Source organism: Bubalus bubalis, chromosome 10, assembly GCF_019923935.1.
Source record: "Bubalus bubalis isolate 160015118507 breed Murrah chromosome 10, NDDB_SH_1, whole genome shotgun sequence".
NCBI lineage: Eukaryota > Metazoa > Chordata > Mammalia > Artiodactyla > Bovidae > Bubalus > Bubalus bubalis.
This window is the reverse complement of record NC_059166.1, coordinates 28,944,159-29,016,247: the sequence shown is the minus strand read 5'-3', so window position 1 is coordinate 29,016,247 and position 72,089 is coordinate 28,944,159. Positions and strand designations below refer to the sequence as shown.

The 72,089-nt window shown below is 40.4% G+C and overlaps 2 protein-coding genes across 3 annotated transcripts; both read right to left on the bottom strand.

Annotated features, from left to right (window-relative positions):
• Positions 1-12,052: 12,052 nt before the first annotated feature.
• On the bottom strand, positions 12,053-33,094 carry IL22RA2 (interleukin 22 receptor subunit alpha 2). 2 transcript variants are annotated; one of them, XM_006052272.4, is made up of 5 exons: positions 32,354-33,086; positions 28,101-28,236; positions 24,969-25,147; positions 15,049-15,215; positions 12,053-13,813 (listed from the first exon to the last, which is right to left on the bottom strand). In XM_006052272.4, exons 1-5 carry the CDS (start codon positions 32,412-32,414, stop codon positions 13,664-13,666), a joined length of 693 nt encoding a protein of 230 aa, XP_006052334.4. In that variant the 5' UTR covers positions 32,415-33,086; the 3' UTR covers positions 12,053-13,663. The 2 variants fall into 2 exon arrangements, with proteins under 2 accessions (XP_006052334.4, XP_025150265.3); XM_025294480.3 differs by lacking the exons at positions 12,053-13,813; positions 15,049-15,215 and adding an exon at positions 18,440-18,911 and having other exon boundaries at positions 32,354-33,094.
• Positions 33,095-40,591: 7,497 nt separating this feature from the next.
• On the bottom strand, positions 40,592-64,771 carry IFNGR1 (interferon gamma receptor 1). Its single transcript, XM_006052273.4, has 7 exons — positions 64,570-64,771; positions 52,770-52,884; positions 51,948-52,111; positions 50,420-50,592; positions 48,284-48,470; positions 43,794-43,921; positions 40,592-41,764 (listed from the first exon to the last, which is right to left on the bottom strand). Exons 1-7 carry the CDS (start codon positions 64,754-64,756, stop codon positions 41,216-41,218), a joined length of 1,503 nt encoding a protein of 500 aa, XP_006052335.4. The 5' UTR covers positions 64,757-64,771; the 3' UTR covers positions 40,592-41,215.
• Positions 64,772-72,089: the final 7,318 nt, after the last annotated feature.

The following is a 72,089-nucleotide window of genomic DNA, read 5'->3' as shown; positions in this document are numbered from 1 at the left end:
TTCAAATGAAGCTGAGGATCATTTGTTCAGTTTTTGAAGTTGGACATCATGTAGTTTTGAAATTGTCATTGTGATTTGAAGCCAGTAACTAAAAACAAGCCAACAAAACAAAATAAACCCCAAACTACTGCTCTTTATCTCCCCAAACAGTTCTTATTCTCTCACATTACACTCACCAGGACAGTTTTCTTGACAGGAACTTCTGTTTCCTTCCTTCCTTCCTCTCTATCTTTCTGTTTTTCTTTCTTGTGACAAATATATGATGTTTACTTTTAAAGCACACTTTAAAGGAGAGAGGTGCAATTTTCCCTCTCTGTCCTTGGCTGCCCACCCTCTCCGCGCTTGTCTTGGGAATAAAGAAGTCAGAGAGGATGATCTCATAAATGTCTGATGATTTTAAAATAGGTTTGCTCTCCCTTAAGAGGGGAAGACATTTGTATCACCTGTATTCTAGGTTGATGATAAAACTATCTTGTAAAATTGGTTAATTATGCTGGGTTTCAACTGTTTACTATGCTGGAAAAAAGGGCTTGCAGGGAGGTCCAAGGGGAAGAAATTGGTGATAAAGGAGGCCTCGACTTACAGCTTTTACTAGCAGTAAAATCTGAAGCCTGGAAAAATCTCAATAGTGCCCAATTACATAAAACCAAGTTAATATTTCTTGCACTGTCAATATTTAAAAGCCACTTGGTGGACCATGTTGGGACTCATATATTTTGTAGTTTGTAAGGAAACAACTGTAGTCACATTTATAGTATTCCATTGGATAATGTGCTTCCAAGTCAAGATGTGCCGTTTCTCACTGGTCATATTTACAGATGTGTTTGCATCCAGTTCAGTTCAGTTCGGTTGCTCAGTTGTGCCTGACTCTCTGCAACCCCATGGACTGCAGCATGCTAGGCTTCCCTGTCCATCATCAATTCCTGGAGCTTGCTCAAACTCATATCCATCGAGATGGTACATCCAGATAAGATCAGATCAGTCGCTCAGTCGTGTCCGACTCTTTGCGACCCCATGAATTGCAGCACACCAGGCCTCCCTGTCCATCACCAGCTCCCGGAGTTCACTGAGACTCACGTCCATCGAGTCAGTGATGCCATCCAGCCATCTCATCCTCTGTCGTCCCCTTCTCCTCCTGCCCCCAATCCCTCCCAGCATCAGAGTCTTTTCCGATGAGTCAACTCTTCGCATGAGGTGGCCAAAGTACTGGAGTTTCAGCTTTAGCATCATTCCTTCCAAAGAAATCCCAGGGCTGATCTCCTTCAGAATGGACTGGTTGGATCTCCTTGCAGTCCAAGGGACTCTCAAGAGTCTTCTCCAACACCACAGTTCAAAAGCATCAATTCTTCGGCACTCAGCCTTCTTCACAGTCCAACTCTCACATCCATACATGACCACAGGAAAAACCATAGCCTTGACTAGACGAACCTTTGTTGGCAAAGTAATGTCTCTGCTTTTGAATATGCTATCTAGGTTGGTCTAACTTTCCTTCCAAGGAGTAAGCGTCTTTTAATTTCATGGCTGCAGTCACCATCTGCAGTGATTTTGGAGCCCAGAAAAATAAAGTCTGACACTGTTTCCACTGTTTCCCCATCTATTTGCCATGAAGTGATGGGACCAGATGCCATGATCTTCGTTTTCTGAATGTTGAGCTTTAAGCCAACTTTTTCACTCTCCTCTTTCACCTTCATCAAGAGGCTTTTTAGTTCCTCTTCACTTTCTGCCATAAGGGTGGTGTCATCTGCATATCTGAGGTTGTTATTTCTCCCGGCAATCTTGATTCCAGCTTGTGTTTCTTCCAGTCCAGCGTTTCTCATGATGTACTCTGCATATAAGTTAAATAAACAGGGTGACAATATACAGCCTTGACGTACTCCTTTTCCTATTTGGAACCAGTCTATTGTTCCATGTCCAGTTCTAACTGTTGCTTCCTGACCTGCATACAAATTTCTCAAGAGGCAGATCAGGTGGTCTGGTATTCCCATCTCTTTCAGAATTTTCCACAGAGTGCCCCTAAAAGTTAAAATGAAATCTTGTAAGAAAGGAGGCAACTCATTTTCCTCACCTCCTTCTCTTTTTAAAACCTTCTCTTTGAATTTAATGTTTTTACATGATGATTATTTCACTCTAATACTTAAATATTTTTTCAAAATTACTCTGAAGTCTTCAGTGACTCCTTTCTGTATCAGAGACATACTTTGCAGCAGCCCCTTCTCTTATTCATTGTAACGATCCGACCTCCATACTGACATACATCTCAAATATGATCAGAGGGATGCTATCTTTCAAAAATAAACCAAAGAGAAATGTAGTTAGCCAAATCTAAGAGAATCCATTTAACATTGTGATGTAGTAGAAACAAACAAATTTCTTTTCTTGCCGCACTGATATTTACAAGTTACTTGAAGCCATTTTCAGACACCTCTGTTTGCTGCAAGCATAGGTAACAGCTGGGTAACGTTTATAGCATTCCATTCAATAATATACTTCAGAGTCCAGGTTTAGGATTTCAGATCTGTATTTTATAGGCATATGTGCCTCCAGATATCAGAAGACTTTGAAGTGAGATAAAATCATAAAAAAGAAACATATCATTCTACCACAAATTTTTTTTTAACTATTTTCTTTTTGCAAGTCAAGTATTACTATTAGTATGATGGCTCTTTTTTATATTGCTTCAATTTTGAATACTCTTAACATCTTAAACCATTCTCTTTCCTACGAAAGTCATTCTTAGCAATTTCTTTCCATACCTATACATAGTACAAAAATGCAACCCTGAAAACAATGGAAAACAATTTTTTTTTGAAAACAACTTTTAATATGAAATACTGTTGAATTTTATGATGAGTTTTATTGAATTCTCCAGTTTTTGAGCAGAATGTGTTGGGAAAAGCATGGTCTGTGGATTCTGACCCACCTTTGTTCAAGCATATTTCAGTTAGATACCCCTATACTTGACCTCAGTGAGCCTTGCTTTACTCTTTCATGAAGTGGATAAAACAATCCCAACTTACAGGGTTGTTTCAAGGATTAAATGAGAATGTCTGTAATAGCTAATATTCATAAAGGAATTTCTACATGCTAAAAACAGTCGGGGAGGAAAACCTTTTCCTCTGTCCTCTTAGGTTCTGTGTCTGGGAACCTGTGAATGTACACAGGAATACACATTTATTAATATTTTATTTTACATGCACAGGAATTCACAGGAAAGAAGTGAAACTCAAAGGAGGGGTTAGACTTGGGAGCTTATGTAACATTTTGACACACAAAAGAGGGTTTGGATTTCAAGGGACTGTAAATTGTGGGGAAGTGACTAGGAAATATATGGGGGAACTAGTGGAAGACACAGGTTATTTTAGTAAAGTTTGTTTATGCAGAGTCATCTTGGTTGGTTTTGACTCTCTCTCATAATAAAGGTCACTTTCCTCATTTTGGAATAGGAGTGTGGGGAGAACTTAAGCTACCTTCACAAACGGAAATTTATGCCTGCATGCAGGCAAGTAAGGGGAAGGCAGAGAAGTCTTCCTTTTTCTGTTGAGTCTTAATTTCCTTTAGCTTAAAATAATCTTTATGCCAAATTGGCATATTTGTGGATGAAACATGATTCCTTTCAGTACTGCACAGAGAGTTTATGCAGATCAAGTGTCCTTGGAAAAGGTGCAGCATTAATTAGGGCAGAGAAATATGAATGTCCCTTCCTATGTCATTACAAATTTTCCTAAGAGTGACTTTTGATTAGAACATAATAGTCTAAAGGACACGTCCTAATGTACTTTGCCATTTCCCTATTGTTGAAGAGCATTCAGATGGTTTCCGCTCTTTGTTTTGCTATTAAACACTGCAGTGAATATCACTGTGCCTGAATTTGTATCTGCATTTTGGAATTTTCACCCTTAGTATGAGGCCCCAAAATAAAATTAATGCGTCAAAGGACTCGAACGCTTTGAAGCCAATTTGCTTTCCAGATTGATTGCCCTATTTGTTGATCTCATTCCATCCTTGCTATTGTAATTTAATCTTTTTCTAGTTGATAGGTGCGGAATGGTACTTTGTTTCAACTGAAGTTTTTAACATTACTAATGAATTGAGCAATAAAAATTTACTGAAAACTGTGTTTTCTCTGTTGAGAACTGTTTATTTATGTCTTTTTCCTATGTATCTGTTGCTTTGGTGTTTTCCTCATTGATCCCAGGACTTCTTCATATGTTAAGATTATTAACTCTTTTTTCATTATCTGTTACCAAAAAAAAAAAAATCACACCATGCTGTTTGACTTTTAATTCAGTTTGTGTTAAATTTGATGATTGAGAAAATTTAAAGTTTAATGGAGTAAAATCTATCAATCTGTTTCTATTGTAACTTATTCCCTTGTTTTTATGATCTAAAAGTCTTTACCTTCCAGAGATCAGAAAAAAATTGTTAAAGTGTATTCTTCTAAGTTTATTTTTGGTTTAAGTTTTTTCCATTTAATTCTTTGGTAATCTAGAATTTGTTTTGATGTGTGGTGTAAGGGGAAGATCAGAGTATTCTTTGGTCTGTACCATAAGACAGGGCCCACAGAACTTGGGTCTCATTAAAAATAAACGAACAAGACATCTAAAACAAGACGCACAAAGCCAAGTAATCAATTAATGAATTTTTTTCTTGGAAAAAAATCTGTCTTTACAAAAGAAAGAAACTTAGAAAATTTTTTTTGTAACCTTAGGTTTAACTTAAGATTTAAAAACACAAGAAAGTCTCTTTTTTTATCTTAATTATTGAAGGCATACAAAACATTGTGTTATGTTGCTTCAGTCGTGTCCGAGTCTTTGTGACCCTATGGACTATAGCCCACCAGGCTCCTCTGTCCATCAGATTCTCCAGGCAAGAATACTGGGGTGGGTTGCTATTTCCTTCTCCAGCAAAACATTACTTTTACCTTGTTCTAGAAAATCCACTTGAATAAACTCAGGGAGATAGTGAAGGACAGGGGAGCCTGGCATGCGGCTGCCCATGGGGTCACAAAGAGTCAGCTATGACTTAGCGAATGAACAACAACAAAGAAAATTTGTATCTTGGTATGTAAAAACTCTGAAACTTACATACCTGTATCTATATCTCTTATATCTATATTTAGTCTTTATTATCTACAGACATACATACATTCCTCGTTTGGCCTTCTCAACTTCTAAGGACTTGCTGGGTTAATTCTCTGCTACCACACTGTAAGTTAGGACCTCAGGAGGGTATCCTGATTGAGATTGAAGCATATACATAAATAAATCCCCAGCCAATGCTTGATTTGAATAGATATATGGGAGTTGGGGATGGAATTGACCAGATGCTGGACCATATGATAAACACAGAGGGTCATGGTGTGGTATAAAAACTGGGCATTTATATGGTACAGCTGGCTGTGCATAATCTTCTACTAATTTATAAGGCAGGAGCATCTGGTCTCTAGCTGCTGCTCTTTCCAATTTTCTAACGGCCTTCTCCTTGAGTCTCTTGTTTAATCGAGCAGCTCCCCCTGCCCAACAAACAAGCTGCGGGAAAGAAGGGGGGCGGTCACACCAGGGAAAAACAACACGGTCCTGAATCTGCCTTTCAGAGAAGAGGGCCAGAAATAACTCCAGGAAGATTCTTGGTCTCATTCTAAATAAGACTTCTTTCTTGGCTGGTAGCATTTTGAACATGGTCTTTTACGTGGAGCATCTTGGTTGCTATCATTGGGCAGGGTCTTCCTCTATAAGGAGAAGTTTCTCTTTGTCCCTTAACCTATTAGAGGAGAATTTAGGTCAAATGAAAGCCTCATATTGCTTTCAACCAGAATCAGTATTAGTTTCTGTTTAATTTGAATTGAGTAGCATTACTGGGGACCCTGCAGGCAAAATTGGGAAGCAGGATCTATGACTCACTCCTCACCCTACCCCTCCCCTCAAAACATACCTTTGAGGGAATCTGCATCCCTACTCACTGTTCTTTCCTTTGTTATAATTTTTTCTTCCTACCTCCTGCCAGAACGAGGTGGGGTTATGGAGGTGGCATATGCTTTATTACCTACTAGACTAGGATCAGCATTCTACTCCCTATCTACCCAAACCCACTCATGTATTAGGCGATGAAGGTTTAGAATATTTTTATTTTAAAAGAGACTTCCATCATTGATTTCAAAACATTCAAAGAAATGAGCATCTTCATGATGAAATTTTGTTTCCTGAGATGCATGGATCATATAGTTTAAAGAAAAGAAGCTCTTTAACTTCAAATAATGCTATTTGGGAAGAAACCCACTGGTCTAGGCTTTAGAAGAACTTTAGTCCTGATTTTGCCACTCATAGCTTTGTGATGCTGGTCGTGTCACTTAGCTTCTCTGAGTCTCTGTTTCCAGAATGTTATGGTGGGGGTAATAAGACCACAACTCATTTTACAAGAGTATCTTTTAAGATGTAAGACATTAGGCAAATATAAGTGACTATGATTAGATCCATGGACATGTGGAGTATTAGAGCTATACATAATTTATTTAACCGTGTCCCTGACAATTCCTTCTCACCCCCTCCTTCAGCGTTAGCCATTTCTTCTGGGGCTGTGTGCTGTCCTTGATGGCCTGTGATCTTCCCACCATGCCCTACTCCAACCTAACACCACCTTCACTGCTGGCACCCTGAGTTTTTATGTAGTGAACATTTTAAACTCCTCTGATCTTAAGAATCACTTGGGGTGCTTTCCTGGTGATTCTGAGTCAGAAGGTTTGCGGAGGAGTCTGCTGATCTGTATATTTAACCTAAATCCCAGGTGATTTTTATGATCACTTGAGTCTGAGATACATGAATTCAATACATATGAAAGTAGAAAGATGTCCTCAAGATCATTTAAGCCAGTGGTACTCAAAGAATGTCTTTCCAACCAGGAGCATCAGTATCATCAGGGACTTGTTGGAAGTGTCAGTTATTGACCCTCTGTTGAGTAGAAACCCTGGAGGGGAACCCACTGACTTGCATTGTAGCAAGCCCTCCAGAGATTCTCACATAGGCTAAAGTTCCAGACCACCGGCTTAGACCAGCCCTTTCCTGTTGTCCTCGATTTTACAGATGAGAAATGTTGATGCTCTCTTCTCTCATGTTGGGACCTTGAGTGCTGATGGAAGGACAGTACCGCAATCCCTAGATGATTGTGAACAGGGTGGGATGACAGAAGGTAGGGAGCCACTGGGGATGGCGCATCAGTGAGTGTGGTCCTTAACTCTCTCTCCACCTCCAGAGTGAGGTCTTGCCTGTGCAAATAAGGAATCATGTTTACCAAGGAGATTGCTGAAAGACACAAGCTTCTGGAGAGCCATGTCCCTGTGGTAAACCAGAGCCTGGTGTTACCGGTGACTCCCCACCTAAGAAATCCCCTGAGAACCCAGAAACCAAGGAGCCCCAGTTCCCTCCAGAGAAAGACATGTTTCACCCTTGGAGAAGTTTCAGCTCTGCTTTCGGTGGTTAGTCTCTGCTCATTCTCAGGGTGGTTGATGAACGAATTCTAATTAGTGCTGCCTAAGAGTCATCTGAAATTGTAACCTATGGGTGGACACTAATGCGGTTAGATCACACATCTTCTTACATCACAGTGGTGAGGAAGAGTGAGTGTTCAGCAGCTAGTTCACACATCCTTGGTAAGTGCAAAACCAGTGTTCTGAACTTTAGTCACTGACTACAATTTTCACAGTGTTTTCAATATTCAAGTACAATATGTTCTATTATTTAATACTTTTTATCTACTGAACTTTAGAAACTCTTTAAAAATAGTTTTGAATTTATAAAAAAATTATGAAGATATACCTACACCTAATTTCCCTTATCATTATCTGATGTTGGTAATATATACTTGTCATAATGAATGACCCAATCATGATACCTTTTATTAATTAAAGTCCATGCTTTATTCAGAAATCCTTAATTTTAACTTAATGTCCTTTTTTTTCTGTTTCTTGATCCCATTTAGGATATCACATTAAATTTAGTTGTCATATTATATCTGGGTTCTAACCCAGACCTATTGAACAGTGAACTGATACAAAATGATGATACTCTGTGTCATGTTATTGCCATGAGTGTTAAAGCTCTTTGTCTCTGACCCAGGAGTCTCATATCAGCTGTCAGCATTGAAAAAATATTGACAAGCTAATTTGTTAGCTTCTAATTGGAGTAAACTATCAGATCTCTTACAGTTTTTGAAAACTTTGTGTTATACAATTGAGATAGTCAAAAGAATATGAAATATATTAAATTTATAGATATCGAGAATAATTCACTTAAATTGTAAAAGCCCTCTTAAGAGTGATTGTTTAAAGACTGCCAGATTTATAAACAGAGTAATAAGGTTTATAAGTTGAACTGAGAAACAAAGAATAATAAGGGATTTGAATTTGTCATTCTCATAAATCAAGTATTAATTGAAAACAATCCAAATATCCTCTGAATAGTATTTTTTTCTGGCAAAAAAGCCATTGCTAAGGATGTCATAAAACTCATGTTTGATGTCATAAAACTCATGTATGTGCTTAGTCATTCAGTCATGTCCGACTCTGAGGCCCCATGGACTGTAACCTGCCTGCCTTCCCTGTCCATGAAATTTTCCAGGCAAGAATACTGGGGTGGATTGCCATTTTCTACTCTAGGGAATCTTCTGCACCCAGGGATAGAACCAGTGTCTTCTGCATCTCCTGCATTGACAGGCAGATTCTTTACCACTAATGCCATCTGGGAAGCTCCATAGAACTCATGCAAATAATCCCAAGCTTGATCTTGGGTTGCTGTCCTATGAGAACCCATCCTAGAAATGAATTTATGCCATGAACTCTTATCTCAACCCTATTTTGAGAACACTCTCTAAAATTCCTCCTCATCAAAGTGGGCATGCCCTTTTCACATTTCCAATGTCTCTCCCTCCATCCTTTTAAAGAAAATCTGGGATGGGACTTCTGGGCTTGACCACTATCCAAGGAGAACAAACAATGCCTACGAAATGACACGAGTTGGAAGAAGAAACAATTACTCTAGGAGAGCTCTCTGCTCAGAGCTGCCCACAAGCTATTCTCTGCTTATCTCCATTATTACAACTTTGTCAAGAGTGGCTTGCTCTCTCACACTAACTTATGGAGAAGAATAGGCAGCAGCTTGTACAAAATGATAAGAAAAGCTCCCCCTCCTGTCCTCCTCACCACTTCTCCCATGATCTCAGTGGTTCTACTCTTGTTTCATTAAATTATCTGACAAATATGAATTGAACATCTGCTGTGCATTGGTTCTGTTCTAGAGAACGAAGAGACAGCTGTGGGAACAAAACCAAACCAAACAAAATGAGAGCCCTAGTGGAGGAGGGAAAGATAAACAATTAACAAGATAAATAAGTAAACTACAGTGCATTAAGTGGTTTAAGTGCTGTGGGGAAAAATGAGGAGCAGAGAGAATTGTAATGGGTAGTTTGCAACTTTAGACTGAATGATGAGGGAAACCTGAGTGGTAAGGCAACGTTCCAGTAAATACTTACTAGAGGTGATGGCATGAGCCTATGGCTTTCTAGCACTGCTCTCCAGGAAGCAGCTGGTACAGAGGCCTCGGGGCAAGGGCATTTTCATTCTAGGGCCAAGCAGCAGAGTCAGTGTACTGGAGCAGAGTGAGAATAGCTGAAATCAGGAAATGAGGTCTGAGAGATTATGAGCTAAGGAATTAGATCATCCAGGGTCTTGGGGACCATGAGAAGAACTTTGGTTGTTTTTTTTACCTTTATGAGATGGGGAGACACTGGAGGATTAGGAGCAGAAGAGTGACATGATCTGATTTACATTTAGAAGATCACCCGGCTACCCTGCTGAGACCAGATGAGAGTGAGGCAAGAGCAAAGAAGAAGACTAGCCACGTGGCTCTAGAAATCATCCAGATGAGAAAGGCTGTTGGCCTGGAATAAGGTAGTTGTGAGAAATGTTGTATTTTGGAGTTTAGATCCAAGAGAATTTACTGACAGATTGAATATGGGATGTGACTGAAACAGGGGAAAAAAAAGATGGCTCCAGAGTTTTTGGCCTGAGAACCTGTAAGTGTGGAATTGCCATTTGATCGTGGGGCAAGATCAGTGATGAGCTTCCCTAGTGGCTCAGATGATAAAGAATCTGCCTCCAATGCAGGAGACTGGGATTCGATCCTGGGTTGCAAATATCCCCTGGAGAAGGAAATGGCAACCCACTCCAATATTCTTGCCTGGAGAATTCCATGGACAGGGGAGTCTGGCGGGCTGCAGTGCATGGGTTTGCAAAGAGTCGGACATGACTGAGCAACTAACACTTTCACTTTTCTTTTTCAAGATCAATGAATGCCTCAAGTCCTGCTCAACTCTGCTCCGTTCTGGCTGGAACTTAGTGTGGTCTAGCAAGTCTAATTAGGATTTCATCTGACAGGCTTCACAAGTCTATCCTTCAAAAACCCAAATAATAGATATTTCAAAATGCAAAGCAAAAAAATTAAAAGATTTATTGAAAGGGATATATGTGTGTGTGTGTATATATATATATATATATAGAGAGAGAGAGTTGACTAATTTTGCTATAAGTAGAAACTAACACAACTTGGTAAGGTAACTATACTCCAAAAAAAATTCATTTAAAAAATAGCTTTATTGAGCCCTGAAGTCTACAGGCTCTATAGTGGGATTGTTGGCGATCTCTGGGAGGGCTCGTGCCCAGGGGCACCTCCCAGCACTGCTGCTGCTGGTGCCGCTGTCCCCGCGGTGAGTCGCTGCTGACTCATGTCTCCACAGGAGACCCTCCAACATAACAGGGACTGGTTAAGTATGCTGAGCCCACTGATTGCTCCTCCTAGTCAACAGCCAGCAGAGCAGCATCAGGATTCTTCTAGAACCTTGAGTGCTCAATGTAAAGAAGACATGAGTGTGGAAGAGGACAAGGAAGTGCTGACTCTGTTGTATGACGCGTGTCTGAACTATTACTTTGATCCCCAGACTGGGAAATGCTATGAGTTGGTGTAATGCCTCCTTCGAGGGCAAAGAATGGCCACTCCAGGTGGAGGAGGATAGCAGTTCTGACTCTGCTAAGTTGGCATCACAATGAGTGTCTTGGGCAGGCCCATGGAATTAAAAGGAGGCTGGCTCAGTGGAAAAGAATCCACCTGCCAGTGCAGAAGACACAAGAGGTGTGGGTTCAATCCCTGGGTCAGGAAGATCCCCCTGGAGCAGGAAATGGCGACTCATTCCAGTATTCTTGCCTGGAAAATTCCATGGACAGAGGAGCCTGGAGGGCTACAGTCCAGGGGGTCACAAAGAGTCAGACACGATTGAGCAACTGAGCACTGAGCAAAAGAAATTAAGTTAGTTTGTACATAATGTTCAATGTTAAGACTACCTACATTCTTTTTGTGTATGGATGTGTTTTTTATAACTGTGAAGGAATTAATACAGAGACAAGATTATAAAAAAGTTTATTGATTGAAATAGTGTAACAATATATTCCGAATACAATAAAGAATATGACATATCTTTGTTACAAGGTATTTTATAGTTGCTTAAGAATGCCCAAGCCATATGGCTAAGTATGAAAGCTAAAACAAAGTATAGCAAACACGAAACAAAACTTGATTCTAGCTAATAACGTTCATGAGGCAACCATAACTTTTTTAAGCCAGACGTTAGGACTATTGAACTTCAAAAATTTAAATGCTGTTGGCCATATATAATCCTTACTCCCAACCCATTCCATTGCTGTTAATTGCCCCTCAAAAGGACAGTAAGCTCCCCCCCCCAAAAGCATAATTCAAAAACACAGATTTAAGTAACTTTAGTTTTGAGATGTATGCTCAAATTCACTTTTTATAACTTTATAGAAAAGCAGTAAGGCTAATTCTCTAGCTCTTTCTCTCTTACTACCTCCCTCCTTGCATTTCTGAATACTTTTTAATGTTTATTATTGTCTAGGTGGCTCAGTGGTAAAGACTCTGCCTGCCAGTGTAGGAGACTCAGGAAACACAGATTCGATCCCTGGGTCAGGAAGATCCCCCAGAGTAGAAATGGCAATCCAATCCAGTATTCTTGCCTGGAAAATTCCATGGAGAGAGGAGCCTGGTGGGCTACAGTCCAGCGGGGTTGCAAAGAGTCAGACACAACTGAGCAACTGAGCGTGCATGCATACATGTAACTGTGTAAAACCAGAAACTCTATACTTTTGTCACAGTTTGAACAATGTTTATGAGAAATTGTATAAAGGTTCTCCAATTCATATTGTTTCACAAGAAAGACAACCTTAAACACATATGCAAGGCTGAGCCCAAAGTGAGGAAGGCCACTTGAGCCCAAGGTCATAGACCTTTACTCACTGGGGACATGGAGCTATTAGAAGGTTGTTGGGGGTCTTTAATGGCCCTACAATCTCTATCAGCACCAGCTCCTTTCCCCAATAAACCCACCACCCATGCTATGCTTTCAGCTGCAAGCCATCTTCTCTACCTGGTCCCCAGCCATCTCCCATGTCCCCAATCAAACTGTCATTCAAAAGATCCTTGTATGCAGAGATAATGAAGATCCCACTGGCAGGAGACCCTTCACTGGAAGGGCTGGGTAATGAGTGTGGTGTAATTTAGAGTTAGGCATTATTTTTTAACTTGTTGCTGAAAATTATTATACCTGATTTTGAGAATAAGGATATAGTCTTCTCAGGCAGTATTAAAAATCAAAACAAAAACAGAAGAAAAATATTAATGTGCTGCTGCTGCTAAGTCACTTCAGTTGTGTCCGACTCCTAGCGACCCCATGGACTGCAGCCTACCAGGCCACTCCATCCATGGGATTTTCCAGGCAAGAGTACTGGATTGGGTCGCCATTGCCTTCTCCGAATATTAATGTGAGTATGTGCTAAATGAGGGAAGTTGTATTGAGTAGGCGTTCTTTGGTGTTTAGATGTTATTGTTGATAAACTATTTAGATATTAATCCAGAGACTGTGAGAAGCTTTTTAAAAACACCATTCTTATTTACATAGGGTAGAACTTCAAATAAAATATTGGTTCATTAAGTAGGAATATTATATAATGGAAAATGAATGTCTTTGGAGTATATTCGTATAAAATAAAAACATATGGGAAAATACTTCTTCACATAAAAATTCCACTTTTGTTAAAGTTGAATTACCTATGTCATGTTAACTGTCAATAGAGACTGAAAAAGAATTATATCTGGATCACTTGTTTGTAAAACTATTTTTAAAGATTTATTCAAGAATATTTTTTTAAAAATGCCTACACCTCTTTGGCTCTTTAGTTTTTATTTAGAAGACTTGGAAGAATGGAAATTGTGTTAGAGATGTTAGAACCATAAACAAAGTTCTGAATTTCAGAGAGTCCTTTTTTTCTAACTCTTTAAATTCTGATGATTTTGGGGGTGGGAGGGGAGAGGTACTGCTTATTTTTAATTTACAAATAAAATATAAAAGAAGAAAGAACTATTAAATAAAGTCCCTGAAGTATAATGGTGAACACTGTGTTAAGAAAATATAAAAACTAACATTGTAACATTGTAAATCACCTATACTTCAATTAAAAAAAAAAGAAAATATAAGAATGGCTTTCAATAAGATTCTTCAAAACAAGTCGTCTCATTCTCAGAGAGCTTTGAATTGCACTCTGCAGAGTACTTCAAGGAGTTTCCACGCATCTCTCTTGGCTTCTCTGACTTTTTCTGTCTAACATGGGCTGGTATATCTCAGCCACTACACAGTAACCAGTGTGAGGTGAGGTAACTTTAATTTCAACAACTCTGTGAGCTCCTTCATACACCTTTTGCTCCTGCACACAAGGGGGAAAAATGACATGATAAACAGTTTTCAGTAAGTCATTGGCTTGCTCTATTTTTGATAAAACTAAGTTGTTCATGACCACAGTAGTAGTGGGCTGTAGAGCTGCCTCCCAGACACATCCTCCATCTCCCGAGTCCTAGTTCCCAGACTGAGAAAGGGATAGGTCACGTGTCTGTGGAGGAACCACATGACGACTTCCTGAGTGATGTCCATTGATTGCCCCAGTGGTCAGAGTCTCTTTTTTAAGAATTTGAACTGTGCAGTGAGGAGAATGGAGTAGACTTGGAGACAACTGTAGACATGTGACTTACTTCTCCAGTTCTCCTTCCCAGTCATTATAAAGCCTGGCCACACTTTATTTCTTGCTTCCAGCTGTCTTAAGATTGATCTTTGCTGCTGCTGCTGCTGCTAAGTCGCTTCAATCATGTCTGACTCTGTGCGACCCCATAGACGGCAGCCCACCAGGCTCCCCCGTCCCTGGGACTCTCCAAGCAAGAACACTGGAGTGGGTTGCCATTTCCTTCTCCAGTGCATGAAAGTGAAGAGTGAAAGTAAAGTTGCTCAGTTGTGTCTGACTTTTTGTGACCCCATGGACTGCAGCCCACCAGGCTCCTCTGTCCATGGGATTTTCCAGGCAAGAGTACTGGAGTGGGGTGCCATTGCCTTCTCTGAAGATTGATCTTTACCTCCTAGTAAAAATCCTCCTCTCCCCTCCACTTTTCTATTTGAACCAGTTTGAATGGGTTTCTGTTGTTTTTATAGCCAAAAGAATCCTGTCTTAGATGGATATCAAAAAGGGGAACATTCAGTTAACCACCAGACCAAAATAAAGGCACCAATGGGAGATAATATTATCATAGCAAAATTGGCACAAATATGTAATGCTGTGATCCAAAAGCCACTTTAAAAGGTGTGTAAAGATTCCATAAAAATGAATATTTGTGACCATCAAATGGAATTGAATATTGTTAATATCAATCTTTAGATATACAGGGAAGATCAAATGGAAACCAACTGAGAGATTAAAAAGGTGCAAGTGTGCACACAATTCTGATGGTGATGGTAACCATCAATTGCTTATCAATGAGGGTGAAAGGGAGAAGGAACTAAAAACAGATAAGGAAAAATGAGAGGGGGTAGAGTAGCAAAAGACAGGACCTGTTTCATGGCTAGAATGTTACTTAAACAAAAGAAAAAATACCAGATTTATCTATCTGAACTTACCTTTTCCAGTGAATTGTTAAATACGAAGACTCGATATACTAGCTCATAGTATTCCATTGACACATTTTCCCCTTCTTGGTCTCTGTATGGTAAGTTGGGAGCATGGAGATTTACTAACAAAGATCCATTAACGTGGGTTATATTCATGACTGGAGGATCTATTTTTGCTGAAAGAATAGGAAATTTTGACAAATCACTCAAAATGTAATATTTCCCATGAACACATAATAACAAATCATTATTAAATTCAGGGATCAGGCAAAAGTTATCATGGAGGGATACTGGTGACACTCAAAATATAAATATCTGAGAAGTTTCTTTGAAGATGATTTTTTATTTGCAAAGACTGATGTATTCTGAATCAGCTTTAAGAGGACATTTATCAATCACTTCCACAGCCTGCAGTGATTGTTTCAGAAAATGAACTATAAAAAGTTATTTGGGTGAATATTCTTAGTGTAAGGCAAATATTTTGTAGGTCCTTAAAGAGGTAAAATTTCAAGGCAGCATTAAAATCATTCGAAGACTTGTTTGCATAACATTATTTCAATGGAACTATGTTATATAGTACAGAGTAGCTGGAGAAGGATTGAGAGAGAATTTTTGTTTCTTGAATTTTGGTGTCAATAATCAGATGATCATTAACAAGGAAAGATCATAAACTATCACTTTAATTTCCCCCAGATTAACTATTTGGGGGCAGGGTTTAAGGTCAGTTTAATTTAATTTAGCAAGTTAAATTCATTTATTAATTCTAAATGAATTAATTCATTAATTGATTTTGTTGTTGTTTTCTTATTTGGCATTCATTATGTGTTTTTAGTTTGTAGATTTCTATATTTTATAATTCTTGAAAATAAGCCATGATCAATAGATTTATAGATAGATAAATTGATATAGAGATCGGGATACATATGTTTTTATTCTAGAATTTCAGTTCAGTATCTGTCACTATTTCTTATTTGATTTTTCCATGTCTTAATTTCTTTTTTATTTTTCCATCTCTTTTTCTCAGTATTTTGAATAGTTTCTTCAGAGCTGTCTTCTAGTCCATTGATTTAAGAGTTGGAGACTAGTTGGCAACTGAACAACAACAGCATTTCTAAACTGATCTTTGCGTGTGTGCGTGCTAAGTCGCTTCAGTCGTGTCCGACTCTTTGTGACCCCATAGACTGTAGGCCACCAGGCTCCTCTCTCCATGGGATTCTCCAGGCAAGAATACTGGAGTGGGTTGCCATTTCCTTCTCCAAAACTCATCTTTAACTCCTCTTAAAATCAAAGTTTTAATTTAATTGATTGTATATTTTTATTTCTATGAGTTCTATTTGAGTACTTTCCAGTCTATTTGGTCTTAGTAATATTTTGTCCTTTGATTATGTTTTTATTCTCCTCTATTATTTCTTTTAACTTATTTATTTTATTATCTGCTTTCAATAATACAAATCCTTAAAGCATTGGTCCGGCCGAGTGCTTGTTTCTTACAAACTTGCTCGTGTTGATCTGCTTCCTTGTTTTTTTATTGTGAACACATGTTGAAAGTTGGTACTCATTTCTGTTGCTTTGGTTTGAAGTTTTAAACTTTAAATAAACCTTTTTAAAAATCAACCTATAAGATAGATGCAGACAAAAAAATCATGACAATATGGCTAAACAAATCTTTACAGATAAACACCCCTGTACAGATACAACCCAGACAAGAACAAGGACATTATCAGCACCCCAGAAAACTCCATGTTTTCTCCAATGACTTAACCCCAGAGAATAACCACAATTGTCCTAGCTTTTATTGCCATGTACATTTGTTTTTGGAATCATGCAATGTACACTTTTTTGTCTGGCTTGTTTCACTCTTTCACTTTTATTTGTATGTATATAATTATGGGCTGAATTATGCCCCACCTCAGACTCATAGGTTGAAGTCCTAACCCTGGCACCTCAGGATATGACTGTATTTGGAGACAGGATCTTAAAAAAAACACAGTTAAGATAAAATGAAGTCATATGGGTGATCCCTGATCCAATGACTGGAATCCTTATAAGATTGAATACAGAGGGATGACCATGCAAGGCCACAGTGAGTGAGGTGGTCAAGGAGAATGGCTTCAAAAGAAACCAAATCTGTGGATACCTTGATTTTGGATGTCTAGCCTCCACACTGTAGGAAAATAAACTTTTGTTGTTTGAGCCACCTAGCCTGTGGTACTTGGCTATGGTGGCCCTGGCAGTCTAACACATACATATCCATCCATGATACATGTATCAAGAATTTGTTTTTTTGGATTGCTGTGTGGTATTTAACTGTATGAATAACACAGTTCATCCATTGTGTTATTCACAGACTCTTAGTTTGTTTTTAGTTTTTGGATATTCTGAGTAAAGTTTAATGAACATTCTTTTGTATGTAGTTTGGGAAACAAGCGTTTTGTTGGGACTATAACTAAGGGTGAAATTTCTGGGTGATGGAGTTAATATATGTTTAACTTTTATAAATACTTACATTTTACCCACAGTAAAGACACCATTTTTATTCCTATCAGCAGTATATGAAAGATTTTGTTTTTCACTTGACATTATTATATTTTAAAAAGTTTAATTTTGGTCATTCTAGTAAGTATGTAAAGTGAAAGTGAAGTCTCTCAGTCGTGTCCGACTCTTTGCGACCCCATGAACTAGCCTACCAGGCTCCTCTGTCCAGTTAATTGTGTTTTTAAGTTGCATTTCCTGCTAACTAGTGGAATTTCATGTTTATTGGCCATTTGAATGTTCCCTTTTGTGAAAAGACTGTTCAAGTCTTTTGCCCCTTGTTATTGATGTGTAAGAGTTCTTTGTACATTCTGGACATAGTCCTTTTTCAAAAACATGCATTGTGAATATTATGTCTCTGTGGCTTGCATTTTCATCATTTTAATGTTATATTTTAATAATCAGAAGTTCATAATTTTAGTGTAGTCCAATTTATCAGTCATTTCCTTCTTCATTAGTACTTTTGGGGGTCTACCTATCTCCAAATCATAAAAATATTCTTCCATGTTATTTTACAGTGTTGGTTTAGTTGCTGAAGTTGTGTCCAACTCTTGCAACCCCATGGACTATAGCCCACCAGGCTCCTCTGTCCTTGGGATTTCCCTGAGCCATCAGGGATTCCCATGTTATTTTATAGAAATCAGAAAAAGTTCTCTGTAAAGGGCCAGATAATACATATTTAGGCTTTGTGGGCTGTATATGGGGCTTCCCAGCTGCCTCAGTAAGTAAAGAACCTGTCTGCCAGTGCAGGAGACATAAGAGATGTGGGGTCAACCTCTGGATTGGGAAGATCCCCTGGAGGAGAGCTTGGCAACCCACTCCAGTATTCTTGCTTCAAGAAACCTATAGACACAGGAGTCTGGCGGGCTACAATCCATAAGGTCCCAAAGAGTCTGATATGACTGAAGTGACTGGGCATGCACACATATACATGAGCCATATATGTCTCGTTGTAACTGCTTGACTTTACCATTGATGACTGAAAGCAGTCACAAAGTGTAAATGAATGGGGGTGACTTTGCTCCAATAAAATGTGATTTTATAGAAACAGAAGTAAGTCAAGTTTGGCCCACAGTCTGTAGTTGCCAAGTTTTACTGTTTTCATTTCGCCATACTTGATTTTGAAAATGAGGGATGTAGGGGACCAAGATTTCTTATTTTTCCAATTGACCCAGTCTCCTTCATTAAAAAGACAGTGGTTACTCTACTGGACGGCACCATGGACACGGATCACATGACCTCATCTCTGTAGTGCTGCTTCTGAACTTGGGTCTGAGCATTTGCTTCTGCAAGGTATCCCATGGCACCGTCAGCCTGGTACAGCCTCAAAGTGGTGTTTTCTGGAACATGAAGGTTGTATGTATTTGAATCTCAAAACTTTCTGAATTTAGGAAACATTTGATTCCTAACAGTCAAGACTGAAACGTACACCTTTCTTTGTTTCTCTAAAGGGCTTTTTCCTGCACTTTTATTGGGAGTGTAGCCCTATGTGGGGGCAAGATTTTCTGGAAGTATACTCCCACGCCGTGCTGGCTATGACATTGTCTTCTGTTCAGGGAATGGCTGTTTCCCCTCCCAGGGTCTAGTTACTGCTAGTTACTGAATTGGGCAAATGTCCTCAGGGCAGTGGAACTTCACTTTGTTTCTTCTCTAGTTTCTAGCTGCTTTGTTTTGGCACCTGGGGATTTCCTTCCTTTTCTTTCCCGTTCCGTCTACAGAGTTAAGAGAATGTGGTATATTATATTCAGAATTTCTAAGCCTCTTAGAAAAGGGGGATTCATTTTAATTTGTAACCAAAAAAAATGTTAATTCACTTTTCAACTATGTTGGAAACTTTGCCCAATTGCTTGAAGAAGGAATTCTTGTTTGTTTACATTTTAATCATGCAAAGTGGTTGATATTTAATTTTGTTTATGGTTTTCATCCTCCGAATTCTGGTGACCATAGACCTCCTGCCTATCACTTGAAAAATGAGAAGCATGAGTCAGTTTTGTAGGCAGTATGATATGTATAGGGCTTCCTGGTAGCTCAGCTGGTAAAGAATCCGCCTGCAATGCAGGAGACCCCGGTTCGATTCCTAGGTTGGAAAGATCCCCTGGAGAAGGGATAGACTACCCACTCCAGTATTAATGGGCTTCCCTGGTGGTTCAGACTGTAAAGAATCTGCCTGCAGTGTGGGAGATCTGGGCTTGATCCCTAGTTTGGGAAGATCCCCTGGAGGAGGGCATGGCAACCCACTCCAGTATTCTTGCCTAGAGAATCCCCATGGCAGAGGAGCCGGGTGGGCTACAGTACATGTGGTCACAAAGAGTCAGACATGACTGAGTGACTAAGCATAGCACAGCACGATATGCATAACTGATTTTCTCCTAGTAATTTTGTTATTTCTGGCCCAAGTTATGACTGTTGCAGAATTTTCCTTTAATCATATGCATACAGACCTCGTCCTTTGAATGTAGTGACTCCTTATTTTAGAGTCTGGATGTTTAATGTGTTATTTGATCCTAAATACAGATGAAGCACATAATTTCAAGCATTGGCCTAGGAACACCAGTGAACCTGACTACAGACTTCATAAGGGCTCCTGATCTGTGATCTACGACGGAGGACTTTGTGACTCAGAGACCATTATCAGCCTTTTCACTGGGCTGTGGTTGTGTTACAATGGCCAATTTAAGATTACTTGACCTCATAGCACTGTTTTATTTATTGACTTCTCTCTCCTCGAGATATTCACAAATAAAGCAGTCCCCTGATTTCCTCCTACGTCTTTGGCTATTTCTTTTCAGTCTCCTTTTAAGATTTATCCTCCCTACTCAGGCATCTTTTGTTGGGATTCTCTCAACACCTGGTCTTACTCAACACTCAACACTGTCTCAGTCAGTATCCTCTCCCTAGGCAATTCTCTCAGGCTTCCCCGATGGCTCAGCAGGTAAAGAATGTGCCTGCGGTGCAGGAGATGCCAGTTCTTTATCTGGGTCAGGAACGTTCCCTGGAGGAGGAAATGGCAACCCATTCCAGTATTCCTGCCTGGAGAATCCCATGGACAGAGGAGCCTGGCAGGCTATAGTCCAAAGGGTCGCAAAGAATCTGACACGACTAAGCATGCATGTGAGCAAATTGTATCAATACCCTTTGTACCGTAGGCAAATAACTCACAAATGTGTGTCTCTAACCGAGTCCTGGATCTGTACAGATATTATCCTTGGGTGTCTGAAAAGTATCTTAAACTCAATACATTAAAAATTGAACTCAACAATCATAACTACTTTGAACCCCCATTAAACTGGTCTTTTCCCATCAAATCCCATGAAAAACATCTCAGTGATTCATCTAATTATGCCAACCAGAAACTTAGAAGTCCTCTTTCACATATCCTTCTCCCTTAACATTATATACAGTCTATCACCAAGCCCTGACAAATTTTCCTACCAAATGTCCCTCCAACAATAAATTTTCTGTAGCCCTTTTCATTACCCTAATTCAAGCCAAATTCTATGTCTTGTATTTCAGGAATCTACCTCACTTACCCGTATCCTATTTGTTTTTTGTTTTCTGATATGTAACCTTCCAATATACCCAAAGTGATCTTTTTAATACCCAAGTCTGATCATGTGACCCCTTGATTTAAATTATATTTTTCTGGAGGAAATGATTACTCCAAAGCAATATCTCATTGATGGCCTACTGCTCCAGTCCTGCCTCATTTTCTGCTCCCTTCTGCCTACTCTTCTTAACCATACGGTTGTCTTTCAGTCTCTTGTATTTGCCATGCTTCTTCCTGCAAAAAGGGCATTTGCCAATCCCTGGGATGCACTACCTTCTTTGCAGTTGGTGTTGTTCAGTAGCTAAGTTGTGTCTGACGCTTTGCGACCCCATAGACTGCAGCACACGAGGCTCCTCTGTCCTCCACTACCCTTGGAGTTTGCTCAAATTCATATGCATCTTCAGCTATCAGCTCAAGTGTCATTTCCTCAGAGATGCTTTTCCTGACATCCCTGATCAGGTCCCTCCTTAACCAGGCTGTCATAGCACTGTGCACCTCTTTGGTAGTTGCTGTTGTTCAGTCGCTCAGTTGTGTCTGAATCTTTGCAACCCTATGGACTGCAGCACACCAGGTTTCCCTGTGCTTCATGATCTCCCAGAGTTTGCTCTAACTCATGTCCACTAAGTCAGTGCTGCCATCCAACCATCTCATCTTCTGTTGCTCCCTTCTCCTCCCACCCTCAATCTTTCCCAGCCTCAGTTCTTTCCCAATGAGTTGGTTCTTTGCAACAGGTGGCCAAAGTATTGAAGCTTCAGCCTCAGCATTAGTTCTTCCAATGAATATTCAGGACATTTCTTTAGGATTGACTGGTTTGATCTCCTTGCAGTCCAAGGGACTCTCAAGTGTCTTCTTCAACACCACAGTTCAAAAGCATCAATTCTTCAGCACTCAACCTTCTCTATGATCCAATGCTCACATTCATAATGACTACTGTAAAAACCATAGCTTTGACTATATGGACCTTTGTAGGCAAAGTAATGTCTCTGCTTTTTAATATGCTATCTCAGTTGGTCATAGCTTTTCTTCCAAGGAGCTAGAGTCTTTTCGTTTCATGGCTGCAAGTTGCTATCTGCAGTGATTTTGGAGCCCAAGAAAATAAAGTCTGTCACTGTTTCCATTGTTTTCCCATCTCTTTGCCATGAAGTGATGGAACTGGGTGCCATGATCTTAGTTTTTCGAATGTTTAAGTTTTAAGCCAGCTTTTTCACTCTCCTCTTTCACCTTCATCAAGGGGCTCTTTAGTTACTCTTTGCTTTCTGCCATAGGGTGGTGTCATCTGCATACCTGAGGTTATTGATATTTCTCCAGGTAATCTTGATTCCAGCTTGTGCTTCATCTGGCCCAGCACTTCTCATGATGTACTCTGCATATAAGTTAAATAAGCAGGGTGACAATATACAGCCTTGATGTACTCCTTTCCCAATTTTGAACAAGTCCATTGTTCCATGTCCAGGTCTAGCTGTTGCTTCTCAACCTGCATATATGTTTCACAGGAGGCATATTAGGTGGTCTGATATTCCCATTTCTTTAAGAATTTTCCACAGTTTGTTGTGATCCACACAGTCAAAGGCTTTAGCATAGTCAATGAAGCAGAAAGAGATGTTTTTCTGGAACTCTTTTGCTTTTTCTATGATCCAATAGATCATAGAAATACTGGTCCATGATTCTGAGTTGATGGTAATCCTTGGGGACTCAGAATACTACTGTGTGAATACAGAATGGATCAAAGATTTAAATGTAGAGCTAAACTATAAAACTCTTAGAAGAAAACTTAGGATAAATCTTCATAGCCTTAGATTTGGCAAAGGATTCTGAGATATAATGCCAAAATCATGAGCAACAAGAGAAAAAATAAGTGAACTGGACTTTATCAGAGTTAAATACTTGGGGCTTCAAATGACACCATCTAGAAAGCTCAAAGACAAAACACATAATGGGAGAACATACTTGAAAATCACATATCTGATAAGATATTGTTGTCCATAATACATAAAAAAACTTCAAACTCAGTGATTAAAAACAAAGCATTCAATTTCAAAATGGGCAAAGGGTCTGAATAGACAGTTCTCCAAGGGACATATGCCAAAGTCCAATAAACACATGAAAAGATGCTCTGTATCACTAATCGTCAGGGAAATGCAAATCAAAATCACATGAGAGACCACTTTATATCCACTAGGACTGCTATAATCAAAGAGCAGATAGTGGTGCTGAGGATGTGGAGAAATAGGAACCCTCATAGTCTGCTGATTGGAGTGGAAAATGGTGCAGCTGCTTTGGAAAACAATGCAGCATTTCCTCAAACGATTAAACAGAGTTATAAGGTGACCAAGTGATTCCACTTCCAGGTATGTACCCAAGAGAATTAAAACATGTCAACCCAAAAACTTGTATATGAGTGTTCACAGGTACTCTATTCATAGTAGCATAAAGGTGGAAATAACTCAAACAAACATGCATCAAGCGAGGAAAGTATAAACAAATGCAATGTATTCAGGTACTGCAATGCTTTTCAGCAGCAAGAAGGAATGAAATACTGATATACATTACAACATTAATGAATCTTGAAAACATTAAATGCTAAATGAAAAAAGCCAGTCACAAAAGATCACATATTATGTGATTCTATTCATATGAAATATGACCAATAAATGGTGCTATTTCTTCCATGGACAGAATTCACTGGTTTAGGATACAGGAAGCAAAAGATGGAGGGGCAATTCTCACTTTTAAACACAGTGAATGATTCATCAAATGGTTTGTTTCCCATACACTTGATCCTTTCCTTCTTCTGGGTTATGACAATAGTTTCCAAGAATTGGAAGTTAAGGCTGCGTCCTGACGGTTGGGAGATTTTTATGCCATTTAACCAACAAGGAGGAAGAGAGGTCCTTGTGTTGTCTAGGGTGACTGGTTCCAATTATCAAAATGAAATAGAGCTGTTATAAATACACTGGGGTCAAATATGCTAGGTATCTTCAGAGGTGCTTCTTAGAACTCCTGTTTTCAGAGATAAAAATTAATGTAGGCTATGTTAAACTAATAGAAGAAAGATCAAAAGGACACAAACTCCTGAAAAATGAAAGGCTGAGGTGCTGGCTGAAAAGAAAGCAAATGTTGAGTTAATCATGAGAGGAGAAGTTATAAATATTAACCACAGCTTCATGACTAGTTGCATTGTGAGGACTATAATATCTATATTTTTGTTCTTGTTTTGTTATGCATATCTTTGTACATACACTTTAGACACATTTTTCTCATACATTTTGTCTATTTTATATGAAGTCTGTTAGTTTTTTAAATAACTTTCATCATGCGTTATAATACATTATTCTGAGATTATGACTAAATTAGAAGGAGAACAAACATTATTGAGAATTGGATACAAGAGAGTATTTTGGATCTCCTGTTTTGGAGAGGTAACTAAAAGCCTTAATTTTCTCAATAGAAAAATTGTCTAATGTGTATTTTCAAGAACGTAACCCTCATGCTTAGGAAGGGCAATAAGAATCCTTTCTGCTATATAAAAATACTTTTTTTTCTAGATGGCAACATCCTAGCAGCAGGATGGAGTGTCGGCTTCATAATCAGAGGCAGCCCATTTTGAATCCCAACTTGGCTTGTACAGGCTGTGAGACCTGGGCTACTTCCAAAGAGTCTGTCCCTTAATTTTCTGGACGGTCAATGAGAACAGTAAAACCCATCTGCTAGAGTTGTTCTGAGAATGAGATCAAATGAGATGATGGTGTGCACCTCAGCAAAGCCCAGGGCCTGGTAGCTAGCTAGCCAGGCTCCGTGAGGGCTACTGAAGGTCAGGAAAGCAAATGCAAAGAAATGCCATGGAACTCACTTTCCCACCATGGAGTGAACCGCTGTGTCATGGTCCAGCCTGAGTGGATCCCAGCCAGAGCTGTCTTCACTCTCCCATAATAAGGTTCCCATATATCTGACGTTTCATTGGTAAGGTCACAGAAGAACTCTCGAATCCCCCAGCAGGTCTCTTTATTTTTCCACTGTCTCTCTCCATACCTAGAGACAGAAAAAGACAAAATCTGAGTTCCTTTATCCCACTGGAGGAGTCTTCAGGTTTTTTTTCAGTCTATTCAGTTTTCAGACTGGTTGGCATTTGTCCTCCAATATCATCAGCACCCCTGTGAAAGTTAACAGTTGTTCTTAAGTCTCTTTAAATGTTTTTTTTCTTTTTGTTAATAAAAATGCTATCTTGTTGAAAGATAAATTCAAGCCTGATAAACTTCTGTATCCCTAGCATAAGGGTTTTTGGATCTTTAGTACTTAGGCAAGTTTTTCTTCTGGTGTCTGAACCAACTTCCATTTTTGACTACGTCCTTCAGGCTCCTGGGGTTTCAGGGCTTTGTGGTTTTCCTCACTTCTCATCAGCCTGCTGTTGAGTAATGCGGCTGGTTCTGAGAAGTTGCTACCACTTTTCATCTCAGGTGATGTTTACCCAACACCTAAAGTCAATCTCTTTTTTTGGCAACTGATCAGGGGTGGTAGTGAGGGTTAGCTAAGGAGTTTTGCAATTAGAGGCTGGGAGAGAGGGAGGAGAACCCAAGGAGAGAACATAATGAGTCAAAGAGCCAGATACAGTGATTCAGCCTAACACTCTGGGATGGTGTAACAGCAAAAGGGAAGATTACCAGTCACAGATAAGAGAAAACGCAATAAGGTGATGGTGGGAACAGAGGAGGGATTAGATGCTGGGGAGAAAAGACCCCAAAGTATTTGCTGAAGGACTTGAAATATAATTCTATAGTCATATAAGGAGGAACATTGATGGTATTTGTTCTCTGCAAACTATATGTTGACAATAGTTTCATTATATCAAAAGATACCATATGGGCAGAACCAATAACATATATTGAACACAATTTAATGTTTTCTAACTGCAGATGGTGATTGCAGCCATGAAATTAAAAGATGGTTACTCATTGGAAGGAAAGTTATGACCAACCTAGACAGCATATTAAAAAGCAGAGACATTCCTTTGCCAACAAAGATCTGTCTAGTCAAGGCTATGGTTTTTCCAGTGGTCATGTATGGATGTAAGAGTTGGACTGTGAAGAAAGCTGATGCCGAAGAATTGATGCTCTTGAACTGTGGTGTTGGAGAAGACTCTTGAGAGTCCCTTGGTCTGCAAGGAGATCCAACCAGTCCATCCTAAAGGAGATCAGTCCTGGGTATTCATTGGAAGGACTGATGCTAAAGCTGAAACTCCAATACTTTGGCCACCTCATGCGAAGAGTTGACTCATTGGAAAAGACTCTGATGCTGGGAGGGATTGGGGGCAAGAGGAGAAGGGGACGACAGAGGATGAGATGGGTGGATGGCATCACCGACTCGATGGACATGAGTTTGGGTGCATTCCAGGAGTTGGTGATGGACAGAGAGGCCTGGTGTGCTGCAATTCATGGGGTCACAAAGAGTCGGACATGACTGAGCAACTGAACTGAACTGAACTCTTATTTATTGATGAGACATTGTCTTTGCTAGCTAAATTTAGCTGTAATGACTGGCTTCTTTTTTTGGTGTAATACATCATCTTTTGTCCTATTCCAAAGGGAATATATATCTATGAGTATATCTATGAGATATCTAACAGTATATCCACGAGAACTGGATAGACCCAAAATAAAAAATTTCAAAAATATAAATCTGCATTGTGCTACTGAAAATACCACATAGGCAGGAAGGGATCCAGATATTCTGAATTTTATACAAGTCTGGGAGCCCTATTTAAGAAAAAGAATTAGAACTATGAAATTCTTCCATAGGGCCCTAAAGTCTAATCTTCATTAATTTCATGGTAAAACAACTTCTAATCCACTGTTTATATTGAACCACAAATAGGCTCATTTTGGACATGTTTATACTGCCTAAAGGGGAAGCATAAAAAGATCATCGATCCCCACTTCCTATATGCAAGGAGCATTTCCAAAATAGATGCACAAGTCTATTTTAGAAGTGGAGAAGTTTTTATCACAAAGATTCATAAAGTTTATAATTGCTCCACAAAACATGTTGAAAAAACCCACCAAGACTGAGAAACTTCTGGAGATAGTCCTTCTGAAGTTAGAGAGATTGATTAATGGAAAAATTTGACCTTGAATCTATCCCATGCTAGAGAGACAGGAATGAATTTATGGCATAAAAACTGCCATTTTGGTCCATAGCTGCATCTGATCTTCTGAATTTCTAATAGAAAACCATAAAAGCTAAACAGTAATATTGCCTACCTCATGTTCAACTAGCATCTCAATCTATGAAAGAGAAGAGCCTCAACTCCCACCTTGTACTCCACTGCCCCACCGTGTCCAGAACAAGATGTGCGAAGGGGAAAATCTGCCATCTGCAAATCTGAAACTTCTGTTCCCAGGCATCGATCCAGGAAAGGAGTAGATTATATCTGAGTTTTTGCACTGATCCATCAGAATTAGCCTGAAGATCATGCAAGAGGAACATGCCGTGGTGTGTTCCAATTTGTGTTCATGCTTACAAGAGGCATTCAGTTTTAAAAGGACTTTTCTAAATAGCAAACTCACTCTAAACTTAAAAAGACTTTTAATCGAAAATATACTTTACACACTCACTTCCGTGTGTCCCACAACTTCTTTTTCAACTCTCAATAGCATCAGTTTAATTGAGATTGAGTACTTATTATATGCTAAACAAGTCGCTTCTAGCACTCAGTGGACAAATGAATAGTAAGAGTCTATTGTGAAGCTGAAGGCTGAGCCTGTAAGGCCTCAGTGGGATCTCCTAGGGATGAAGTACCTCCCTCCACAGACTTCACGTCATCATACATTTTGTGTCACCTTCAGGGGAGACACTCTTCTGCCCCAATCTCTGCTTCTTCTCAACCCTTCTGAAACTGACAAAAGCTCAGATCCTGACACGCCATTGCATTCTAGGACATGGAATCTCAGCAGCCATTTACTAGCTGGAGGACACTCAGATTACTTACATTTTATACTGCACAAAATAGATACTGTTGTTCCCAAGACAAGCCCGCCCAGGCTGCCAGCGCAAAATGTTGTGAAAATTTCGGGATTGAAAATGGACTCGTTGAGGTTTCAGAGACTCGTTGGCTGGCTGAGTTTCTAAAATAATAAGAAGAGAGACAAAACTGAACATTGATACAAGCACCATTGTCATTAGCCATAAGTTTCAGTGTAGTAATATCTCCATTGGGATTCTTTGGAATAGTTGTTATGAGAGCAGGTGGTAGACATGGAGCCCAGAAATCAACATTTTGGATCTTTGATGTGATGGATTTTGATGCATGCTAAAGTCTCAAAACAGTTGTGATCCAGACTGTAAAAACATACGTGATAATCTCCCACATCACTCCTAAACTGGAGAGTAAGTAAGAGAGTGAGAAGATACTGTCTTGATCTGTCCCTGGTGGTGATGAAATATAATGACTGAGATGCCCATCTTCCTAGGAGGCCTTGTATTACCACTCCTCAAGGTTTCGCCTGGGATCAGTTCGGCCTCCAGGACCTCACCCTAGCACTCATTCCTCCTTTCTCTGGTTTTTCCTCCATCTCCAGGTCCTGCCTCATTGTCCTCTGCCTGTCTAGTTGACCTGACTTTATTCCATGTACTCAGGAGTAGATCCTCTTACCTGCCTGCATCCTGGCTCCAAGTGCCCAAGCATAATTGTTCAGGTGACTGGTCTAAGCTATGGAGGGAGACTGCCCGTGCCAGGAACTTCCCTGAGAGGAGTCTCATCAGGGGTCATGACAGGAATGGGCATAATTTCACACTGGCACAGTTTGTGATTTCTCGCTTAATTAATGGAATGTGAAAGCTTAGTCTCACCAGCCTTTAGTTCACTGGAGGTAAAAGATCTTTGACAATTTTTTTTCTGGAGTCTGAAGGAAACCAGAATATATCACCCCCAGAAATGTCTCTTTGACATAAAAATTATTTTGAGCTGAAGGCAATTGAGAAGCAGCAAACGCACTAAAAACTTTCCTGATCCCCTCCTTTTCTGCCTAAATGCTATGATATGCTGTCGCTCAGTCATGTCCAACTCTTTGTGACCCCTGACTGTAGCCTGCCAGGCTCCTTTGTCCATGGAATTCTCCAGGTGAGAATACCAGAGTGGGTTGCCGTGCCCTCCTCCAGGGGATCTTCCCAACCCAGGGATTGAACTCATGTCTCTTGCATTACAGGCAGATTCTTTACCCTCTGAGCCACCAGGGAAGCCGGCATATAAATTCTTCTTTTACTGGAGACAGACTCTTACCAGCCCAAAGAAAACACTAAAAGAATCTGCAAATGAAACTTACTCCATTAGTTTCCCCGTATTTACTTTCCCACGGATTGCCACCTTTGGAAGCCTAGAAATGCTCTCCTTTGTCCTGTCATATTTCCACAGGTATATCATTCTTTGTTGAAGATGCTACAGAAGCTGGGATTTTAAGACACCATTTTGAGTTCATCTTCATTTAAGTTCCTCACTAGTGATGTGCTATGTATGCATTAATAAACTGTTTTTCTTTTATTAATCTTTTTCATTAATAAATTTTTTCTTTTATTAATCTTTTTGCTAGAGTCCTAGTTGACTTTTTTACTGGATAAATTTGTCATGTAACATTGTGTAAGCAAATTAAATAAAAAAGAAGAGAGTACCAGATGAAAGCGTAAAAGAGGCAGAATTAAAGGTTTGCCTTCCTGACAGGCCCAATGTTTCTGCTGAAGGATAGGAGATAGGCAGAAGCAGGAGTCAGGAAGCATGTCTCCCCCACCTGTCTCTTCCTCATCTTCTATCACTTGCCCCCTGGCTTCTCCAGAGTGTCCTCCTTTCTCCTGCTCTACCATGCCGGGGGGTGGCCCGATCTGAGGTCTCTGTATTGGCCCTTTCCTTTTCCTCAAATACTCTTCTCTGGATTTCCACAAGCCTCGTTTCTTCACCCCCTTCAAGTCTTTGGTCAAATATCATTCAAAGGGAAGCGAATATTCCAATGCCTATGATCTCTTCCCTGAACTTTCGAAATTTGTTATTCTTGGGGCTTCCCTGGTGGTCCAGTGGTTAAGAATCCCCCAGCCAATGCACGGGACACAGGTTTGATCCCTGACCTGGGAAGATGCCACATGCTGTGAGGCAACAAAGCCCGTGCACAACTACTGAACCCATATACCCTAGAGCCCATGCCCCACGACGAAAGAAGCCATCACAGTGAGAAACCAATGAACTGCAACTAGACGGCAGCCCCCGCTCACCGCAACTAGAGAAAGCCTGCAAGCAGCGAGAAGACCCAGCACAGCCAAAAATAAGTAAATAAATAAAACATGTGTTATTCTCCAATGAATAAGGCTATTTCCTTAGGTATTTATTTTTACCAACCAAATTGCTGTTATTTGGTTTTTGTTTATTTTTTACTTTTTTGGACTTCCTTTTGTCCAAAGTACAAGAACATATCACTTGGAAAGAGTCAAATGCCATGATTGGTTTCGCTCAGGCAAGTCACTATTGGATCAATCATATTTAGCACATAAAAACTTTGAAAGTTTTCAGGAGTTGATAGGAAGTGATAGGCACAGTTTCCTAAAGATCCTGCCTACAGTTGATCTGCTATCCTGAAGACAAATGGTCCAGTGTCCTTTATCTCGTCTGTCTTCAGGCTTCTTCTCTCATTTTTGTAACACCATTGGTAAGCACCATCAAAGAAAATAACAAGCCCTCTGCAAAACACCGCAGGTCTTTTACCTGCAAGAATCCGCCCAGCTCACCTATGAAAAGGATAATATTATGGTCTTTCTCTTACAGACCAAAATCCAAGCCTTGGGGAGGTAAAAGAGCTGGCAAGGTGGCAGACAGTGAGGCTGATTTTATACCAATGCTGTCTGGCTCCAGAGCCTGCCTCTCAGCGGCCACAGCAAACCAAGAGCAAAGCCTGGGGGGACAGGAGCCAATGGAGGAAGCAGAACAGTGAGAAGTCAAAGATATTCCTCCTTTTTGCCCTCTTCCTCCTCTTCCTGGCTGGCATTCATAAAACATATTTTGAACATTAAACATCTATCAGGCACTGTGCTCAAAGCTTCATCTCTTTTTTCATTCTTACAACCACCTAATAAGGTAGGTACTTTTATTAGGACGTTTTACAGATGGGAAAACCGAGGTCTAAAGAAGTTGTGTGATTTGCCTAGGGTTGGTAAGATGCAGCACCAAGGTCATTTTGGTGGCACTTGAATTCCTGTCATATTCTTTTAATTGAATCCTTGGTATGACCAAAGACCAAAGGCATAGTCTTCCCAAATCCACACATTTCTGGGAAATGGAGGCTTGTTGTGTTTAAATTATCAGTCACTGGGCAACTGTAAAATGCTGGGAAAGTTACTTGAGCCACTTACACTGAAAGGTACACATCTGTTAACTGGGGGCCCTCATGGTTTTGCTCAGAGGTAAGCTGGGTTGACAAGATGCTCTCTGCTCTTGAAGAATTCTCCATGAATGCCAACAGCAAATTCTCACATGTTGTTTATGATCTATTCTATCCCAGGCACAGTGCTAAACACTTGGCATATATTATTAACTTATTTAATACTTACAGTGACCTACAATCCCCATTCTACAGATGGAGTAATCGAGGCAGAGGAGGTTTAAGCCAATCAGCCCAGTTTTTCTAGATAATAAAGAGACAGAGTTGAAATCTAGATTTAGGCAGTCTGGTTTAGGAGCTCTGCTTGTCCCTTGAAGTTGAAAGAAATGCTAAGGAGACAGAGAAGTGTGTGTATTTGTCCTGTGGAGTTTTTTGAACCCACTAGAGTGCCTCCTCTTTAGTAGCTACTCGTGAAGTCTGCATGTATTTATCCAGGCTATAGAGGGAAACTGGGCTTCCCAGGTGGTGCCAGTGGCAAAGAACCTGCCTGCCAATGCAGGAGATGCAAGAGACATGGGTTTGCTCCCTGGGTCAGGAAGATCCCCTGGAGGAGGGCATGGCAACCCACTCCAATATTCTTGCCTGGAGAATCCCATGGACAGAAGAGCCTGGGGGGCTACAGTCCATAGGGTCACACAGAGTCAGACATGACTGGAGCGACTTAACACGCCAAGAAACTGACCCCATGTCTGTTTTGACCAATTTGTGATAGGAGAGAGCTGAAAATTTTACAAAGCCCAGAAAGGCGCCACTGCCATGTCTAACAGTCCCCTGGAGCAGACTCTGATGACAACACTGAGACATTAGGAAGAAAGGAAGCACTTACCTACCACACCAGGCAGGAGGACACTGAGGAGGAAGCCTAGAAAGCAACATTTCGGCATCATGGTCGCAAGTGTGACTGGTCGGGTGGCCAGCGTTCACCTTAATGAGACGACAGCGCTGGACAAGAGAGGAAACCAGAATCCTCTCGCTCGAAGATCCCCTTTTGGTTTTAACCATGCTTCTTGAAGTAAATACAATTTCATCCTGTTCATGTATTATCATTTGAGAGGACTGAGTATTAAGAATCATTTCAAAAATATTGTCAGTGAAGTCACTTTAATGTGGAAGCTTGTTTTTCTTGGGAGCTTTGCTAGCTGAGAAAAGGCAGAGCACTGAGGGTTGGTGGGCCGGGGGGCAGGCAGGGTGAGGAATTGTGCAAGGTTCTCGCAGGTGAGCGGAGGAGGCCTAAACGGCATCTCTCAGAGGGGACGGAGGGGCTGCCAGTGACTCTGAGTAGCGGGCTTGGCAGTTGCAGTGATCAGGGCCCCTGGTAGTGGTTCAAGCAGGTGGGGTCTCTGGCTAATTTTTCCTTTTCCTCCCTTCATGGGAGCTCCTTGAGTAACCTCCCCTGTGTAGACCTCATCCCCTCCACCCGCCTGGCCTCTCCTCAGGGCTCTCTCCCACCCTCTGCGGCCGTCCCAGTCCACAGCGCCCTGGGCCCCACGCAGCTCATGCCTCTTGCTTTTCCATCTGCACTCTCCATTTCCAGCAATCTAGATGATAAAGATTCTGAGCCCAACAAACCAAGTAAATCCTTAAAAGGAGGAAGACCAAGGGCAATCATTTTGAACTATGTTAAATATTCATCATATCTTCTTGGAAACCTAATCAAACTAGGTCATCTGTTCTTTGCCCATGATTCACTACATCAGTTTTCTTACCAAACTTTTTTTTTTATTGCATGTTTTTAGCAACACGAAGATTATACATTCAAGTACAAGAAACTCAAAGATTTTCTTTTAAAGAGGCTTTTGAGGTAAAAGAAGAAACACATGCTGGTTTCTTTTTCCTCTTGGGTAGTTGAACTTTCAAGCTCTTGGTGGAATAACCCCTTTAGTCGGGAATAGTGATGGCTGCTGAGCAGTATCCATTAATTAATAATTATTTAAGTAATAAGTAAGTAAATACTTGACTCAATAACATAGTTTCTGCCCTACCATGAGATAGGCATTGTTCTCAGCATCAAGGATGAAGCAGCAAATAACATAGACATTGTCCCTACTTACTTGAAGATGAGTTTTAATGGGGGAAGTAGGCACAGTCCCTAAGCAGGATGGGGGGCTTTGTGGAGACAATGCTGGGTTTTCCAGCACTTTCTGGCAGAGTAAGACTTCTGAATCCAAACTCCTTACCTCCTCCAATTAAAGTTTCCACTGCTTCTAAGCTGACTTAGGCTTTCAAAGAAGAAACAGCAGCCTATCTCAGGTACCCTTTGTATGAATACTTTCTGAGGGATCTTTGTTCCTTAGCATTTTCAGCATCATCCTTCATTTCCTTGCTCATAATTCACCACTGAACGCTAGACTTTTTATTCACCTTGGTTTCAAGTGGGGAATAGTGATTTAGGTTTGAACCATTGATGTTCAATATCTTTAATGCCAATAACTCATGTTTTAGAGCAACCAAATTGCTCCAACTTCCAGTTAAGAAAAAAAAAAGAAATGAATTCAAGGTTTAATAAGTAGAGAAGCAGAGAAGGAAATTGGGTTTTCCACTGTAACGACTTTTTGTAGGAACAAATAAGGGGAAAATGGGGTTGGGGGAGAAGGTTGGAAGAGAGCAGAGAATATACTAAGAACCAAATTTGCTCAAATATGTGTGAATGTCTGTGCTTTGTTAAATTTCAGAAACCGAGCTCATCTTGTCACCCTTAGATGAGCTGTCTGATTGTCTGAGATCACAGTCTGCATAAAAGCCGACACTGCCAACCATGCCTCCAGTTAATGAAAAGATACAATTAAAATACCACCAATTGGAAAGCAGAGGAATTTGTACAGAATTATTTCACATCAAATGAGATCTGCTTTGGGAAGTAAGAAACTTACAGACAATGGGAGACCCCTGCTTTATTCAGCTTCAGGCATGAAACGCTGGCTGCAAACTTGTTCCTTCCCCTCCCAAATCCCCCACTCCCAGCCACCAGCCCCTTAGCAGGAAGAGACCACCTTGACAGTGACCATGGATGCCTCTACCGTGTTGGATCTGGAGAGAACTTGCCTAAAGCCCTGCCTTGGACAGACCTGATTCTCTTTTCTCCTGTGGCTTCCAGCTGACCAACAATTCATCAGATTAAGGAATCTTTATTCATTATTTTAGGGAGTGATATGGGATTTTAGTTATTATTTTAGAAATACATATTGAAGTATCACAGATGACATGACATAATGTCTGGGATTTGCTTCAAAATAATCCAAGCAGTTGGGGAAGGGGGGTGACCAGCAATGAATTGATAACTATTGAAACTGGGTTCTGGGTACAAGGCAGTTCATTATACTCTGTACTTTTGTATATGTTTGAAATAATTTGTAACAAAAGAAAAAAATTTTAAGTTTATCTACAAGATGTCATCGCTGTGACATCTGTAATTTTATGTGACGCTGTAATTTTAATGCCATTTTAGTGATGATAATAGTATCTAATAACTATGAGGCAGCATGTTGGATCCTTTTTGAACATTGCTTTAGTTAATCCTCACAACAAGCCCAGGAGTTTGGTATTATTATCCTGATTTTGCAGATGAGGAAACAGTTGCTGAGAGGCAAGAGAAGCTGACCAGGCTTGATAGCATGCAGTAACACAGTGGGCAGTGAAGCCAGGTCTGCCTGCCCTCAGGGTCTGAGGCTTATAAAAATCGGAAGTTGCTTTTTTCTTGTAATGTTGATTCCATAAAGGGATTGAATGATGTCAAAGAAGATTCAGCTACTTATTCCTTTGTTTATTCACTCAGACATATCTTTACTGAGTATGTGCTGTGTGCCAGGCACCCGACTAGGCATGTGGTACTGAACACGCCAACAGAGTCAGTCCACAGGGAGCCCGTGTCATTGTCTTCAGGCATCTTGGTAATGAAGGGCTATATGTTTCTTATTATCTTCAGAAAGGTGTTTAAAAACTGATGTTCTGCACTATTTCAGTGGGTTTATCCAAGAGGGTCGGATGGATTGGGTTTCTGCTTCATGTCCTTTCCTTCATTCTATGACTTGGTAAGCAGCAGGACATCTTTCAAACTTCAATCATTAATTATATCTCAAACACCACTCTTCTCAGCCTACAGAGAACCACATGCCTCTAGTACCCTTAACTGGGAAATTATTTGTTCTTTCTTACCCACTGGACCCTCGATAACTCCGCTGAGTAATAACCATGACCTTTAAGTACTTCTGCATTCTGGAAATAGCTGGCATAAGTTTTAAAATAGTTTATGGGCTTGAATTCAGAAAAAAAGGAACTGCATTGTTCAAATACAGGCAATAAGCACAATGACCAATTTGATCAAGTTTAATTTTATTTTTGAACTTTGTACACTAATAGATTATTCTCAATCTCCATTCATTGGATTTAGGGCTTTATTAAGATAACTTTTTCTGCTCTTCTCTCATATTGTTTGGATAAAAGATGCTACTGATTTTGCTTCGATTGTTCTTGACCGAGGTCTTCCACTGACCTCAAAAACTCTATTGGGTGTCATCAGTCATGATACTTAAGCACTAGCATATGCCTGTACCTTGTTGCAACTCTGAAAGGATTTTTGGCATAGCCAGGTCACCCCCGTGATCGCAACCATGTAGGTCTCTGCTGCCATCATCTCCTTCCCGGGTTGAGGCTGACTATCTCCTTGCCATTCTCCCTGCCTCTGTCGCTGTCCTCTGCATCAGGCAGATTGTTTCTCTCAAATGTCAGATCAGAGCCATTGCTCAGAATCCTCCCATGTCTTCCCATGCCTCTCAGAATAAAAATAAAAATTTTGATGGTCACCTCTGAAGCTCTGTATAATCTGGCCCTGCTAGATTCTAAATTCATCTGCTATAACTCTCCTCCTAACCCCAAGCCTTCCGGCCCTGGTGGCCTTTTCTGCTGTTTGTCAGATACATCAGGCACATCCTCCACTAGGACTTATTTTTATTAGCTGTCCCTTCTGCCTGAATGCTCTTTCTGAGATGTCCAGGCTCAGTCACTCACCTCCCTCATATTTTAACTTGGATATTATCTTATCAGTGAATCCCTCTGTGACCACCCACCATGGCAGCACTTCATCTGCTTCATTTTTCTCCATCACACTTTCATTTAATGTACTGTGTTATGTTATTCTTGCTGTCTGTCTCCTCCACTAGAATACAAACTCCATGAGGTCAGGAACATTGTATGTTTTATTTGCTGCTTCCATTGGGAAGGATGCCTGGCATAGAGTAAACACAGAATATGTATCTAGTGAATCAGTGAAAGGAAGTGATATAGCAGTTTTCATGAATTTGCAAGATTGAAGTTAAAGGAATAAGATGCTTCTCTGTTTGGGGGCCTTCCCTGGTGGCTCAGACAATAAAGAATCTGCCTGCATTGCAGGAGACCTGGATTTGATCCCTGGGTGGGGAAGTTCCCCTGGAGAAGGGAATGGCAACCCACTCCAGTAATCTTGCCTGAAAAAATCCCGTGGACAGAGAAGCCTGGTGGACTACAGTCCATGGGGTTGCAAAGAGTCAGACACGACTGAGTGACTAACACTTTGCTTTTTATGGTCTGAGTTTTGGAGTCCTGTTGGGAGAGGACTGAGATTCTCTGATGCCTGGGGTCACTGTAGTTCAGTCAGACACACAGAAGAAACAATGACCTTCACCGTGTTATGTGGCTATGAAGCTGGACAGATTAATCTATGTGACCTGAGAACTATTTGCTTCTTGAAGGTTGGAGAGATTTCCCTGAGAAACCATCTGGGTGCTTTCCTGGGTGAGACGTCGGGGAACTTGGGGGTAGCATTTCTATGCCAATTTTATTATAATTCTCGCATAATCATTAGTTTGTTTAGATTTTCTATGTCTCCTAGGTTTAGTTTCTACAAATTGTATTTCTTTAGAACAGTCAGTCTGTACTTCATTCATGCTTTTAAATGTATTTGCAGAGAGTTGAGCCAATTATTCCCTTATGGTGCATGCAATTTCGCCTGTTTCTGCAGCTTCCCTTTTATAATTTCCTATTCTGAGTAGTGATATTTTCTCCCTTGTTTTGTTATTTTTAGTTAGGTAAGCTAGTTATTTATCTTTACCACTTTTCAAGGAACCAGACTTTGTGATATATATATTCTGCTTTTTGAAAATTTCATGTCTCATTCATTTCTCCTCTTTTACCTTTTAAAGTTCTTTTCTTCTATATAACTTATTCTTTTTAAGAAAAATTCTTTGTGTCACATGTTTATTGCATTTGCTTTGTTCTTTATTTGATATCAATACAAATATTTACACTAGGAATTTGTTCTGGACTGTATCCCGCAGGCTCTCCCTTTTGTTTCTGAAATGTGATTTTCTTCCCCTCTATTATTAACAATTCTGTAACTTGGATTACTTTTTCTGATCCAAGCGTTTTTAAAGAGAATTAAAAACAAACTTTCCAAGTGGGAAAACGTTTTGATTTCAGTTCTCATTGCTGCTTTTTTGTGATTCCCAGGGAAGAAAAAGATGCTGATTTTGGCAACCACTTGCATCTTTGGAAACCCCCTTTATTATTGCTTTCTTTCTGCGAGGAGTTGAAGAGCCGAGAAACAGATCAGTATTAATTTATTATTCACGAACGAAGATAAAACATGGCCAGACAATCCAACAAGGACATTGAGCTTCTTAATAAAATTTAAAAATCCTCATGAACCTCAGAGTAAGCAAAGGAATTTCCCATTTTAAAATAATGACTTCATGTACTATTTTATGATAGCATTGTGAGTAACCGCCGTAAGTAACTTATGCCAGTATATTCCCAGCTTCATCGAAGGCTGTTTCTGGGGGTAGGTGCCAGTTGTCAAAGAATAACACATATTCAAAGACAAGTGGAAGGTTTAGGGTCCCCCCTACCCCTTTGGTTTTGAATAATAGGAAGCTAGAGACATCAGACCACAACAGAAAAATCCTGGACTTTGGAGGCAAGTGACAGTGAGTTTGAGTCTCTCAACATGAGTTTCTCTGAGCTTCATTCACCAGTGTCGTCCCCAGCCAGGTGCTCAAAGGCCTGGAGGATGCCATTTTTTATCCCCCTCCACCAAATGCCCAGAAAACCCAGAGCACTAATTTTTGATTTCTGGAGTCTAGACTTTTAGGCTTCGTAAATTCTCCAAAGTCAGGGTCCCACCTCATACTGCAGAGGTGACCTGCCTTCCCCCATCTTGTCCTTTCCTCAGCCCAAGAGGCTCCCACAGAGGTTCCTGCCCAGGGTCACACTGGGCTGCTGGCTTCCACATTCCAGGACTTGGCTGACCCCTTCACCTCTGACCTGCAACCCACCCCACTCCCAGCTGCACTGGTCCCAGGCCTGCTGTCCTCCAGGTTTTATTGGCTTCTGAGTGCCTTCGGTGCTGTCTTCCCAAGATAACACCTCTGTGATTTCTAGTTTACCTAACAACTTTTAGCAACTTCCCTGTGCCCCAATTTCTTTACTTGGAAGAAACATAGAATACTTTCCACATTAGGTCACTTGGGATCAATAAGAAATTTGCCAGACATCTGCTTAGAGCAGAGACTTGATAAACATCAGTCTTTCCTGCAGGCTGGGGGAGTCCAGAGAACTGTTGCAGTTTTCCAAACATTCAGGCAGGAGTCAAGGGGGATTCCTGCTGTGTGAAACAAAGGATCCCTACAGATCTAGACAGTGAGTCATATCTTGTTTCATGTAACCCTGCAAGACACTGGGAATGATGGAAAAGAACAGTTCTATAGATGACACAACACAGGTGGAATTGTTGAGGAAAAATCAGTTCACTGAGTTTGATTCCCTGTTACAAAACATGGATATTGGTACTCTTAAAAAATATAAAAGAGACTTCCCTGGTGGTGCAGTGGATAAGAATCCGACTGCTAATGCAGGGTACATGGGTTCGATTCCAGGTCTGGGAAGATCCCACTTGCTATGGAGTAACAAAGCTGATGCACCACAGCTATCGAGCCCATGCTCTAGAGCTCGAGTGCTGCAACTACTGTGCCTCTGTGCCACAAATACTGAGGCCTGCGTGCCTAGAGCCCAAGCTCCACAAGAGAAGCCACAGCAAAAAGCAGCATTGCAATAAAGAGTAGCCCCTGCTCGCCTCAACCAGATAAACCCGAGTACAGCAGAAAAGATGCAGCACAGCCAAAAGTAAATAAAATTATAAAAAAAATTAGAAGGGTTGTTTTGTAACATGTCTAGCTTATCATCTGACTTTAATCCCACACCTTTATTCCAGATTTTAACTCAGTTCTTGCTTGCAAGAATTTGTGGTCTTGCAAAAGTTTTCAGATTTTTCTGGAATCACAAAAACAGACCACTTCTCTCTCTACACACACACACTTCGCTGCAAAAGGAGTAAAACTGACACGGACATAATCGTAAGCCAAATAGAAGTGACTGTATAGACAATTCATTTCATCAACAAGTATTTACTGAACACTTGCTGTGTTCAGTAACACTTGCCAGGCACTGTCCTGAAGTCTGGAAATATTACAGGGGATTAGAAAAGTTCTTCCTCTCAGAGAGCTGACATCCTAGCATCTACATGTGGTGGCAGACACATGACTGCTTTCTCAGGCAAGGATCAGTGCCCTCAAGAAAGATGAAGCAGGGGGCAGGGGGAGAGCTTGTCAGCAAGGTGTGGTTGCCAGTGGAGGTGAGCAGAGGCCTGAGTTGGGTGAGGCAGGGAGCCCTCCACGACCTAATCTGCACTTTTAGGTGAGAAGAAATACGTTTTTTTCCATGGCTTGTTAATGTACTCACGTAATTTGCATTTAACATTTTTGGGGGTCAGTTAATTAATTTAAGTCTTAAAATTCCTAGCCTCTTAGTAATTCCCCAAACTTCTGTGTAATATAAACTTTTGGTTTTCCTTGTGTGTGTTCTGCACACTGATTGCTAAATATTAAGATATAGATACAAAAAGACCATTTTTAAAGATTAGGCTATTTTTAGGATGGTTTTAAAGATATGAATAATTAGAAAATGATTCTATAATATTAATGGATAGAAACAAGTGAATGAATAAAAAACATCCCAGTTAACTGAATGAAAACGAAAATGAATTTTAAAGTTACTTTATTAAAAAATATCCCTTATGGTAATTTCTCATAAAAATATACATACATTCTTTCACTTACACACTCTATTTAATACTATTGATTTCAAGGCAATTTTAAGTGCAGTTTTGAAAAGCATTCAGGATTTCTCCTGAAAGTATATGAAAAAATTATATACACTGCTTGCTTGCTAAGTCGTTTCAATCGTGTCCGACTCTGTGCTACCCCATAGACGGCAGCTCACCAGGCTCCCCCATCCCTGGGATTCTCCAGGCAAGAGTATACCATGCTGAGGCACAAAAAGAAAAACAATCCTTATTATCTCTTAAAGTGGTTAGAAAGGACCCTGGAGTTAACACCTACAGGAAGCAGGGTTATGTTCACCATTAACATGTAGATGCAAAGGTTCACGTGTGACAATGGCTTTTTTAAAAAGAGACTGCAGTTTTCAGACCAAAAGTGACATGGCCAGACAGGCTCTTTACACTTTTATCTAAAACATGACACTCCATCTGATTTCTATCAAGATGACGCCATTTCTGAAATCCTGGATCTGTTCATGGAATACAAGCGGAAAAGCTCTTCAGGAAAAACAGATCCTTCCCAGTTTGTCATCTTGGTTGATCTCATGAAAACTCTCTGGAGTCTGCTGTAAGTCTATAACCAATTAAGGACTCTTTACCACCTTCATCCACAAGCAGATCCACTAACACATGCGGTTTATCATAACCAAAGGAGGTGGTGGTGTTTCTCGGTGTTATGAAGTCTTGTCCTTCAGTCTTTACTTCCGTTTTATTACTTGGGGGAAATTCTGAGCTGGAGCAGTTGTCTGACACCGCCAGGCCACTATCAGAGCCATTTCTGGAGTGATACGCATTCAAAGTGATGCTGCAGGATTCAGACTGGTTGCTGCTTGCGTGGATAGAATCCTCTCTCTCTGGGGTCAGAGGACTACCTGGGGCCAAGTCAGAAATATTTTCTTCAATGGTCACCACTTCCATTTCACTAGAAAGATCTCCGTGTTCCACTTTTCCTGGATCGTCCTCAGTGTGTAGGCTTGAAATGGTCCCTGGGGACAGCTGCTCATTTTCTACAGCAATTGGCTGGTAGGTGATGGGTGATATAACTTTTGAATCAAATTTTGCCTCTGAAGAGGCATTTTTCACCACAGACAGCTAAGGGAAGAGAAATCAGTGATTAAACATAATAAATTATTAAACTTAAGTGCTTATCCTCAAAAAAAAAAAAAAAAAGGTTTAAAAGGGTAGAGGGTAACTAAATGTATCACTCATTGGCATATTTAGGATAACAGTGGAATAGAGTCTGATAATTGCCTTTTGTTTCTTTTTAATGGAAACACTATTAAGATTAAAAACAAGTTTTTAGAAAGTCACTATCTCACCAACATATGTTGCTTTTTGTGTGTTACCTTCAACAAGCACGCACGTTACGTTTGTAATAGGAGTACAGTTACTTATTCTAGGTAATGTTTCACCATTTGTCTTTATAGTCTAATTTTCATAGGCTCAATAATTTTATATTGATGAAATCATTTATCTAATACTAAGTGTTAAGGTGTTTGAATTTTTACCATTTATAGAACATGCTAAAGTTAATATTTTTATACATCTTTTTATTTATGAAACTATCTTTTGAAGGATTCATTTTTTAGAGTGTGGCATGCTTAGGCTGCTGCTACTTTGTACACACACTGCATACTTATCAACTCCTCAGGGTTAAAATTTCTTTTTTTGCCAGCATACACGACTTTTATTACAAGGTACTAGTGGATATTCAGGTTTATTTTTCCTTCTCGAGTAGGTGTAAAATAGCATACTGAGAGCTTCGTTTGTGCTTAACCACTGCTGCTAAGTCGCTTCAGTCGTGTCCGACTCTGTGCGACCCCATAGACGGCAGCCCACCAGGCTCCCCCGTCCCTGGGATTCTCTAGGAAAGAACACTGGAGTGGGTTACCGTAACCACTGCTGGGGCTGCTAAGTCGCTTCAGTTGTGTCCGACTCTGTGTGACCCCACAGACGGCGGCAGCCCGCTAGGCTGCCCTGTCCCTTGGATTCTCCAGGCACTAGTAGTTAATAATTCATATGTGATTGTCTGCTAACTTTTGACAGTTCTTATCCCCTCTACTTAAAGACAATGTTTCCATAACAAATTTACATGTGCCCTTTACATACCACAGGTATGATTCCTGTCATATCTGACTTAAACAGTTATCATTCTGACACTTTTAAATGTTCTTTTCATCATACTTTAAAATGTTAGGCACTAAAATGTCAACCTTCTAGTTTAGACTCACTGTTGGTCACCTTTCCTTCTACACTTCAACTACCATGAAGCATTTCTGTATTCGCAGGTTTTCAAAAGCCACACCTTATTGACAGTGGGCCTTAGCACACTGTCCCTCGGTACCTGGACAAACTCCTCTGCCTCTCAAGACTGTTTAGCTATCACTGCCCTTGGAGAAGCCATGACTAACCCAACTCTGCAAAGATGGACCAAGTCCTCACTGGCATGTATATAAACCTCGATCTTCAAACCTCAGATCGCACTGGACAACCACTTAATCCTTATCATTTTCCCACGTGACTTTAAGCTCCTGAGCACTTAGGCCTAACTATGCCTCTGCCCCTCATATAAAAAGGCACCTGGTGCATAGTAATAAAAAAAAAAAAAAGTGGTTTTGGGTATGTGGCAGATTGAGTGATTTATGATAGGTGACATGCAGCTGAGTATCATTCTACTTTAAAAAAAAATTCAAAGAATTATCAAAAAGGTTTAAATTAACATTTAGTGTCCAGTTCACCCTTGAACAATACAAGGATTAGGCACACTGAGCCTCTCTTGCAGTCAAAAAATCTACATATGACTTTTGACTCTCTAAAAACTTTACTAAGAGTCTGCTGTTGGCCAGAACTACCAATAACATAAACAGCTGATTGACCTGTATGTACCCTGTGTATTATATTTACACGCATTTTATACATTTACGACATACCTAACTTCACTTAATTTTTTCAATACTTCTAGGCTATATGGTGAGTTTTTTCCCAAACTGTCACAAATCTCCAAAAAAAATTTCCAATATATTCACTAAAAAAATACTGAAGTGGCCCTGTGCAGTACAAATCCATGTTGTTCAAGAGCCAACTATAAATAAATAAAGAAAAAAAAATCTAAATATATTACCAAGGATTTGGGTAACTTGGTGCCTTCTCGCTTAATTGGATAAAACTTCTTAATGATACAACATACAACTACCAGAGCAAATACAAGAAAGAGAAGTAAAGCAGCAACAATAGGAATCCAAACAGGATCTACAAAAAGGGAAAAAAAAATCACAAATTAGAATTGCAGTCAAACAGTGCTAGATCCATCAAACAGTTTTATACAGTCTCAGTGCTATTCTTTAATGGATTTACATATCCGGTAATTAATATGGTCAGAGTTTTAAAGAACACTGACACAGAAGTCAGAAGACATGAGTAAAAAATTAGGTACCTGTCCAAGATATCAACGTGCGATTCTTCCCAGCTTTCAGATTCTAAACTTTATGCAATTATACTGTCATACAGTGTGGCTAAAATGACTTTTTCATAATAATTTCCTTACAGCCCCCAATACAGGGTGTTTCTCTCAGTTGAAAAGGCAAAAAAAAAAAAAATAATTAAATATATCTCTTTAGAAATAAACTCTGGCAATGTCTGTAACTTTTTTTTTTTTTGTCTGTAACTCTTATAACAATCTGTATGTCTTTTAGTCCCACTCTTCTGAATTGTTACATTTTGTTATTTAAAGATTACAAAAACTTAATAAAATACACAGATGTACACAAATACACACATACAGGCAAGCTGCACAGGAATAAAGTCCCTTTGAATGTAAACCAGATATAAAGAATAATATAAAATAGGGAAGATTTGTTTCAGGGCACAAACATCTACAATCACGACTGTATATTTTTCTCTAATGCTGCTTTTTATTTTCACAGCACAATCTTCAATTTTTTTTTTCCAGTCCTCTCTTCAAATTAACAGTGCTCTACATGCTGTGGTGGTATTTGCATCCTTCACAGCATTTTATTGCCTTTAATTTCTATTCCAAAGTTACTTCTTTGAAATAATAACTCTGAAAGCAAGATCTTTTTTGACCCATCTCCTAGAGTAATGAAAATAGAAACAAAAACAAACACGTGGGACCTAATGAAACTGAAAAGCTTTTGTATGGCAAAGGAAACCATAAACAAGACAAAAAGATAGAAAGGGACAAAATATTTGCAAAGCAAAGGAAAGAGGATTAATCTCTAAAATATATAAACAGCTCCTGGAACTCAAAATCTAAAAAAAAAAAAAAAAAAAACCCCAAAAAACAGCCCAATTGAAAAATGGGTGGAAGACCTAAACAGACATTTCTCCAAAGAAGACATACAGACGGTCAAGAGCACAAGAAAAGATGCTCAACATCATAATTGTGAGAAATGTAAATCAAAACTACAATGAGGTTATCACCTCACACCAGTGAGAATGGCCATCATCAAAAATTTTCAAACAATAAATGTTGGGGAGGGTGTGGAGAAAAGGAAACCCTCTTGCACTGTTGGTGGGAATGTAAACTGATACAGTTACTGAGGCAAACAGCATGGAGGTTCCTTAAAAACAGAACTACCATACAACCCAGCAATTCCACTACTGGGCAAATACCCTGAAAAACCGTAATTCAAAAGTGAGATGTATGGAGAGAGTAACATGGAAACTTATATTGCCATATGTAAAACAGACAGCCAATGGGTATTTGCTTATGTCTCAGGGAACTCAAACAGGGGCTCTGTATCAACCTAGAGGGGTGGGATGGGAAGGGAGATTGGAAGAAGGTTCAAGAGGGAGAGGACTTATATATACCTATGGCTGATTCATGTTGAGGTTTGACAGAAAACAACAAAATTCTATAAAGCAATTATCCTTCAATTAAAAAATAAATAAATTTAAAAAAAGGACATGTGTACCCCAATGTTGACTGCAGCACTATTTACAATAGTCAGGACATAGAAACAATCTAAATGTCCATCAACAGAGGAATGGATAAAGAAGATGTGGTAAGCAGTTACAATGGAATATTACTCAGCCATGAAAAGGAATGAAATTGGGTAATTTGTATAGATGTGGATGGACCTAGAATGTGTCATATAGAGCGCAGTCAGAAAAACAAGGATTGTACGTTAATGCATATATGTGGAATCTAGAAAATGGTACAGATGAACCTATTTCCACAGTAGGAATAGAGATGAAGATGTAGAGAACAGACATGTAGACATGGAGGGGAAAGGGTGGGACAAACTGGGAGATTAGCCTGACATACTTAGATCACCACGTGTAAAACACAGAGCCAGTGGGAACCTGCTGTAAGGCGCAGGAAGCTCAGCTTGGTGCTTGGTGATAACCTAACTGGGTGGGATGGGGGGTGGGTGGGGATATATACACACACACAGTTGATTCACCATGTTGTACAGCAGAAACTAACACAGCAATCGTATGCTAACAAAAAAACAGAATAACTCTGGAAGTTACTAAAATAAATGCCTGTATCACACCTGTTAGAGGACATGAAAAAAATTTTTACAAAAGGAAAAGATAAAATAACCCCATAAGCAACACAGCACCCTGCTCAAAAGCACTGGAGTGGACAGGCAGAGAATGCTGCCTGCATATGAGCCAAAGAGGTACCATTGTGCTGCCACCTGTCAGTCTGGTTTGTAACTCAGGATTTCTTTTTTTTAAATAAATCTGGGGTATTTGCATTATTTCAAATTTTATGCATTTTCTTACTCAAAACAGCATAACACAAACGGATATTAAATGCACTGCATCATTTTAAGTTATCTATTTGAAATCCTCACGTAACGGCGTAAAAGTTTTCAGTATTCATTTTAAGTGTTTGGTCTGATTCTTCAGGCTAGATTTTCATTCTTCGAAAAGAAATTTGCAAAATTTTTTGTACATTTTTAACCTAGGAAATATATTCTAAAAACACTTGAACACTGTAACATACATATATATATATATATATACACATACATACAGACACACACACACGCACACACCCAAAGACAGTCACCAAAGTATGATTTATAAAGACAAATCGACAAGTTAATCCAAAAATTGAGAAACATTAAATATGATCTTTGGGCTTCCCTTGTGGCTCAGCTGGTAAAGAATCCGCCTGCAATGCGGGAGACCTGGGTTTGATTCCTGGGTTGGGAAGATCCCCTGGAGAAGGGAAAGGCTACCCACTCCAGTAGTCTGGCCTGGAGAATTCCAGAGACAGTATAGTCCATGGGGTCTCAAAGAGTCGGACACGACTGAGTGACTTTCACTCACTTCACTTCAAATATGATCTTCATAATAAAATATTTTAGAGACATTAAAAATACTATTGATAAAGTATGTAAAATAAAATGAAAAAATATTTATAGCATATGCTTAGCGTGCGTGCATGTGATCAGTTGTGTCCAACTCTTTGTGACCCCACGGACTATATTATATACAGTCCGCCAAGCTCCTCTGTCCATGGGATTTTCCAGGCAAGAATACTGGAGTGGGTTGCCATTTCCTACTCTAGGAGATCTTCCTGACCCAGGACCAAACCCACATCTCCTGTGTCTTCTGCACTGGCAGGCAGATTCTTTACCACTGAGTCACCTGGGAAGCCCCATATACTAAGTTATATTTGTACTACAGCATGATCATGGCTACAAAGCAAAGAAAAAATAGGATGGAAAAAACCCCACCAAACTGTGAATAACTGAGTATTCATTTGGATGGCAGAACTACAGCTTTTGTTTCCTTCTGGCTTTTTATATTTTAAAAATTATCTATAATGAACTTTTAAATTTCATAACATCAAAAATAAGCCCGAAGTTTTGTTAGGGTACCTGCCAAATGAGAATGCCTGTTAAAGAAAATAATAATAAAATGAAAACATTTAAGAATGTGTTATAAAAATGACCTATGATCTATGATTTAGACCAATCTTCTTTATTTTTGGATGTTGATTTCCATCGCTTGTCTAGTTTGCAGGTAACACAATTCCAGTCAGGGCACTACTGTTCAGCTTATAAACTTGCTGTCCCCAGGAAGAATATTTAATGGATATATAACATTTTGCTATATTAGAGTAACAAACTGATGTTATGTCCTTACCCATAATCCTGAAATGCAGAAGTTTATGCACACAGCTTTATGTGTTACATTGTTTCTTTCCTGGGTCAAAGGTCATCACATGGCTCTCTAAATTGGTTGTTCTGTATCTTTTAGGACTGAAAAATGGCCTTATTTTTAATTTTAAACTTCTCAGGAATGGAACTACTAAATATTTTTTGTAAAGAGCAGAGATGTACTGAAATTAAAAATCAACTCTTTTCACATTACCATTTTAGTGATCACTCCTTATACTGGGTTTCCCTGGTGACTGAATGGTAAAGAATGCACCTGCCAATGCAGGACATGTGTGTTAGATGCCAGGTGGGGAATATCCCCTGGAGAATATCCACTTCAGTGTTCTTGCCTGGGAAATCCATGGACAGAGGAGCCTGCTGGGCTAGTCCACAGGGTCCCAAAGGAATCAAACACTACTTAGGGACTAAACCACAACCCTACATTTAGGAAAAAATTGTAACAACTTACCTTCTGTGTTGTTATCATCAGAAAAGGTAATACAAAGTTCACCAGACTTATCAGTTGTAACAGCCCATAATTCTGAGACTCCTTCTGCTGAAACACAGTACTGAGAATTCAGCGAGGACACAGGAATATTTAAGAAGCACTGAGTCTCGTTACAATCCTCTTCCTTCGTGTACATTTTATCCATAGTCTGGACAGAAGAAGAAAACAAAGAAAATGCATGGCACCTTTTAATTTGGAAAAAAAAAATCACCATACTTATCCTGGTCAAACATTTGAAGAAAAACATAAGACATGATGAGTGCTGAACATGTCTGAAAATAGTGTTGATATTCATACAGTAAGTCAACCTGTTACTTCAACAAAGCATGATGCATGATGCTATAAATCTGTTAAAATGTTCTTTATAGAGATTATAAATTTAAAAATTAAAATATAGATTATGAATATAAAAACTCAAATAGCAGGAATGTTCAGTGTTGGCTGTCAAAGCAACAAATGCTCACTGGTCCTATTTCTATAGTGCCTGAAACCGTGCTGGTGTGAGAGACGAGCATGTCACAGGAAGAATAACCCAGGCATCCTGCCGGAGCATCTCTTAGCAGTAATACATGGAAGGGACTGAAGCAATCTCTGGGAGCTTATTATTCATTCAACCAGCCACAGCGCATGGATCACTGTGCTAGGGCCTAAGGACACAAAGGTAAGAAGTGGTGCCTGACCTCCAGTAACTTATGATAGAGTGTACAGGAGACACAAGAAGGAAATGCGAGTGAGTGATGAGGACTGTACGAGAAAGCCCCACTCTATGAAATGAGGAATAACCAGACCACAGAAGAGGAAACAGTCCATGGGGTCAGGAAAGACTTCAAAGGAGAGCTGACTTGCCAGCTGAATAGTGAAGAATAAATAGAAATTCTCCAAAGCAGACAAGGTGGAGAAGGGCATTCTGCAAAAGAGCAGGGTACCTGCAGGAAACTAAGAACAGTAAGCAGTTCGCCAGGGCACAAATGAAAATGAAGCTGGAAGGCTGGAGACATGTAGCTGGAAAGGATGCAAGAGGCCAAATTATGCCATGTCACCGAAGAGAATTTAGAAATGATTTTGTACTTAATGGGGACTTGTTAAAGGGTTTTAAGCAGTGAAGTAATGTGGTCAGGTACACACTTCAGAAAGACAACTCAGCTGGCAACCAAAGTGATGTTTCACAACCTAAATCAGACGTCCTTCTTCTTGTAACATCTTTCCATGACGCAAAATGACTCAGTGAGAAGAAGAGTCAGATCTCTCCAATGTCTCAAGAGAAGTGGTCCCCAGTGAACTTTCCAATGTCAGCTGCCCCAGCGCTCTGCTCAGCTGTGCTGCTCCCTTCGCGTGCCTGGGTGCCTCTGCCAGGCTCTGCCTGAAACACTCTCCCCACGTACATCCAGGAGCTCACCTCCTAACCTCCCCGAGCCCTGGCTCCAGTAACACTTCCCAACGAGGCCTGGCCACCCTGCTGGAAATCATTACTGCCCCACCCAGCTGCCCGGCCCTCCTCCCTGCTCTGTGGTTCTCCCACAATACTTACACTGGAGCTTTGTCTGCACTGCTCATGGCTACTCCTAGGGCCTGAAAGGCACCAGGCATGTGCTTGACAAATGCTGTTAAGTAAAGGAATGGCAGTGCTGTGGAGAGTGGATGCAACAGAAGAATTCTAGGCAAAGTGTGGGCTGCACGTCACTGCCAGGGTGCAGTCATGTCCTACAGAAGTATGGGTAGCTGCTTCTTTCAAAGACAGTGATTCCAATTAGAGCTTTGTATTACTTCACGTCACTACCAATGAGGAAGAAAGGATTAAAGCTATCCTCATCTTACCAGTGGAGAAATGGAGATACACAGGTTAACAGTCTAGATTAGAACCACACTGTTAAAAGAGGCAAAGAAAAAACTTAAAATGTATTCACGTGGCCAGTATTAAAGATTAACTCCAGTACTGATTCCCTTCAATATATATTTCTTTTTTTCTTACTAAAACTGATGAGCCATGAGTCTTGACTAAATATTCATAAACACTCTACTTTCATTTTACCACATATAAAACAATTTATGCAAACAGGAAAATTTCAATGTAGAAAAAGATGAGATAGAAACGCATACCTCACTTCTATTGACGCTCACAAATACACTGTATGTGAATGTATAACAAGTATTTTCATCATCATACATAGCTTCTGGCTCTTTTCCATTTACAGTAATTAAAGGGTGAAATATATCAACAATGATATGGTTTTCTTTCTTTCTGATACCCAGTTTAGGTGGTCCAACTTTCCCTGGGGGGTAGGGAACAAAAAAGAATTTGTATCAGCCTTGGAACTGTGATCCACAGCATATTACATAACATTGCCAAACTCAATCCATCAACCTACTCTTTTTGTTGCTGTTATTCTAAAGCAGGACTGCATTTAAATCGTTCCACAAACATCTAGAATATATTTTAACTGTCTTTAAGGAATCTTGGTAAAAAGCCTTGACATAAAAGAAGCTCAATGAATTTATCTTTCCTTTATCTTTGATTCTGTAGATTAAAAATCATTAAACAGAACATGCTTTTTAAAATACATTTCAGAAAAGGCATTGTAATTATCTTTGAATCCTCATCAAAACTCTTTGTATTTCCAGTGCCTATGGACACGTGGCATGAAGACTTCATAAAAGTTTGCAAAATACATTCAATTTTTACTACGAAAATCATAACTAGCTATTCACTGATTCCATAATATTTATTATGATGTCTTTGATGTCTGGAACTTTGTAGGTGAACCATTTCTCTATTCTTCACATATTTACTGCACACCTACTATGTGCCTGACAGATCTGTTTTTACTCACCAATATACCCTAGGGCCTAGCATACTTTCTGGCACATAGTATGACCTTGATAGATCTGTGTGGGAAAAATCTGACACAACAGATAGTATAATTATCAGGGGACAGAAGCGTGGAATCTGGGGACTGAAACTACTTCAGGGGCAGGTAGAGGCAGGGCTTTTAGAAGAGACGAAGTGGGCACAAACCAAAAGGAAGGAGCAGAGCCTGGGCAGTGGCTGAAGTCATGAAGCATGGAAGCTGAACGAGGATGAAAGAGAAGCTAGAAGGCAAGGCATTAAGAGCTACAAGACTGGGAAGGAACCATGTGACTACAGACTTCTCTTACCCATGAGTGACGATATGAAAGCTACAAGGTAGGGTGTTAGCCAAAAAAGAAGAATGGGCCCTGAAGAGTCTGGAGCTTGAGGTGACAACGAAGATCAGGCAGATCATGGGAATGGGATGTCGGAAGCGTGAAGAACTGAAAAATCACTGTGATTGAAGAGATTATAGAGCTGTAAAATTTTTAATGTGTTAAATTAAAAATGTTAAATTTAATGTGTTAAATTGCCAGAGGCCTTGAGGGGAAGACTGAGGGCAGTTCTCAGGTCCTGAGAGCAGTTCTCAGGTTTAGAAGGGCAAAGTGACAGGTACCTCTTATCTTGTGGGGCTTGGGCGAAGAGAAGACAGGAACTCCCTATATTTCTCCAAATGTTCCTAAGGACATTGTGATAATTTTTAGTAGCTGCTTATAAAAGCAAATATATACAGAAGACACGAATGAAATTAAAATTCAGACACGTATACATTCTACTCACCTTCTTTGCATAAAATAAATTCTTTGGACTGTGCATAGACAGATTCTTCTTGTCCAACCCTGGCCTTAACTCTACCCCAGACAGAACTTGATGGATCATTAATTACAGAAAAGATATTACAAGAATGATCAGAGGTATTGCAGGCATCAATCCATTTCCCGTCCCTAAAATAAAGAACACAAAGGTAACTTTTACTGTTAATACATGAACCGTCTCTGTCCGTGCTTTGCTGCTCATTCACAGCATGGAGCTGATAGAAAGAGATGAATAAGAACAGGATGAAGAAGCTAGATAAAGTGGGAAACTTTTACTCTTTGGTTAGAAGATCTATAAAATCATTTACAATAAAGAGGCTCAATTCAGAATAAGACCTATATAAACCACATTCCACATGCAGTTTTAAAAAATCTGTTCTTTAAACAAATCCAGAGTCCATTAACAGTCATAACTTATAGAATCCAACATATAATAACCCCTAATACTTGTCAAAAATTCTGTTGAAATTTTTCTTTCTACTTCATACATACACTATAGGAAGTAAGATGACTTGGCTGTTTTTAACACAGAACTGCAAGCTTTATTCGTCATGCCTTAACACATCAGAAGTTAGTCATACTCCTCTACCCTAAATCTGACAGGAAGAAGAACTAAGAGGCAGGAAATATTCTGAAAAGAACTAATTTGCATCCTTATTATATCTGGATGTCCTAAAGCAGTTCAGGCAGTTCTGCCACATGGGAAGGAATGATGACAGAAGAATCAGTTATGAGATGTGCAAAGGCCTTGGCAAAAACAGGATAAAAAGATAAAAGTGACACTCACTCATAGTTCATCACTTGTACGGTAAACACAGGACTCTGTAGTATAACAGGATAGTCCCAAAACATAACAGTGTTCAAGTTGTAGGCTTGTATTGTAACATTGGTTGGTGGTGGCACTACAAGAGATGCAAAAAGTAAGAAGGATCATAGTGAGCAGCAAACATTAACATTACAAAACCTTAACAGAAGAAGCCAAATATACACTTGAAGAATTCACCAGGATAGTCAATTTACTTAAATTAAGAATTTCTAAAAATTAATTTTATTAAAGAATGTACAGAAGCATTCTAATTCATTTTAAATTACTGAAACAACATTGTGATGTAAGGGACACACAAATACAGTATGAACAATGGTGGTTCCCAGGGGGTGGCAGGAAGGGGAAATTTGGAATTGCGTCCAATGGGTACAAAAGTAGGCATACAAGATTAGTAAGTTCTCGGTATCTGCTGTACACCCTTGTGCCTATCATTAACAAAACTGTATTGTTTACTCATAGGAAGATTCTTGAGAGTCCTTGGACAGCAGGAAGATCAAACCAGTCCATCCTAGAGGAAATCAGTTCTGAATATTCACTGGAAGGACTGATGCTGAAGCTGAAGCTCCAATACTTTGGCCATTTGATGTGAAGAGCTGACTCACTGGAAAAAGCTCTGATGCTGGGAAAGATTGAAAGCAGGAGAAGGGAGTGGCAGAGGATGAGATGGTTGGATGGCATCACCGACTCAATGGACATGAGTTTGCGCAAACTCCAGAAGGTAGTGAAAGACAGTTAAGCTTGGCGCGCTGCATGCAGTCCATGGGGTTGAAAAGTTGTACTTGACTTAGTGACTGAACAACAACAACAATTGCTGTATTTAAAATGTTTTTTATGAGTGTAGATCTCAAGTGTTTGTACCACAATAAAAAATGTGGCATATACATATAATGGAATGTTACTCAGCCTTACAAACGAATACGATGATTATGATACCTGTTGCAAGGTGGATTATCCTTGAAGACATTATGCTAATTGGAATATGTCAGATACAAAAGGACAAATACTGTATGATTCCACTAATATGAAGCATACAAAATAATCAAATACATTAAGACAGAGACTAGTACGGTGGTTATCAGGGGCAGGTGCGGGGGTAGGAGCCAATGGGGAGTTAATGTTTAATGGGTACAGAGTTTCAATATCGGATCACGAAAAGTTCCAAAGATGGAGTGCTGGCTGCACAACAATGTTAATATACTTAATGCTACTGGACTGCACATTTATAATAAGAAAAATGGTAAATTTTACATTATATATATTCTACCACAGTACAAATAAAACACAATTGACTTTAAAAAATACTAATATAGTATAAGCAACACATCGCTAGAATGTTTTAGGAGTTTTTATCAATAATTGCACTGCAATAATAATCCTCAATTCGTTAATCACTAGAATTTTCTCTATCTGGTACCAAAGATTGTATTCAATGGCTAGAGAAGAACTGGCCACAAGTGGGATGGTCAATTTTACTCTAAAGTGCTACCTGGGCTCTCAAACCTCCACTCAGCACTGTTACACACCTTTACTGCCTTTTCTCCAGCACAGCAATAGATACTGAACGACTGCCTGACGGAGCCATCAAGCAGTCCAGTTTCGTCAGCAGCTTTTTTCAAAACATATCCTATATTTCCTTCTGCCTTTGCTCTTTTAAACCATTTTAGAAAATGTCTGTTGATAAGATGTGCAAGTGGCACACAAGAAAACAGGCAGAAGTCATTTTAACATCTTATAATCAAACTCTACCACAACCATTATCTAGTTACTATAAGCTGCCATTTTTTCCCCTGCTGGGTGTAAATGGTTATTGTCCACCACCCCATAGAAAACTGAACACACACCTCCCTTCCTCCTCTCTCTCTCCCCCTCTCCTTTCTTGCCTTTCTCTGTGAACAAACATGAAGGTATAGAGTTAGCAATATGACCTGAAATGTAAGACCATTCAATCCTACCTATCTAGAAAACTCCATCAAACATGATCTGCTTGTACGGCTAAAATAAATAAATGAATAGCAATGTGGTCAGGTGCAGTGGCTTCCAAACATAACTTGTCACCCTAAAAACCTCAGAGAGAGCCAAAAGTTTATACTTTTAAAAAATGTATATTCCAGATAATAATGATAATCACTTAGATTTATACTGAATTGTTTGTTGTTTATTCACTAAGTTGTATCTGACTCTTTGTGACCCCATAGACTGCAGTCCACCAGGCTCCTCTGTCTATGGCATTTTTCAGGCAATACTGGAGTGGGTTGCCATTTCCTCTCCCAGGGGATTGTCCTGACCCAGGGATCAAACCTGCATCTTCTGCACTGCTGGAGGATTCGTTACCACTGAGCCACTAGGGAAGCCCTATACCCGGTAGCCTTATACCTAGTAGACTGTTCTAATAAGAAATATATTCCCTAGGTTGGACCTTAAGAAATCTGGATTCTTTCCTTGCTATATTACTAAAGAGTTGTTTCAGAATCCCTCACCTGTCAAGTGAGGTGTTAATTTCACATACACAGGATATTTGCTTACTGCTGAAGAAAACACCTACTGTATTTTTCCCAAAACAAAAATTCCAATATTTGAAGCCAAACTGGTACACTGTCTTAATTTACAATTATTTAGCAATTGCATTATTGTTTCAAAGCAGAACATGGATCAAGAGTTATTTAGGTAAAAAACACAGTGTGTGCCTGCATGCTCAGTCACAAAGTCATGTCTGGCTTTTTGCAGCCACCTGGACTGTAGCCCATCAGGCTGCTCTGTCTATGGGATTTTCCAGGCAAGAATACTGGAGTCAGTTGTCATTTCCTCCTCCAGAGGATCTTCCCGATCCAGGAATCGAACCTATGTCTCCTGTACTGGCAGGCAGATTCTTTACTGCTGAGCCACCTAAGGAAGCCCTCGAGGACAGTGTGATTCTATTGTCATACCCCCACCCCTTTTTTACTTTTCCCTTTATATCAGTGGTTTTCCACAAGAGGTGCTATGTCCCCTAGGGATATACGGCACTGTCTAGAGACAGTATGGTTCTCCTAAGGGCATGGTGCTGGTGGGGTTCTACTCGCATCTAAGGGACAAAGGCTGGGGATGCTGCTGATATCCTGCAATACACAAGACAGCCCTCCACATTTTGGCAGTCAAAAATGCCATCAGTGCCGAACACTGAGAAACCCTGCCTTATCATAATTTTAGGAATCGTTTTTATTTAGGAAGAAAATTAATTTAAAGAGAGAATGGAATTCAAAATCACCCCACACCTGTCAGAATGGCTATCATCGAAGTCTATAAACAACAAATGTTGGTAAGCATGTGGAGAAAAGGAAACCCTAGTACACACTGTTGGTGGGAATGTCAATCAGTGCAGCCTCTACGGAGAACTGTATGAAGGTTCCTTAAAAACTAAAAATAGAACTACCATATGATCCAACAATTGCACTCTGGGATATATACATATATCTGAGGAAAACAAAAACACTAGGAAAACTTGAAAAGATACATGTACTCCAATGTTCACAGCATCATTATTTACAAAAGCCAATATATGGAAGCAACTCAAGTGCCCATAAATGGATGAATGGATAAAGAAGATACGGTGTTTGTATGTGTATATGTAATATACATATATGCATAAATACATACATACATAACGGAATACTACTCAGTCACAAAAAATGAATGATATTTTGCCATGTGCAGCAACATGTTTGGACCTAGACTGCATTATGTTTAGTGAAAAAAGTTAAAACACGGTATATTATCACTTACATGTGCAACCTAAAAACAAATGGATGACTGTATCAAAAAAGAAACAGGCTCACAAATATAGAGAACAAACCAGTGGTTACCAATGGTGTGGTAGGAGTAAGAGAGGAGTAGGGGATTAAGAGGCACAAACTACTATGTCTAAAATAAATAAGCTACAAGAATACACTGTGCAGCACAAGGAATATAGTTGATTAATAAGTTTAAATGGAGTATAATTTAAAAATATTGAATCACTGTTATATACCTGAAAGTAATACTGAAAATTAACTACACTTCAATAAAAAATAAAAGACAAACAGAATTTTTTGATAAACTAATATGTTTTACACTTCCTGCTCAGTGAATAGCCTTGGTGTCTCTTGAAATCTCTAATTTCCATATTATTCACCAAAGTAGTAGAACACTTTGTACCTAAAGATTGAAATTATGAAGTTGGAATGATGTCTCATGTTCAAATACTCAATATGCCCTTTAAGCTGTAACCAGTGATCAGACAGCATTTTTCTACTTTTCCTTTCTGGAATAATGTTGATGGCTTTTGGTATCTATCCTCACTGGTTCTCTAAGCAATTTTCTTGCAGGTAGTCAGGAAGCACTGGACTTGCCAGATTTCGCCCTGGTGTTAGTCGAGTTCCTGTGGCCATACACAGCAGGGTGGACTGAGCCCTCCTTAACAGGGCTCCTTCCTCTATGGTGTGTTCACACCTCAGCTTCATGAAGCAACCTGTCTCAAACAGTTTACATTCTATGGTTGAGAAGGAAATTAAAGGCATCCCCCTCTATGGTCAATTCAACATTAATATCAAATATCAATCACACATATAAATATAATTTTGCAATTACATAAAAAGCCTAATGTTAAGAAAATTCGTAATAAATCAGAACGTCCCTGAGATGCCATTTCTTAATTTTAGCATCTTTTGCTGCTCTTGTTGTTCAGTCTCAAAGTTGTGTCCAACTTTTTGCGACTCCATGGACTGCAACACTCCAGGCTTTCCTGTCCTTCACTATCTTCCTGAGTTTGCTCAAACTCAGGTCCATTGAGTCGGTGATACCATCTAACCATCTCATCCTGTCACCTCCTTCTCTGCCTTCAGTCTTTCCCATCATCAGGGTCTTTTCCAATGAGTAAGCTCCTTGCATCAGGTGGCCAAAATATTGGAGCTTCAGCATCAGTCCTTCCAATAAAAATTCAGGGTTGATTTCCTTTAGGATTGACTAGTTTGATCTCCTTTCAGTCCAAGGGACTCTCAAGAGTCTTCTCCAACATCACACTTCAAAAGCATCAATCTTTGGCGCTCAGCCTTATGGTCCAACTCTCAAATCCATACATGACTGCTAGAAAAACCATAGCTTTAACTATATTGACCTTTGTCGGCAAAGAGATGTCTCTGCTTTTTAATACACTGTTTTGGTTTGTCATAGCTTTTCTTCCAAGGAGCAAATGTCTTTTAATTTCGTGACTGCAGTTAGTAGCTGAGAATTTACAAACCATCAGGTCCTGGTTTCTTTTGTTTAACAGTCCTTCCCTTGATTACTCTAATCTTGTATTTTACAGTAAGAAATAAAAAGACACCACATGGCGCCTTCAATCTGCTTGGAAACCTCCTTTGCTAGGTCACTGGGCTCACCAGGCACATTTCCTACTTTCTCTGCTATTAAAGGTGATGGTGGTGTTAAGTTTCCTGCCACTATGTAGCAAGGATCCTCTCACAGTTTCCAGTAAAGACAAGTCCTTCACTTCCTTTTAAGTACCTTTTAAAAAATTATTCCCAGTAGGAATATGTATGTACCCAATCTGAAATTAGTTTCTGCATTTGAGGGAAAGGCATACAGAAATAAACCTATGTACTAGAATATAAAATAAAGTGCAATTTATATTTAAGAGGTTACTGAATCATACATTATGAAATACAAACAGCAGTAGACTTGTGTTGCATTTGTCTTTATAGTGAATCAAATATTTCCCAAAATTTAAGTAAAAGCCTGGCATGATTAGACTAGGACAGGACTTAAATCACAGCTTTCAAAGCAATCAAGGCAGGTAGTAGGAAAAGAGGTTTCAATGGATTCTAAAACACAGAAATTACTACTAGATTATAGGAGAGACTTTTGAATATTTACATCAAAGGATGTAACCTGTGGTTTTAATGCTACAGAAGAGAAACCATGTGGTGATCAGACATCTGCTTTTGTCATCCTTGCCAAAAATCACATGATAAAGTAGACATGAGCAGTGTTCTCCTTAAGTTTCAGAATTTTGTAACCTAAAGTTTAAATGGTTACATAATTAGCTTAAAATAATTGAGGCTTACAGCTAACTTCTATTCATAATAAATGTACTCTATGTCAATAAAAATATGTGTAGAAATAGCAAGAGAATGGAGTTAAAGGAGTATCTTATGAAGTAGGATCATCTTACAGATGTCCCCATCTCTTAAAAATGCCCAGAAGTTTTCCGTAACACATGTTGTTTTCGGAAATGGGTTTAGAGTCCTTGTAGCATTATATCTGCCATTATACAACCCAGAGTCAAGTTCAGCTCTGTTTTAAGATCTGCTTCCCCAAACTCCTCTAGAGCTAGCAGCTGAAGGTTAAACAAAATCAAACAAAGGAGAGAAGAATCACTTTTCATAACATTCTAATTACAACACAGATAAAAAGGAGAGATCTGGTTACAGCGGATTGTTTCCTGGTGATAAGAAATGAAAAAAAGAGCAAGGATATGAAAAAACAGCAAGGGAAAGGACAGAAAAGACAAATGAAGTTCAGCACGTGGTGAAGCCCTGCCGCTAGATGGGGCAATGGAGGTGTCACCGAAGCCCCTAAACCAGTAGCTAGGACAGCTCTATGATCCTCACTGGGAAAGGCAGCAGGGGGGAAGCACACCATTACAGACACCTCCAGATTTCCTTTGCAGGGACGGTGATAGGGGTGCAGGCAGCCTCCTATGCGCCATCCTGTAGCCTCTGAAAGCATCTGTGCTTCGACCGAAAGACGGACAGTCACAGCAGTTCGCCGATTTTTACATAATAGCATTCAAAGACAAAAAAATTATGTGAGTGCGTGTGAGCGTGGTCAATCATATTTGACTCTGCGACCCCATGGACTGTGGCTCACCAGGCTCCTCTGTCCATAGGATTTTCCAGGCAAGAATACTGGAGTGGTTGCCATTTCCTCCTTCAGGGGATCTTTCCAACCCAGGGATCAAACCGGCATCTCCTGCACTGCAGGCGGATTCTTTACCACTGGGTCATCTGGAAAGCCCCAAAAGTTGTGTACATCTAAATGCAAAACAGAGCTCTGCACTCCATGGACACCATTCGACTATCTGCTCACAACCTCCCTAGGGGAAGGACAAACAGAAGCATAAAGAGGTTAAGGAGACAGTGGCCAGTAAGTAAGTTGTTTTGGAGGATTCAAAGTCATCTGACACTACAACTCAAAAACAAACTAACTTAAAGCATCCAGATTTTTTTCTGAGTGAGCAACTCTCAAAATATCTAACAACTTCCTCATGTTAAAGATGCGGGGTTACGGACATTTTCACAAAGGTTTCTTCTTACACAGCAAAATAAGAAATGACATGAGAAATCCAGGCAGAAAAAGGGAAAAACATAAAGACTTCTGCATTCTTTTCAGAATATATTTATGATTGTGATCTATCTACTGGTTTTACGATGCTGATAAAATAACTTTTTCTTAGGGCTTTCCAACTTCTTCTCTTAGCAAATATTGATAGCACCATCCTCTAAATTTAAGCTGAATAAAGACATTTAAGAATTCTTGCACATGGTGTTTCAAGCATTCATAAAAGTTTAAAAACTGAAACATTTAAATATTGGGGGGCTTTGAAAGAAATCCTATCTATCACTTTGTGAAACGAAAGGAAAAAATTATCCTATTTAAAATTCCTTCTATTATTTCCTTGTACCTTCGTAAAAAGGGTGTTAGAACTAAGGGTTCAAGTGAGTTCATTAAAATATTTCAGGTCTGTTTCACCTTCCCGAGTTCCTTAGCTGTTTCAAGACCTCTAGTGTCCCTGAAGTCTTCTCTTCCTCCTGTCTGCAGGTTTTATCACTCACTCTCTCTTCCTTAAAATATAGGACCCAGAAGTAATGTAACTGATGTGAATGAATACTTTTCTGAAGGATGGTTCTATCAAATCGTGGCTTACACTTAATTTGTAATGAACTAAAACTCCCCAGGTCTTTCGCAGAAACCACAACCAAATTAGGGCTTATCCAATAAACTTCTTCCCAGACACTTTTCTGATCTGAAATGCAGCGCTGTAATATTGTTCCTGTTTATTCAATTTCATCTAGTTGGGTTTGCTTGGCATGCCAATAAAATTCTAATTGAACCAGGTCCACCTAGTCCCTGAGAGAACTCATTTCTCAGGACTAATTCTCATTTGGACTGATTCACTCTAAGTTGAGAAATAGTTTAGGAACAGAAAAAATTAAACAGGACTTTTCAATCTTAGGAAGAATGGGAAAACGTTGGAACAAGGAGTTAGTCACGGAGCTCATTTAAAATTTTTCATATTGATCTGGATGAGTTTGTTTTTAAAGCTGACACAATTTCTCATTCATAACTAAAACAATGCAATATTTAAAATATATATTTGTGAAAATCATGCACATAATTGAATGACAGTCACCAACATATATGAAATATTTACTGGACAAGCTATGAGCTCAACTTTGTTATGCATTATCTCAGTTAAACACCGCAACTGTCCTAGAAGGGAGGTAGTATTTACATCTTTTTACCAAAAAGAGAAGGGGAAAAAAAAAAAGCTTAGAGAAGTTACTCAAAGACTTGACAGTGTGCAAAGTTTTGTTGGTTTTAATTAATAAAAGCTGTGTAAGCATCATCTTTGTGATAGTTTACTAAAAGTGGGGAAAAAATATAAATAGAAACTGGAGATAATTGTTTTCTGATGACTTCATAAGCATTTGCTTCAAGTAATTTTGCCTAATTTATTACACTATCACAATTACAAGACAGTCCCCGAAAATCTGAACAATATACTAAATTATTTATTTAGAATGGACATGATTGAAATGGATATCTAGTTTTGGGATAATCTAAAACAAAGACACTGCCTTAATAAGAAAATTACAAGTAACTGATTCCTTTTTGTCAGGAACTCATTTAATTCTGGCTCATCTTTCATTTTGATTCTTTGTCCAATTAAAATGGAGCCATTAATTATCCATTTAGCTCAGTCTTTAAAGGGATTATTTCTCTCTTGAGTTCTTTAGGTTTTCTTTTATATAGAACCAAAATGTGGATCTTTCAAAAACCCATATAAATCATGAATCACAGTAAAATGAAAACAAATTATTAATACCCTCTTCAATAAATATAATTGAAATGCACTGATTTAAGCACTCTGAATCTCTGAAATACATATAGAATCTAAAGTAATGAAAACTCTCAACACACCCAAAGCATTACCTAAAGTCAGAGAATGAACAGCTAATAATCAAGTGGAGAAGGTGTTAAGAGCCCCACTCCTGTTTTAAAGCAGTCTGCTCTTCAGATAATACCCAGAGTGGAAGAACAAAATGGAAAAAGGTAGCTGACACCTGTGGTTACACAATGCTCAAGTACAGAAGGCCACAGATCTTCCTATGGAGAAAGGCAGGCAATCCTCCTCCCAGGGCTCGTATCAAGAACACAGGAACTGTGTAGTCCCAAGGGGCCCATGGTCAGGAGGCCTCCAGTCTCAGAAGGAAGAGCCTTGTACTTGGTTTACTGCTCTGCCCTAGCCAGGAACCTCGGTCACTCTCTTCCTCTCTTCCCACATCCAGTCATCCCCAAGTTATGCTCTCTATTCTAATTTTTTCTTTTCCATTTAAACTTACCACTGTCTTCTCCCAGACTTAAGTAGCAGCCTCCTATGTGGCATCCCTCCTTTGAATCTATCTCAAAACTATCCTCTAAGATGAATGGTCTTTCTAAATGGTGGATCTGATCCTGCATAAAATCACTGATCTCCTGAAAATAATCCCATGGCTACCCACTGATTTGAGCAAGAGTGAGCCTATTATTTTGTTGGCTCAGCACCTGTACTTCTTTCAGGAACATTATGGCTCTCCCTCCCGGAATTCTCCTACTGTTACCACCTGCAACAGGTGGTATCCTTCCCATAGCTGGCACCTGACCCAAGCTGGGCAAATCGGAGCATTCTTCTGGGATTTTTCCAGGGTGGAGGAAGCTGCAAGATATCAAAATCCAAAAGCCTGTCAACATCCATGATTCTTGCCAAGTAGAGAAGGCTGCCAATAGCAAAAGTCAGTAATAAAAAATGGAGGGTCTTGGCACTTTGAGTTTCTGGTTCAGCCGACATCTCTACATTTCTGTTTTAACTCTGGTTTGGATTCTCTGAGCCAATAAACTCCTCTTTTTGTTGAAGTGAGCTGAAGCTGTGTTTCTGTCCTTTGCTGTTACACGTGACAAGGCACTTCATTAATTGGTTCCTACCAACCAACTGGTTCCTAAACAACAATTTTGCTGTTGTTGTTTAGTTGCTCAGTTGTGTCTTTTGAGACCCCATGGATTGTAGCTTGCCAGGCTCCTCTGGCCATGGAATTCTTCAGGCAAGAATACTGGAGTGGGTTGCCAGTCCCTTCTCCAAGGGATCTTCATGACCCAGGGATCGAACCCAAAATGCTTATTCCACAAATTCAACTTGCTGTTTCAGAGCCCTTCCTCTGCACACATAAGTCTCTTTGCACCTTCAGCTCCAACTCTGGAGTCACCTTCTCAGTGAAATCTTCCCTGATTCCCCTGCTGAGTCAGGCACCCATGTCTTGCTTTCCAGTAAACTATGTATAAGTAAGTTCTGGCTCTTATCACAATGGACTGAAACTGCTCTTATGGGTGACCAACTTGCCCTAGTAATGGCAGAGGACAGAGTTAAGTACTTCGGACTCTGGAACCCAACTGCCAAGCTTCCCAGTGAATAGCAGCAATTTAGTAGATTCCATGCCTCAATTTCTCATCCATAAATAAGAGCTAGAACAGCGTCTACTTTATAGGACGTTTGGGAAATGATGTGATAAGAACTTACAACAGTGCCCAATAACTGTTAGCTATACCATCAGGATCCTTGAAGGCAAAAACTGAAGTTATTTTTGTATTTCCAACACAAATGGCGCAATGTCTCTTCCAAGGAATGACTTAACTATTTGTTTGCTTGACTTCTAAAGAGCAAGCCAAAGGAGAGCGGGATACGAAGGGACCGCAGCTAACAAGTGTCACAGAGGAAGTTATAACACAGGTGCAGACCCCGAGTTCGCCAAGGGTAAAGGAGGCGGGGTCGCCCTGACCCCTTCCAGGCAGCTGCTAATCGCATACACAGAGGAAACGCTCAAGAATGCCCCGCTTTCCGATAATCTAGGTTTGCCCCTTTTGCAGAAAGAGTTTACCGATTTCACCGGAGCTCCTAATTATCACTACACTGAGCTTTAGAAAAACATGTTTCCTGGGAAATCTCTTTAAGCAGGCGGAGATAGAGGAGGAACTGAGGTCTGCCAAGAGACCTACTGCCTGACAAACGGACTCGAGAGTACATGCCCTGAACCACTTCCAGACTCGCATGTAAGACTGCCACTTAACTGCCTTTTAATAATTCTCAGCTGGCGAAAGAACGTCTAAGGATTCGGGGCCGACCTTACGAATATTTAAATCATGAGCTGTGGCCACAGTATGCAACTGCTCACCACGTAACTCACTTATTTAAAAACGAATTAAGAGAACGCGTTTTGTTTCGGCAACCGCGGAAGAGGCCAGAAAAAGGGAACTCCGCTGCAAACCGCGGAGACTCGGCGTCACCTTCCCAGTGGCCGCCCCCTTAGGACCCGAAGCCGCCGCCGGCGTCGAGGACCGCCGCGGGCGCGGCCCCGACCCCGGGCGGGGCTTCCTGGCCGGTGGGGCTCCCTCCTTTCCCGTCCCCACCCGCCTGCGGCCCTGCCGCGAGCGACAGTACCCGAAGAAAGTCCTGGATTCGCGGCGCTCATCTCAACCCAGCTTCCGGTCAGCAAGACAGGGACGAAGAAAAAGAGGAGAGCCATGTTGCTCCAGACAAAGGCGGGTGCTGCCCAGCACCACCGCGGGTATACACCCACGCGGACCTCGGGCTTAGGTCTTGCGTCACTTCCTCCGCCGAAAACCATCCCTCCAGCGGAGGCGGGGCGTAGACGGGAAAGTGGGGCGCGGACAGGGAGGCCGAGACCAGGACTGGGCGGGCAGCCTGGCCAGGAGGCGGAGCCAGGGCCGGGCTGCAGGGCCTGGGCGGGGAGGGCGGCTTGGTTAGGGGTAATTAGGATTCCTGAGGGGAGGCTGAGGTGGCCTAGGAGGTTGAATCGGGTAGGCGAGCTGGAATACAGCGGGAAGTCAAAAGAGAGGTCGCCTCTGTGGAGGCTCGGCGTTAAGGGCACGGCAGTCTGTGGTGGCGATCTTGGCTCACCCGTTTGTGAACACCTTGGGTCCAAAGGTTATGTTCTTTAAGCTTGGCACTACTTGCCGTAATTCATCTTCCTCTTTTTTTGCAGTGTTCTAAGATTGCTAGAAACTCCAATAGTTTGGCCACCTGATGCGAAGAACTGACTCATTTGAAAAGACCCTGATGCTGGGAAAGATTGAAGGCGGGAGGAGAAGGGAACGACAGAGGATAAGATGGTTGGATGGCATCAACGACTCAATGGACATGAGTTTGAGTAAACTCCGGGAGTTGGTGATGGACAGGGAGGCTTGGTGTGCTGCAGTCCATGGGGTCACAAAGAGTAGGACACGACTGAGCAACTGAACTGAACTGAGGATTGCAGAACTTTGTTCTACGCCACAGATCAGATCAGATCAGTCGCTCAGTCGTGTCCGACTCTTTGCGACCCCATGAATCGCAGCACACCAGGCCTCCCTGACCATCACCAACTCCCGGAGTTCACCCAGACTCAGTCCATCGAGTCAGTGATGCCATCCAGCCATCTCATCCTCGGTCGTCCCCTTCTCCTCCTGCCCCCAATCCCTCCCAGCATCAGAGTCTTTTCCAATGAGTCAACTCTTCGCATGAGGTGGCCAAAGTACTGGAGTTTCAGCTTTAGCATCATGCCTTCCAAAGAAATCCCAAGGCTGATCTCTTTCAGAATGGACTGGTTGGATCTCCTTGCAGTCCAAGGGACTCTCAAGAGTCTTCTCCAACACCACAGTTTCAAAGGCATCAATTCTTCGGTGCTCAGTCTTCTTCACAGTCCAACTCTCACATCCACACATGCCACAGGAAAAACCATAGCCTTGACTAGACGAACCTTTGTTGGCAAAGTAATGTCTCTGCTTTTGAATATGCTATCTAGGTTGGTCATAACTTGCCTTCCGAGGAGTAAGCGTCTTTTAATTTCATGGCTGCAGTCACCATCTGCAGTGATTTTGGAGCCCAGAAAAATAAAGTCTGCCACTGTTTCCACTGTTTCCCCATCTATTTGCCATGAAGTGGTGGGACCGGATGCCATGATCTTCATTTTCTGAATGTTGAGCTTTAAGCCAACTTTTTCACTCTCCACTTTCACTTTCATCAAGAGGCTCCTTAGTTCCTCTTCACTTTCTGCCATAAGGGTGGTATCATCTGCATATCTGAGGTTATTGATATTTCTCCCAGCAATCTTGATTCCAGCTTGTGTTTCTTCCAGTCCAGCGTTTCTCATAATGTACTCTGCATAGAAGTTAAATAAACAGGGTGGCAATATACAGCCTTGATGTACTCCTTTTCCTATCTGGAACCAGTCTGTTGTTCCATGTCCAGTTCTAACTGTTGCTTCCTGACCTGCATACAAATTTCTCAAGAGGCAGATCAGGTGGTCTGGTATTCCCATCCCTTTCAGAATTTTCCACAGTTTATTGTGATCCACACAGTCAAAGGCTTTGGCATAGTCAATAAAGCAGAAATAGATGTTTTTCTGGAACTCTCATGCTTTTTCCATGATCCAGCGGATGTTGGCAGTTTGATCTCTGGTTCCTTTGCCTTTTCTAAAACCAGCTTGAACATCAGGAAGTTCACTGTTCACATATTGCTGAAGCCTGGCTTGGAGAATTTGGAGCATTACTTTACTAGCGTGTGAGATGAGTGCAATTGTGCAGTAATTTGAGCATTCTTTGGCATTGCCTTTCTTTGGGATTGGAATGAAAACTGACCTTTTCCAGTCCTGTGGCCACTGCTGAGTTTTCCAAATTTGCTGGCATATTGAGTGCAGCACTTTCACAGCATCATCTTTCAGGATTTGGAATAGCTCAACTGGAATTCCATCACCTCCACTAGCTTTGTTTGTAGTGATGCTTTCTAAGGCCCACTTGACTTCACATTCCAGGATGTCTGGCTCTAGGTCAGTGATCACACCATCGTGATTATCTGGGTCGTGAAGATCTTTTTTGTACAGTTCTGTGTATTCTTGCCATCTCTTCTTGATATCTTCTGCTTCTGTTAGGTCCATACCGTTTCTGTCCTTTATCGAGCCCATCTTTGCATGAAATGTTCCTTTGGTATCTCTGATTTTCTTGAAGAGATCTCTAGTCTTTCCCATTCTGTTGTTTTCCTCTATTTCTTTGCATTGATAGCTGAAGAAGGCTTTCTTATCTCTTCTTGCTCTTCTTTGGAACTCTGCATTCAGATGTTTATATCTTTCCTTTTCTCCTTTGCTTTTCACTTCTCTTCTTTTCACAGCTATTTTTAAGGCCTCCCCAGACAGCCATTTTGCTTTTTTGCATTTCTTTTCCATGGGGATGGTCTTGATCCCTGTCTCCTGTAAATGTCACGAACCTCATTCCATAGTTCATCAGGCACTCTATCTATCAGATCTAGCCCTTAAATCTATTTCTCACTTCCACTGTATAATCATAAGGGATTTGATTTAGGTCATACCTGAATGGTCTAGTGGTTTTCCCAGTTTCTTCAATTTAAGTCTGAATTTGGCAATAAGGAGTTCATGGTCTGAGCCACAGTCAGCTCCTGGTCTTGTTTTTGCTGACTGTATAGAGCTTCTCCATCTTTGGCTGCAAAGAATATAATCAATCTGATTTCGGTGTTGATCGTCTGGTGATGTCCATGTATAGAGTCTTCTCTTGTGTTGTTGGAAGAGGGTGTTTGTTATGACCAGTGCATTTTCTTGGCAAAACTCTATTAGTCTTTGCCCTGCTTCATTCTGTATTCCAAGGCCAAATTTGCCTGTTACTCCAGGTGTTTCTTGACTTCCTACTTTTGCATTCCAGTCCCCTATAATGAAAAGGACATCTTTTTTGGGTGTTAGTTCTAGAAGGTCTTGTAGGTCTTCATAGAACCGTTCAACTTCAGCTTCTTCAGCATTACTGGTTGGGGCATAGACTTGGATTACTGTGATATTGAATGGTTTGCCTTGGAAACGAACAGAGATCATTCTGTGGTTTTTGAGATTGCATCCAAGTACTGCATTTCGGACTCTTTTGTTGACCATCATGGCTACTCCATTTCTTCTGAGGGATTCCTGTCTGCAGTAGTAGATAGAATGGTCATCTGAGTTAAATTCACCCATTCCAGTCCATTTCAGTTCGCTGATTCCTAGAATGTCGACATTCACTCTTGCCATCTCTTGTTTGACCACTTCCAATTTGCCTTGATTCATGGACCTGACATTCCAGGTTCCTCTGCAATATTGCTCTTTACAGCATTGGACCTTGCTTCTATCACCAGTCACATCCACAGCTGGGTATTCTTTTTGCTTTGGCTCCATCCCTTCATTCTTTTTGGAGTTATTTCTCCAGTGATCTCCAGTAGCATATTGGGCACCTACTGACCTGGGGACGTTCTCTTTCAGTATCCTATCATTTTGCCTTTTCATACTGTTCATGGGGTTCTCAAGGCAAGAATACTGAAGTGGTTTGCCATTCCCTTCTCCAGTGGACCACATTCTATCAGATCTCTCCACCATGACCCGCCCATCTTGGGTTGCCCCACGGGCATGGCTTAATTTCATTGAGTTAGACAAGGCTGTGGTCCTAGTGTGATTAGATTGACTAGTTTTCTGTGAGTATGGTTTCAGTGTGTCTGCCCTCTGATGCCCTCTTGCAACACCTATTGCCTTACTTGGGTTTTTCTTACCTTGGGCGTGGGGTATCTCTTCACGGCTGCTCCAGCAAAGCGCAGCCATTGCTCCTTACCTTGGACGAGGGGTATCTATGCCACAACCTGGCCATAATTCTTCCTTTACCACGTATTAGCCTTTGGCATCAATGCCTCTGGGAATTTGAGAGTTTCGGGCAGAAAGAGCCCTTACATGGCTTTTGTAATCCCTGCATTTGTAGTTGAGGAACCAGAAGCTTTGCCGGGAAATCGTTTGTGCAAACTGTCACAGCCCAAATCTAATTGGCTCGGGCAAGAACTACTTTATTCTTGGAGGAAAAAGAACTTGCATTACCTTTTCAGCTATTAAATAGCAGCCTCTCATCATAAGATCTGCCCTCTTAACTCTATGACCACATCTCCTATTACTCTGCATCGCCTCACCTATTCTACTTCAGCCACATTGGCCTCTACCCTTCTTAGAACATTCCAGGATCATGCTTAGATATGCATATGGCTAACTACCTAGCTTGCTTCAAGTGTTTGCTTATGGCTTTCTGCAAAATTTTGGGATTGCAACCCATCTTCCCATCCTCTTTACCTTGTCCTACTGTTTTTTGTTGTGTGTGTGTGTGTGTGGGGCGGGGGGGGGGGGGGGGGTTGTGGAGGGGAGCATTTATCACCTTCCCTCATGCTCTACAATATGTATATTGATGTTTATTTTCTCGTCTTTGTAGAATGTAAGTGCTGTAGGGTTGAAATCTTTGGGACTCATTTAGTATTTGTTGGATGAAAGAAGGCATGATCACATTAAAATTAAAAAATTTTTTAGAAAAACATTATGAAGATGTACAACGTAGAGAGGAAATATTAGCAAGATCACTTTATTTATAATAATAAATCCCTTAGCTCAGTATTTCTGAAAATCAGGATGAACAACCTGGGATCTTGTTAAAATGCAGATTTGGATTCAGTTGGTCAGATTCAGGTTGGGCCTTGAGAGTCTGCATTTGTAACAAAATACACAAAGAATGCCAATGGCCATAGTTCTAAGATCATACTTTGAATACGAAGGGTTTAACACAAGTAAACTGTTTGGGGTAATATTTTATTTTTTTAGTTTATGGTGTTCAATGTCTTAGTCTGCTTGGGTGGTTATAACAGGATACCACAAACTCAGTAGTTTATAAACCACAAGATTGTATTTCTCCTAGTCTTGAGGCTTGGAGAAGGCAATGGCACCCCACTCCAGTACTCTTGCCTGGAAAATCCCATGGACGGAGGAGCCTGGTAGGCTGTAGTCCATGGGATCGCTAAGAGTCGGACACGACTGAGCGACTTCACTTTCACTTTTCACTTTCATGCATTGGAGAAGGAAAAGGCAACCCACTCCAGTGTTCTTGCCTGGAGAATCCTAGGGACGGGGGAGGCTGGTGGGCTGCTGTCTCTGGTCGCACAGAGTCGGACACGACTGAAGTGACTTAGCAGCAGCAGCAGTAGCAGTCTTGAGGCTACAAGCCCAAGATAAGAATGCCAGCATGGGCAGGTTAGGGCTGCAGTATTCTTCTAAGTTGGGCTTACCTGGCAGCTCAGATGGTAAAGTGTCTGCCTACAATGCGGGAGACCTGGGTTTGATCCCTGGGTCGGGAATTTCCCCTGGAGGAGGAAATGGCAACCCACTCCAGTACTCTTACCTGGAAAATTCCATGGATGGAGGAGCCTGGTAGCAAAGAGTCGGACACCACTGAGCCACTTCACTTCACTTCACCCTTCTAGGTGACAGGCTTCTAACTGTTTACTCACTTGACAGAAGAGGGAGGGATCTCTCTTTTCTAAGGTGTTAATTCCATTCCTGAGGGCTCCACCCTCATGACTCCAGCACCTCCCAAAGGTCACACCACCTAATATCATCACCTTTGAGGGTTAGAATTTCAACATGTGAATTTTGGTGGTATATATACAATCAGACCATAGCACTCCCTTTATAAAAGTCACCTTCTAATCAGGGCAAGGATACAAAGATAATTAAGTTCCCTGGTGGCTCAGACAGTAAAGCGTCTGCCCGCAATGCGGGAGACCCGGGTTAGATCCCTGGGCTAGGAGATCCTCTGGAGAAGGAAATGGCAACCCACTCCAGTACTGTTGCTTGGAAAATTCCATGGACAGAGGAGCCTTGTAGGCTACAGTTCATGGGGTCGCAAAGAGTCGGACACCACTGAGCGACTTCACTTCACTTTGCTGTATAGTAGTTTATGGAGCATAATGTTCAATTCAATTGAACACAATATTCAATTCAGTTCAGTAAATATTTTTGTAGTAGCTATCAAAGGTTGAGTTACCCATGGAGTAGACTCTTAGGGGAGATTAGTGTACAGACATGCTCTTGTGTGCTCTTGAGATTGACTCCTGTGAAAGGGAGGTGGAGGAAACAGGACTGAGCAGAGGGAGATGAGCTATGATGACATCCTAATAAAGACTTCAGCTGATCCCTTCCAAGCCTTTTAGAGGTATCTTTGAGTTGGCATGAGTGGCTGGGTCTTCAACTCCCAACACTGATTAGTCATTGAGTATCAACCACCCAGAAAAGGGACATGTTTGGGGTTGCCTGTTTCTTTCAGTGGGGCATTCTCTTCAAAAAGATACATATACCCCCAGTGTTTATTGCAGCACTATTTACAATAATGAGAACATGGAAGCAACCTCAGTTCAGTTCAGTCACTCAGTTGTGTCCGACTCTTTGTGACCCCATGAACTGCAGCACGCCAGGCCTCCCTGTCCATTACCAACTCCCAGAGTTTACCCAAACTCATGTCCATTGATTCAGTGATGCCATCCAACCATCTCATCCTCTGTCATCCCCTTCTCTCGCATTCAATCTTTCCCAGCATCAGGGTCTTTTCAAATGAGTCAGCTCTTCACATCAGGTGTTTGAAGTATTGGAGTTTCAGCTTCAACCTCAGTCCTTCAAATGACCATTCAGGACTGATTTCCTTTAGGATGGACTGATTGGATCTCCTTGCAGTCCAAGGGACTCTCAAGAGTCTTCTCCAACACCACAGTTCAAAAGCATCAATTTTTTGGCACTCAGCTTTCTTTATAGTCCAACTCTCACATCCATACATGACTACTGGAAAAACTATAGCCTTGACTAGACGGACCTTTTTTGGCAAAGGAATGTCTCTGCTTTTTAATACGCTGTCTAGGTTGGTCATAACTTTTCTTCCAAGGAGTAAGTGTCTTTTTATTTCATGGCTGCAGTCACTGTCTGCAGTGATTTTGGAGCCCCAAAAAATAAAGTCCGACACTGTTTCCACTGTTTCCCCATCTATTTGCCATGAAGTGATGGGACCAGATGCCATGATCTTAGTTTTCTGAATGTTGAGCTTTAAGCCAACTTCTTTACTCTCCTCTTTCACTTTCAACAA

Coding starts and splice junctions, on each gene's coding strand:
- IL22RA2 (XM_006052272.4), bottom strand. CDS start 32,414: ATGATGCCGAAATGTTGCTTTCTAGGCTTCCTCCTCAGTGTCCTCCTG. Junction 25,148..28,100: donor TATTTTGTGCAGTATAAAAT/GTAAGTAATCTG, acceptor TTCTGTCTCTAG/GTATGGAGAGAGACAGTGGA. Junction 13,814..15,048: donor TTAACAATTCACTGGAAAAG/GTAAGTTCAGAT, acceptor CCTTGTGTGCAG/GAGCAAAAGGTGTATGAAGG.
- IFNGR1 (XM_006052273.4), bottom strand. CDS start 64,756: ATGGTTTTCGGCGGAGGAAGTGACGCAAGACCTAAGCCCGAGGTCCGC. Junction 48,471..50,419: donor TGAGCGTCAATAGAAGTGAG/GTATGCGTTTCT, acceptor TCTTCTGTCCAG/ACTATGGATAAAATGTACAC. Junction 43,922..48,283: donor TGATGATAACAACACAGAAG/GTAAGTTGTTAC, acceptor CCCTTTTTGTAG/ATCCTGTTTGGATTCCTATT.